The 72,089-nt window shown below is 37.9% G+C and overlaps 2 protein-coding genes across 2 annotated transcripts; one reads left to right on the top strand and one right to left on the bottom strand.

Annotated features, from left to right (window-relative positions):
- Positions 1-8,687: 8,687 nt before the first annotated feature.
- Positions 8,688-17,511, bottom strand: LOC110466500. Its single transcript, XM_021523025.1, has 6 exons — positions 17,189-17,511; positions 15,954-16,107; positions 15,013-15,179; positions 12,652-13,177; positions 11,336-11,395; positions 8,688-8,981 (listed from the first exon to the last, which is right to left on the bottom strand). The coding sequence occupies exons 1-6, from the start codon at positions 17,402-17,404 to the stop codon at positions 8,926-8,928; spliced, it is 1,179 nt and encodes a 392-aa protein (XP_021378700.1). The 5' UTR covers positions 17,405-17,511; the 3' UTR covers positions 8,688-8,925.
- An 11,896-nt stretch (positions 17,512-29,407) lies between these two features.
- LOC110466516 (DNA-directed RNA polymerase II subunit RPB1-like) lies at positions 29,408-68,594 on the top strand. The gene is made up of 7 exons (XM_021523050.1): positions 29,408-29,773; positions 46,243-46,421; positions 63,211-63,355; positions 63,646-63,752; positions 63,938-64,079; positions 64,518-65,754; positions 66,773-68,594. Exons 1-7 carry the CDS (start codon positions 29,632-29,634, stop codon positions 66,780-66,782), a joined length of 1,962 nt encoding a protein of 653 aa, XP_021378725.1. The 5' UTR covers positions 29,408-29,631; the 3' UTR covers positions 66,783-68,594.
- The last annotated feature ends 3,495 nt before the right edge of the window (positions 68,595-72,089 follow it).

Genomic DNA, 72,089 nt, shown 5'->3' with positions numbered 1-72,089 from the left:
CTTTGTAACTAAGGACTAGCATATGTTGTCCGTCTCTGAGGACCAGCTTCTGTTGTTTGTCTGAGGACCAACAAGTGTTGTTTGTCTCTGGGGACTTGCTAGTGTTGTTTGTCTTTGTGGCCCAGTGTGAGTTGTTCATCTCTCAGGACCAGCTAGTGTGCGTGTGTTGTTGGTCTTTGAAGACCAGCGTGTGTTGTTTGTCTTTGAAGACCAGCGTGTGTTGTTCATGTCTCAGGTCCAGCAAGTGTTCTTTGTAACTAAGGACTAGCATATGTTGTTCGTCTCTGAGGACCAGCTTATGTTGTTTGTCTGAGGACAAGCAAGTGTTGTTTGTCTCGGAGGACCAGCTAGTGTTGTTTTTTTACTTTGAAGACCAGTGTGTGTTGTTTGTCTCAAAGCACTAGCTAGTGTTGTTTGTCTCTGAGGACCAGCTAGAGTTGTTTGTTTCTGAGGACTAGCTAGTGTCGTTTGTCACTTAGGGCTAGCGTATGTTGTTTGTCTCTGAGAACCAGCTAATGTTGCTTGTCTCTGAGGACTAGCTAGTAATGTTTGTCTTTGAGGACCAACAAGTGTTGTTTATCTCTGAAGACTAGCTAGAGATGTTTATCTCTGAGGACTACCTAGTGTTGTCTGTCTTTGAGGACTACCTAGTGTTGTTTTGTTGTTTGTCTCTGAGGACTTGCTAGTGTTGTTTGTCTCTGAGGACCAGCTAGCGTTGTTTGTTTCTGAGGACTAGCTAGTGTCGTTTGTCTCGGAGGACTTGCTAGTGTTGTTTGTCTCTCAGGACCAGCCATTGTTGTTGTTTGTCTCTGAGGACCAGCTAGTGTTGTTTGGTTCAAAGGACTAGCTAATGTTGTTTGTCTCTGAGAACCAGCTAGCGTTGTTTGTTTCTGAGGACTAGCTAGTGTCGTTTGTCTCGGAGGACTTGCTAGTGTTGTTTGTCTCTGAGGACCAGCTATTGTTGTTGTTTGTCTCTGAGGACCAGCTAGTGTTGTTTGGTTCAAAGGACTAGCTAGTGTTGTTTGTCTCTGAGAACCAGCTAGCGTTGTTTGTTTCTGAGGACTAGCTAGTGTCGTTTGTCTCGGAGGACTTGCTAGTGTTGTTTGTCTCTGAGAACCAGCTAGCGTTGTTTGTTTCTGAGTACTAGCTAGTGTTGTTTGTCACTTACAACTAGCGTATGTTGATTGTCTTTGAAGACCAGATAGTGTTGTTTGTCTCCGAGGCCCAGCGTGTGTTGTTTGTCTCTTTACGGACCAGCTAGTGTTGTTTGTCTCTGAGGACCAGCTATTGTTGTTGTTTGTCTCGGAGGACCAGCTAGTGTTGTTTGGTTCAAAGGACTAGCTGGTGTTGTTTGTCTCTGAGAACCAGCTAGCGTTGTTTGTTTCTGAGGACTAGCTAGTGTCGTTTGTCTCGGCGGACTTGCTAGTGTTGTTTGTCTCTGAGGACCAGCTATTGTTGTTGTTTGTCTCGGAGGACCAGCTAGTGTTGTTTGGTTCAAAGGACTAGCTAATGTTGTTTGTCTCTGAGAACCAGCTAGCGTTGTTTGTTTCTGAGTACTAGCTAGTGTTGTTTGTCACTTATGCTTGTCTCTGAAGACTAGCTAGTGTTGTTTGTCTCTGAGGACTAGCTCGTGTTGTTTGTCTCTGAGGACCAGCTAGTGTTGTTTGGTTCAAAGGACTAGCTGGTGTTGTTTGTCTCTGAGAACCAGCTAGCGTTGTTTGTTTCTGAGGACTAGCTAGTGTCGTTTGTCTTTGCAGACCAGCGTGTGCTGTTCATATCTCAGGACCAGCTAGTGCTGTTTGTCTCAAAGGACTAGCTAGTGTTGTTCGTCTTTGAGGACCAGCTAGCATTGTTTGTTTCTGAGTACTAGCTAGTGTTGTTTGTCACTTACAACTAGCGTATGTTGATTGTCTTTGAAGACCAGATAGTGTTGTTTGTCTCTGAGGCCCAGCGTGTGTTGTTTGTCTCTTTACGGACCAGCTAGTGTTGTTTGTCTCTGAGGACTTGCTAGTGTTGTTTGTCTCTGAGGACTAGCTCGTGTTGTTTGTCTCTGAGGACCAGCTAGTGTTGTTGGTCTCTGAGGACCAACTAGTGTTGTTGGTCTCTGAGGACCAGCTAGTGTTGTTTGTCTCTGAAGACCAGCTGGTGTTGTTGGTCTCTGAGGACCAACTAGTGTTGTTGGTCTCTGAAGACCAGCGTGTGTTGTTGGTCTTTGAAGACCAGCGTGTGTTGTTCATATCTCAGGACCAGCTAGTGTTGTTTGTCTCAAAGGACTATCTAGTGTTGTTTGTCTCTGAGGAACAGCAAGTGCTGTTCGTCTCTAAGGACCAGCTAGTGTTGTTTGTCTCAAAGGACTAGCTAGTGTTGTTCGTCTTTGAGGACCAGCTAGCATTGTTTGTTTCTGAGGACTAGCTAGTGTTGTTTGTCACTTACAACTAGCGTATGTTGATTGTCTTTGAGGACCAGATAGTGTGTTTGTCTCAAAGGACTAGCTATGTGTTGTTTGTCTCTTTACGGACCAGCTAGTGTTGTTTGTCTCTGAGGACTTGCTAGTGTTGTTTGTCTCTGAGGACTAGCTCGTGTTGTTTGTCTCTGAGGACCAGCTAGTGTTGTTTGTCTCTGAAGACCAGCTGGTGTTGTTGGTCTCTGAGGACCAACTAGTGTTGTTGGTCTCTGAGGACCAGCTAGTGTTGTTTGTCTCTGAAGACCAGCTGGTGTTGTTGGTCTCTGAGGACCAACTAGTGTTGTTGGTCTTTGAAGACCAGCGTGTGTTGTTGGTCTTTGAAGACCAGCGTGTGTTGTTCATATCTCAGGTCCAGCTAGTGTTGTTTGTCTCAAAGGACTAGCTAGTGTTGTTTGTCACTTACAACTAGCGTATGTTGTTTGTCTTTGAGGACCAGCAAGTGTTGTTTGTCTCTGAGGCCCAGCATGTGTTGTTTGTCTCTTTACAGACCAGCTAGTGTTGTTTGTCTCTGAGGACTTGCTAGTGTTGTTTGTCTCTGAGGACAAGCTCGTGTTGTTTGTCTCTGAGGACCAGCTAGTGTTGGTGGTCTCTGAGGACCAACTAGTGTTGTTGGTCTCTGAGGACCAGCTAGTGTTGTTTGTCCCTGAGGACCAGCTAGTGTTGTTGGTCTCTGAGGACCAACTAGTGTTGTTGGTCTCTGAGGACCAGCTAGTGTTGTTGGTCTTTGAAGACCAGCGTGTGTTGTTGGTCTTTGAAGACCAGCGTGTGTTGTTCATATCTCAGGTCCAGCTAGTGTTCTTTGTAACTAAGGACTAGCATATGTTGTTCGTCTCTGAGGACCAGCTTATGTTGTTTGTCTGAGGACCAACAAGTGTTGTTTGTCTCGGAGGACCAGCTAGTGTTGTTTGTCTCGGAGGATTAGCTAGTGTTGTTTGTCTCGGAGGACCATCTAGTGTTGTTTTTTCTTTGAAGACCAGTGTGTGTTGTTTGTCTCAAAGCACTAGCTAGTGTCGTTTGTCACTTAGGGCTAGCATATGTTGTTTGTCTCTGAGAACCAACTAATGTTGCTTGTCTCTGAGGACTAGCTAGAAATGTTTGTCTTTGAGGACCAACAAGTGTTGTTTATCTCTGAAGACTAGCTAGAGATGTTTGTCTCTGAGGACTACCTAGTGTTGTCTGTCTTTGAGGACTACCTAGTGTTGTTTGTCTCTTAGGACTATCTAGTGTTGTTTGTCTCTGAGGACAAGCTAGTGTTGTTCATCTCTGAGGACCAGTTAGTGTTGTTTGTCTCAAAGGACTAGCTAGTGTTGTTTGTCTCTGAGGACCAGCTAGCATTGTTTGTTTCTGAGGACTAGCTAATGTTGTTTGTCACTAACGACTAGCGTATGTTGTTCGTCTCTAAGGACCAGCTAATGTTGCTTGTCTCTGAGGACTAGCTAGTGTTGTTTGTTTTTGAGGACCAACTAGTATTGTTTATCTCTGAAGACTAGCTAGAGATGTTTAACTCTGAGGACTACCTGGTGTTGTCTGTCTCTGAGGACTACCTAGTGTTGTTTGTCTTCGAGGACTAGCTAGTGTTGTTTATCTTTGAATACTACCTAGTGTTGTTCGTCTCTGAGGACCAGTGTGTGTTGTTTGTTTCTGAGGACTAGCTAGTATTGTTTGTCTTCGAGGACTAGCTAGTGTTGTTTATCTCTGACGACTACCTAGTGTTGTTTGTCTTTGAGGATTAACTAGTGTTGTTTGTCTCTGAGGACAAATTAGTGTTGTTTGTTCATGAGGAATATCTACTGTTTGTTGTGGAAGTTGTTTTGTTTTTGTTTTTATCTTTCGGCCAGGTTTGTGTCGTTTGTCCCTGAGGACCGGTGTGTGTTGTTTGTCTCTGAGGACTAGCTTGTGTTGTTTTGTCTCTGAGGACTAGCTAGTGTTGTTTATCTCTGAGGACTAGCTAGTGTTGTTCACTCTGGGGACTAGCTAGTGTTGTTTATCTTTGAATACTACCTAGTGTTGTTTGTCTTCGGAGGACTAGCTAGTGTTGTTTGCCTCTGAGGACTAGCTAGTGTTGTTCACTCTGAGGACTAACTAGTGTTGTTTATCTCTGAGGACTAGCTCGTGTTGTTTGTCTCTGAGGACTAGCTAGTGTTGGTTGTCTCTGAGGACTAGCTAGTGTTGTTTGTCTCTAAGGACTAGCTAGTGTTGGTTGTCTCTGAGGACCAGCTATTGTTGTTGTTTGTCTCTGAGTATCAGCAAGTGTTGGTTGTCTCTGAGGACTAGCTAGTGTTGTTTATCTCTGAAGACTAGCTAGTGTTGGTTGTCTTTGAGGACCAGCTATTGTTATTGTTTGTTTCTGAGTATCAGCAAGTGTTGTTTGTCTCTGAGGACCAGCATGTGTTTTTTTGTCTCCGAGGACCAGCTAGTGTTGTTTATCTCTGAGGACTAGCTAGTGTTGTTTATCTCTGAGGACCAGCTAGTGTTGTTTATCTCTGAGGACCAGCTAGTGTTGTTTATCACTGGGGACCAGCTAGTGTTGTTTATCACTGAGGACCAGCTAGTGTTGTTTGTTTATGAGGAACATGTACTGTTTGTAGTGGAAGTTTTGTTGTTGTTTTTATCTCGGGGCCAGGTAGTGTTGTTCATTTCATGAATGTCTACTATTAGAAGTTTCTTTGTTATGGCTATCGTTTTTTACTCGAGAGCGGATGGAAAACTGTTGTTGACAAACAGACTGAGGTGGATCATTGAAAGGGTTTTATATAGTCCTGTAATAGTAGCTATATTTAAATTTTCCTGATGTTAATTTTACTTCTGTGTTACTACAATCACGCGTGACTTCACCCTTTGCACATGTCATACTACATTATAACTTTTCTCAAATGATGATTAACAAATAAACATTATACTGACTTACAAATCTGACTACAAATATTCCCCCCGACACACCCAGTACATGTGTTCTGCAGTAAACCAACTGACCTGCCTAAACAATGATTAATTACAAAAACTTACCCCAATAGTTGTTTAACTAGTTCTTTTATGAGAATGTGTTTAACTATCCAAGAAACAATTCCCACCAGGGATGTTTACTGAAATAAAAATAACAATGATGAGCATACCAAGCCAAAAATCTCTGGCCAGGTAGACATTGATATCGGATGTTGGGGTATGATACCCCAACACAGTACCGGTAGGGTCGGTGTAAGTCAGTACATTGTCTGATTCAGATGCTGACATCAAAGATGACCAGCCTATAATCCTGGCCATATAGTCTACCAAAGCAGGACTGCTCATTAATATTTCACAATCTTCCTCATTCTAAAACACTTAATCTTCTCTATTGACTTCACAACTGTACATCTTGGGCAAAAACTTGATTGTGTGTTATAAATTTTGTACTTGTTTTCCACCCAAAAATAAAATCTATATTAAAGAAAAATGTCACATTATTCCAATATCACTAATGCAAGAATTAAACAGGTGTAAGAGAGTGATTATCCACTCCGATTTGTAGTCTAAGGGAGATAACCTACCGTGTAAGTCAGTGTTACACCAGAGTACAGCAGGCAACGCACTATCAAACAAAACAAACTCACTCGATTTTTATCATCTGATGCAAATATGTTTCAAATGTCCTGATGAAGAAATACTTATAAAGGGTGATTCCTGTACTTTGTTTGCAGACATACCTATCTGTCATTTGATTTAGTTTAAATAAACTAGAAAAACATTATCAACATTTTTTATAATTTCTGTTTGAGGTGTATGTCATGCTAACATGAAAGAAAACATTTCTCAATCACCCTGTGAGTTTGTTGTCCTCATCAAAAATTACAAAACGATATGATGAGTCTCCTGAACAGACATTTTATTGAATTTCAATAATGTTCAACAAAACTAGGATTTAATTTTCACAAGCTTAGCAACAAAAGTCAACTTAGCACAAAACGAAGATTTCAGCAGTAACACCAAATGTTTCTTCCTCGATGAAGTAGATAATCTCATGGAAATTTGTCACAGGAGACTTGTCAGTTCAGATTTGTCAAAGGAGATATGTCAGTTACAGACTTGTCAGGGTAAGTTTGCCAGTGCAGACTTGTCAGGGTAGACTTGTCAGTGTAGACTTGTCAATGCAGACTTGTCAGGATAGACTTGTGAGTGCAGAGTTGTCAGGATAGACTTGTGAGTGAAGAGTTGTCAGTGTAGAGTTGTCAGTGTAGAATTGTCAGTGTAGACTTTTCAGTGTTGACTTGTCAGGATAGACTTGTCAGTGTTGACTTGTCAGGATAGACTTGTGAGTGCAGAGTTGTCAGGATAGACTTGTCAGTGCAGAGTTGTCAGGGTGGACTTGTCAGGGTAGACAGGTGAGTGCAGAGTTGTTAGGATAGACTTGTCAGTGCAGAGTTGTCAGCGTAGACTTGTCAGTGCAGAGTTGTCAGGGTAGACTTGTCAGTGCAGAGTTGTCAGTGTAGACTTGTCAGTGCAGAGTTGTCAGTGTAGACTTGTGAGTGCAGAGTTGTCAGGATAGACTTGTGAGTGCAGAGTTGTCAGGGTAGACTTGTGAGTGCAGAGTTGTCAGTGTAGACTTGTCAGTGCAGAGTTGTCAGTGTAGAGTTGTCAGTGCAGAGTTGTCAGTGCAGAGTTGTCAGTGTAGAGTTGTCAGTGTAGAATTGTCAGTGTAGACTTTTCAGTGTTGACTTGTCAGGATAGACTTGTCAGTGTTGACTTGTCAGGATAGACTTGTGAGAGCAGAATTGTCAGGGTGGACTTGTCAGTGTAGACTTGTCAGTTTGTCAGTGTAGACTTGTCAGGGTAGACTTTTCAGTGTTGACTTGTCAGGATAGACTTGTCAGTGTTGACTTGTCAGGATAGACTTGTGAGTGCAGAATTGTCAGGGTGGACTTGTCAGTGTAGACTTGTCAGTTTGTCAGTGTAGACTTGTCAGGGTAGACTTTTCAGTGTTGACTTGTCAGGATAGACTTGTGAGTGCAGAGTTGTCAGGGTAGACTTGTCAGTGTAGACTTGTCAATGCAGAGTTGTCAGAGTAGAGTTGTCGGCATAGACTTGTCAGTGCAGAGTTCTCAGCATAGACTTGTCAGTGCAGAGTTGTCATGGTAGACTTGTGAGTGCAGAGTTGTCAGTGTAGACTTGTCGGTGCAGAGTTGTCAGTGTAGACTTGTCAGTGTAGAGTTGTCAGGGTAGACTTGTCAATTGTCAGTGCAGACTTTTCAGGGTAGACTTGTCAGGGCAGCCTTTTCAGGGTAGACTTGTCAGTGCAGAGTTGTCAGGGTAGTCTTGTCAGTGCAGAGTTGTCAGTGTAGAGTTGTCAGTGTAGAATTGTCAGTGTAGACTTTTCAGTGTTGACTTGTCAGGATAGACTTGTGAGAGCAGAATTGTCAGGGTGGACTTGTCAGTGTAGACTTGTCAGTTTGTCAGTGTAGACTTGTCAGGGTAGACTTTTCAGTGTTGACTTGTCAGGATAGACTTGTGAGTGCAGAATTGTCAGGGTGGACTTGTCAGTGTAGACTTGTCAGTTTGTCAGTGTAGACTTGTCAGGGTAGACTTTTCAGTGTTGACTTGTCAGGATAGACTTGTCAGTGTTGACTTGTCAGGATAGACTTGTCAGTGTTGACTTGTCAGGATAGACTTGTGAGAGCAGAATTGTCAGGGTGGACTTGTCAGTGTAGACTTGTCAGTTTGTCAGTGTAGACTTGTCAGGGTAGACTTTTCAGTGTTGACTTGTCAGGATAGACTTGTGAGTGCAGAATTGTCAGGGTGGACTTGTCAGTGTAGACTTGTCAGTTTGTCAGTGTAGACTTGTCAGGGTAGACTTTTCAGTGTTGACTTGTCAGGATAGACTTGTCAGTGTTGACTTGTCAGGATAGACTTGTCAGTGTTGACTTGTCAGGATAGACTTGTGAGAGCAGAATTGTCAGGGTGGACTTGTCAGTGTAGACTTGTCAGTTTGTCAGTGTAGACTTGTCAGGGTAGACTTTTCAGTGTTGACTTGTCAGGATAGACTTGTGAGTGCAGAATTGTCAGGGTGGACTTGTCAGTGTAGACTTGTCAGTTTGTCAGTGTAGACTTGTCAGGGTAGACTTTTCAGTGTTGACTTGTCAGGATAGACTTGTCAGTGTTGACTTGTCAGGATAGACTTGTCAGTGTTGACTTGTCAGGATAGACTTGTCAGTGTTGACTTGTCAGGATAGACTTGTGAGTGCAGAATTGTCAGGGTGGACTTGTCAGTGTAGACTTGTCAGTTTGTCAGTGTAGACTTGTCAGGGTAGACTTTTCAGTGTTGACTTGTCAGGATAGACTTGTCAGTGTTGACTTGTCAGGATAGACTTGTGAGTGCAGAGTTGCCAGGGTAGACTTGTGAGTGCAGAGTTGTCAGGGTAGACTTGTCAGTTGTCAGTACAGACTTTTCAGGGTAGACTTGTCAGTGCAGACCTGATGACATCTTCTGTTCAGTCTAGGACACTGTCTAACCAGTCTTCTAAGTTTTTGGTTTCTTTTTGTAATCCTGAAAAAAAAAAACAACACTCTCAAGCTGTAAATCAGTAAGTGACTCAGAATGACTTTTTCTAAATGTACAATGATATTTCAATTAAAATTTGGTCAGAAAAATATCAGTAATTGTGTCATGTAATGGGAACATTTTGCACTGTATAAAGGGTTTATTGGTAGAAAATTAGAAAAACAATAATTATTGCTTTTAACTGAAATATCTAGGTTGGGGTGCGTGTGCATTTTTGCTTTTTATTTTAATTTAGAAGGAAAACTAAGGAAGGTCTGGGAAAATCTTTTATAACATGTCGCCAGGTAAAAATACTAGGCTCTTATTGGCACTTAGTAATATGCACTGTTTAAGTCAGAACTCCCCCTCTAAGCATAGTAAAAATAATTACCAAAATAAAAAAAAATTGCCTACCTCTACCCACCCTATTTTTTCTTAGGATGACAGGTGGGACACACATTTTGTTTGGCCTTAAGCATGCCAAATTTTTATTTGACTGGTGCATGTTGAGGCTTTCAAAATTTCATATGGGTAGTATTTTGTGGATTTGCTTCAAAATGGCCAGTTATCAAAGTACATAGCATACAACAGACAATATTCTTACATTTTAATGTAAAATGCTGGTTTACACTACTCTTTGTTACGCCACATCTTCTATACCAGGTATCATATGAATGTGATATTTCTTATCTGCATACTTCATTTATCCCAGATTACAAAATATAACAACTAATTCTAAATCCCTGATGAGGCTCTGGAAATGGCCCTTGATACCTCTAGTCCTTTCTCTTCAGCTAATTTGGTAAAGTGTCAGACTAGTAAATCTGAGATCCTTAATTGAATTACCGGCAAGAACATTGGAAAACAACAGGCCTAGAGGGCCTGTATTGCTCACCTTGATGATAAGCAACCATGGAAAGTTATTCTTATTACATATAATACATATGTATTCCCAACTATTTCCTAATTGGCTCTGTCTCTCAGCAACACCACCCTGTCTCTCAGCAACACCACCCTGTCTCTCAGCACCACCCCCCTGTCTCTCAGCAACCCCTCCCTGTCTCTCAGCAACACGACCCTGTCTCTCAGCTACACCATCCTGTCTCTCAGCGACCCCCCCCTGTCTCTCAGCGTCTCCACCCTGTCTCTCAGCTACACCATCCTGTCTCTCAGCGACCCCACCCTGTCTCTCAGCAACACCACCCTGTCTCTCAGCAACCCTCATGAGGTCCCTTCTTTTTGCCTCCATGAATTGGGGTGGATTTTAAACATTAATCTCAATTTCCCCTATGAGGTCCTGCCTGCCCCTCAGCCCCCTAAAAGCAACCCTCACTTTATACAAAATTGAGTCCCCAAGCCCGAGGATGCTCTACATAAAATTTGGTTAAAATTCTTACCAATAAACAGAAGGAAAAGGTTCTTAAACATCTATTACTATGTTCCTCCTACTGGATCCTTCCCCTTTGCTCTAAGGGAGATCACACTCTCTGTTAAAACAAAATGAGTCCCACTTGCCAATTAACGCTTTGGACCAAGTTGGTTAAAATCCCTCAAATCATACTAAAGGAGAAGGATTTTAATCAGTTATTACTACATTTCCCCTATTGGGCCTCGTCCCTCTGCCCCCAAGGGGAGCAACATTGTCCCTTTAAACAAGGATGTTTCAGGCCAAATTTGGATAAAAGCTCGTTATTGGTACAGAAAAAGGATTTTAAAGATTTAAACCTTGAATTCCCATATTGGGCTCCACTCCTCTGTTCCCAGAGGGACCACACACTCTATTTATACAAAATTGAGTCTCCTTTGCCCATGGATGCTCCAGGCCAAGTTTGAAAAAAAAACCTACAATGGTACAGAGGAAGACAAATTTGATGTATTTAAACTTCAAATTCCCTTATTTGGCCCCGCCCCTCTGCACCAAGAGAGGCCACACTCTTCGTTTATACAAAATTGAGCCCCCTTTGTCTCTGGATACTCCAGGGCAATTTTTATAAAATCCCTCAAATGGTACAGAAGAAAAAGGATTTTAAAGATTTTAACCTCAAATTCCCCTATTTGGCCCCACTCATGTGTTGTGTTTGTATTGGTTGGTATGTGTTGTGTTTATTTGTGTTGTGTTTGTATGTGTTGTGTTTATTTGTGTTGTGTTTGTATGTGTTGTGTTTGTATGTATTGTGTTTGTATGTGTTGTGTTTGTATGTGTTGTGTTTGTATGTGTTGTGTTCATATGTGTTGTGTTTATATGTGTTGTGTTTATATGTGTTGTGTTTGTATGTGTTGTGTTTGTATGTGTTGTGTTTGTATGTGTTGTGTTTGTATGTGTTGTGTTTGTATTTGTTGTTTCCATTCTTTGAGTTTACCTGTGTTTGAGGCAGAACTTTGTGTCTGTTGTGGAGGAGTTGTCACTTTTTCTTGGACACCTGCAATGAAAATGTGAACGTACATCACGTGTAAATCTTTATTATGCCACATTTTTAATGTTACCTTCGTAAACATTTACATCAGGTATCCAGTTAATCAATCATCTAGCTGTAGTATTAATGTAATAAATAAATACAACCCGGATGTTTGAGATGAATGATAATTATGTTAAGCTGGCCAGGCAAGGATACAGCAATGATACAGCAAAGGTACAGCAAGGATATAACAAGGGTACAGCAAGGATACAGCAATGATACAACAATGATACAGCAATGATACAACAAGGGTACAGCAAGGATATAATAAGGGTACAGCAAGGATACAGCAAGGGTACAGCAAGGATATAGCAGGGGGTAGACAAAGCCACACTGACCGACAATGAATAACATACAAAATCTCCACTGGCCTCAATTTTATCCTTTCCCCTATTAGGGATAGGGAGTAACACAAAGTTGAATAATAATTTTCTTTTAGTTTATTCCCCTATAAAGTCCCACCTCTCTATCCTAAGTAAGATCACAAGATTTATTTTCGGATATACAAAATCAAATTGCTTCGTCTAGCAATGATTCTTACTTACTTTATGGTAATTAGTCAATCCACTCTCCATGGAGTTTACCAACAAGTTAACTATAGTATTACCAATGTCACTATTGTGAAATATTTAAGTCCTTTTCAACAGAAATATTCCATAAAAATCCTATGTTGCTACCTGCATCTTACAGAATCATTGACACTGGAAAATTTAATGTTTGAAAAAAAGAAAGAAAAAACCCTAACGAAATACAAAGCAATAGCAGGGGTCGGACTCGTGTTCTTTACATTGGAAAGCCTACCCTTACTAATGTTGCCATACGTGAAATACAGAAATATATCTTCAAAATTAGAGTTCAATTTATGGGCCGCAAAGCATATGAAAAAGTCGCAAATATTTCTAACTTGCATCTTCCAACACATTACTGTCAATACTCAATAGGATAAGGCACTTCGACCGCGATCCAGAAGAACTACGGTAATAATTAGGACAAAAACATGCTCAAAACTATTTTCATTTTGATGAAATCATTCACATATAAAAGAAGTCAACAGAATGATATAAAAATAAAAACAAACTTGTGAAAACGGAATATTCTGATCTTTCTGAGGAGTATATATGACTAAAGAAATACCTGGGAGTTTTATTAGTTTTCAGAGAAGAAAAGGCTGTCAGGACCACATGGATATATAAGCTTTAATTTGGGACCTTAAAACTTACTATTTTGGTGAGTTGTCTCCCCTAGATCACTGACATCTGAAGGATTGTCGAGTGACAGAAGAAAGTCTAAATCATCATCTAGGTTACTACTGGTCACACCACCTATCTCCTCACTTGTGTTTACATGTGTGTTAATTACAGGTGTTCTAAAAACAGGCGTACTGTCGACACAGGTAGGCACACCCGTACTACATGACAGATCTTTGGGACTAGACGCAACTTCTGTGAATCTCTGACAATCTGTTACAGTCTTTACTGAATGTCCATCATCTACTGGCCTGTTTGAACTCTGTTTTATAACACCTGACATATCAGTTCCTGAATCTACTACTCCTGTTACTGTGTCGTTGTGAGCTGGGGGCAATGTCTGGTCTGCAGTGAAATAACTTGGTTTGTTCTGCTGTGTAAGGTCTACAGCGTGAACATTTTGTTTGTTCTGCTGTGTAAGGTCCACAGCACGAGATCTTGGTTGGTATTCCTGTGCATTCTCTCTAGCAATGGATTCCATCTCCTGTATCTGCTCAGTCTAGAAAAAGACAAAAGGTAGAAACATACATTATTATCTTTTAAAGACGGACATTGATATCCAGGTACTCATGATCATGGGTAGATGTGTTTTAAGTGGTTCATCAATCAGTTTTATCAAAGAGCATGAACCTTTACAAAATAATTGAGCCTTATTAAAGATACAATATTAAAATTTGTGAATTTCAAGTATAACATATAGATATAGATAGATAGAAAATATCATTGTGAGTACAGTAGGTGCAAATAAAAGGTATGACACAATTTTTATATTTATCATAAACACATTTCAGTCTGCTAAATATTACACAGAGAATAGCTTTGAATCAATCACTCGAGTGTTGCAGACTGTTGGAGTTCTCTTCTGTCAACGTCCTTTCATTTACGATACACACAAAACCATTTATCAGAGAATGCGTTGAATTCAATGACCGATATCTACAATCTTAGAATGTAGCTTTCTATGTTTGTTTTTTTTAAGTTGGAATGAAAATTGGTACAGGTTCTGTTAAATACCTATCAATAAACTAAAGAGATCCTGCTTTCTTCCTCTTTAAAACTTGTACAGTGGTGTCCAGGAAACCATTACTGACTATGGTACAATGAGGTAATACAACTGTTATTTACACTACCTTGTATGTTACTGTTAATTTTTGTTCTATGTCATCATTTGTCCACTGGAAATTTAGAATCAAAATAGGTTTGGGCAATATATATCCTGGTAGATAAAGGAATTGTTAACAAAAAGACAACAAGAGTACCGCGGGACGGAACAATATACACCCGTCGAATGCCATAAAGTGTTATATACCTTCTTACATTGAATCAAGATCTGCATCATTCTAAGAGTGGTTAGCTGACATGCTATAGAAAATGTAGGAGAAAATCTCCGGACAAAAAATCAAATACTGAAATGAACAAATTTTAAAGGGCAATAACTTTTGCAAAAAATGTTGAAACAAAATTCTTTTAAGGGAGACGCAACTTCATATCATGATTATAATGTATACCAAGTTTCACAGAAATCCGTTGAAAAATGTAGGAGGAGAATGCCGGACAAACAAAAGTTTACCCTTATACTCCCATCAAATTTGACGGGCGTATAAAAAGGGACTTTGAAGTATGACGGTGGTAAATGTAGTGTCAATAGAAACGAGAGATTATAATGAGGTCTTATTGTATAAAACATAACAGACTACAGTAGATGTTAAATGTACCTACACTAAACATAACAGACTACAGTAGATGTTAATTGTACCTACACTAAACATTACAGACTACAGTAGATGTTAACTGTACCTACACTAAACATAACAGACTACAGTAGATGTTAATTGTACCAACACTAAACATTACAGACTACAGTAGATGTTAATTGAACCTACACTAAATATTACAGACTACAGTAGATGTTAATTGTACCTTCACTAAACATAACAGACTACAGTAAATGTTAATTGTACCTACACTAAACATAACAGACTACAGTAAATGTTAATTGTACCTACACTAAACATAACAGACTACAGTAAATGTTAATTGTACCTACACTAAACATAACAGACTACAGTAAATGTTAATTGTACCTACACTAAACATAACAGACTACAGTAAATGTTAATTGTACCTACACTAAACATAACAGACTACAGTAAATGTTAATTGTACCTACACTAAACATAACAGACTACAGTAAATGTTAATTGTACCTACACTAAACATAACAGACTACAGTAAATGTTAATTGTACCTACACTAAACATAACAGACTACAGTAAATGTTAATTGTACCTACACTAAACATAACAGACTACAGTAAATGTTAATTGTACCTACACTAAACAGATCCTGTTCTATCCCAAGTCTTTGGTATAGAGGTATACATTGGATACTGGCTGTGAGGTCGGACAGGTCCACAGCTAACAGCTTAGTGTCTGTCGACACACTCTCACTGTCATCCCAATCTTCTTCCTCCTTAAAGCGAAACTGGGAACTAGTTCCCCCTGTCAACAGAGACCAACTATTAGCTTTAAAACATACTGTTAAAACTGTATTGAATAAAACTTAACTCCTATCCTACACCCTTGGGCATGAAAGAGTATTGTTCTCTATTTCCAACCAACAGAATAAGCTCAGAAACCATGAAAATGCGTTCAACTGGCCACCATTTTGAAAATATCAATTTCTCACCTGCTTTTTGGACAAAAACGAATCAGCCAGCCAGATCTAGCATATCCCATATTTGCCAACAATTGTAAAGAAAAAATAATCACAACTTTCTAACATGTACGGTAAATATATCGTAAAAGGTTTTAATTTCATCACGTCGCTTTGTCCCCATCAGAGTTCCAAATATTTGACGTCACGTCATTGTTGAGCCATTGTGATGTCACGTCACGTGAAATGGGATGTAAGATAGAATTTTCCTACCCTACTTTCTTACCCTGGACAGCTCTATCTTACACACAGGGAAATGAGAGAAAATACTTATCTAGTGTAATAGGTGTAAATTAAGGGATGTTGTTTATAAAAGAGATTTCTCATTGTAATTTGTAATTATTTATTCCTATGCTACGCTATACATTTGTAAAACATTTAAATTATTTTAGCTATTACCCACCAAACAATTTACCCACACATATAACAAGATATAATATGTACCAGAGTGTTTAATCAAATATATGTTAGTATGACTACTCAAATTAGATACTCTAAGACAATAAGTTTAACACAGAAAAACCATCAATATGCACGCTATCAGCCGCCTTCAAACATACCAGCTGTGTTTAAAAGGTTGAGAAAGTCCTCTCCCTTTTTCTGCGCTGTCTCTGCATCCGGGGGAAGTATTTCATATCGTGCCCAATTACTGACAACTTCTCTGCGCTGGAATGTCTTACTGATTGTCGCCGAGGCCTGATCATTGTCACTGGTCTGTGGAAGGAAATCAGTGTAAATATTTTACAAATTTTCTGTTTTCCTGGTCATTTTAGTAAAAATAAGAATACCTGTAAATTACATATTCAGATACATTTAATTGTACTTCATTTCAGCAGTAATTTTACCACAATGGAAATATGAATGGTGGAAGGGGTTTAACCTTAATTTTATTGAATCAACTGCAGAGAGGCTGAGTGAACATAATGGACTGCAGACTTTGGAGGGTGCATGTGGATGCACCATGATACATTGAACCTAACAGTGTGCCAATATAATGGAACAGGGCTGGATCAATTGGCCTATTAACATGTAGTTAGGCTGGTTAAGTCTCCAGTTGTGATTTCCTGGTTCAATTTCAGGTCTTGGGTTTGGCTCATTTTGCCCTAGAAAAACAACTTGTTGACCCCAGAGTTTGTGATTAAGAGCATCAAGGTAATATCTATCAAAGTACTACCTGCGGTGATGGAAAGAACACATGTTCCATATTTTAAATCAAATTACAATTAAAATTATGTGTCTTTAGATTACGAGCTGGCTATCAAAGCATTGTAACTGCTGTACATTATTTTATGTTTGTTGTCAGACATGAAACATTTGTTGATGTATATTTTAGTTAAACAGATCTTTATTGAGCAATAGGGCAAAAAGGAAAATCCCAAAGTTTTTTGTGCCCTGTTGTCAGTGTTAATATTATATTATGAACAATACAGCACTGATACATGTTCTTTATAATATGTAGCTTATATCAATCAGTCACACTGAGCTGGTACAGTATGAGAGAAATCTAACCATAGTGATACCATTAGTGCATTTAACTATTCAATATGATCACTACCTTTAAATGCTGGTCACTTTCCACAGACAGAAAAAGATAGCAGTATGCTTTTTTACAAAACTATGAATTATATTCAATAAAATGGTCAGATATTTGCTAATTGCTGCACTCATCACTGAAGAGAATGAAAATCGCATTCTACAGTAGCTTTTTTTGGAAAGCTCATACTTTTTCCAACATTTTAAAGTATTTATATATGATGCCATCATCCCTCCGCTTCCAGGGCGTATAACATCTTACATCACTACTAGACGAAGAATGTAACAATTTTGCAGCACCGCTGATGTGACTGCCAAAATGTTTTCCCTGTGCTTTCTGGTCTACTTTCACTTTGCCCTTTCCGCTCGTGCTCCTTGATTTCGGTTGGTGCGAATCTTTCGGTTTCTCATCTTTACTCATGCCATGCTTCTTTTTATATTGAGCGCTCCTCTTCCTCTTATGTTCATCTGGCCTCATACCTGAAAAGGTAGCTTTAGTACATGTACAGCTACACTATAACTTACAGGCAACCCAACGTGTTGTATACTTCCGGTAAGCGCGATAAAGTAGTATGAAGTCCGAATACCGGTTTAAATTTCCGGATCCAGAATGGTGGCGCTCATGAATGAGGTTGAATTGATGTACATCTTGGACGGTGTATGATTTCAATGAAAGCAAGGAATTGTAAATGACAACATGAAAAAAACTTCATCAGATGACCACGATATATTGATCTAATTTCAAAGAATTTCGTAAATTTTGTATCTATGTATTCTTCTAAAGTACTGCTTGTAGTGAAATTCTGTCAAAAACGAATAATATCAGTAATATAAAAAAACCTAAAAAAACCACCAATATAGCATGTGGACAATAGACATAGACATGCAAGAAAATATAATTCCCCCCCCTTCCTCCCCCTCCCCCTTCCTCCCTCCCCCAACAGAAAGGTTTAAATTTGTTTTTATTTTTGTTCATTTTGTAGAAAATATTGGACTTCAACTTCTTCTTCATTTTGCAGTGCAAGATTCATCTTGAATGTTAACACACTTGTGTTCTAAATGTACTGAGCATATGAGACCAGTATAAAGACTTACCCATGCAAAATAAAGGGAAAGAAGAAGAAATGTGTATTATAATTTATTGATCAAGTATTGCTTTCTGTTGGCCTCTGGTATGATAAATGAATCTATCAAAAATAGCATGGACTTTGTGATAGATCTAATCTAATTCTGTGAAATATAGTGAAACTCTAAAGCCATGAGGCTTACAAACATTTCGTCTGGTGATAATTCTAAGGTACAACAAACACACAGTGCCCTCCACAGACTAGTAATTATACACAACATGACCTCAGGTGCTCGGATTCTGGAATATATGTGATATATTATCGCACCCCTCTAGATATCGCACCCCCTTATACTAATGATTTATTAGTCTCCGCGAGGGAGAGACCAAACCCCAAGGATTCCACGACGGAAATGCCATGGGGTTAAACCCATATCCCGGAGGATAGGGGAAAGGTCCCGCGGGCTGGGAGTGACCCCAGAACTGGCCAAACTGGCCTGCCTGAGACTGGGGCTGGCCAACTTGCATACTAAAGTTATGGTAAGTATTACATCATGAAAATAGGTTTTACTTCAAAAACCTCAAATTTTAAGAACCTGTTTAAAAAGAAGTCTCTGTCATCATGATCAGGAGTCAAACAATATCACAGGCTCATTCACCCAAGTTAAATGACTTTAGAGTTGTGACTTCAAAATAACTTCCTGATCCAAACTTAAAAATGTAACCACACGCACATATTATTATTCACAAAAAGACATTATCAAATCTCCATACATCCATTTTCCATTTTACCAGTTTAGTGTAATTGTTTCAATGATAAGACTCTGTCTATGGTTGTGATTCACCGCTGGTTATAATATATCCTTTCTTTAAGTAATATTTTAAAAGTTATCTTCTCTGTAATTTTAGGATCACAATCACTCTACATGACTATGCATTTCTTAACATCAAATCTGTCAATCAAAAGTATATAGTTCCATTCAATCCTTGATATGGAAATCTTAACAAGGAACCTATTCTAATACAATTCCTGATCAGACATAGAAAGTTTACTCCAATAAATATCTCAAAGGACTCAGAGGGCTTCAGTGGTTATCTTAACTGTGACCGAAGTCAGGGCCATGTGAACGATTAAAAAGGAGTGTGTGAAAATGATTTCAGTGACATTTTCTTTATATTTTAACATTTCTTTCATTTCTTTCATAAATAAATGAAAGAAACTAAGTAAAACATTTTAGAATAGGATTTCATTGCAGGTTTAAGAAAGCTACTGCTTTTATATCTAAAAAATAAGGATCTCTATGTGTTGTTATCTTTGATAGAGATGACAAGGTGTTCGGCCTTGTTTAACATGTCAGAACACTTTCTATACCTAAACCAAACCTTGAGAATCATGGCCAAACGACTGCCAGCACACAGAGTTAATAACAATCCTCATGATATTGTCAGAATTGTATTTTCTTAAAAATGTAAATTGTGTTTGTAGAATATGACATATTAAAGGTATGATTTTTTTTTATTTCTGTATTGCCCAAACTAAAGATATAGGGAATCTGAATTGATTATAGTAATCTATGGTGGCCCATTAATTAGAAGTGACACCCCGCGGGTGAGTAGCACCACCTGATACAGCTTGGCAGCACAGGGTCAGGTCTGCCCCGCGGACACACAGGTACCAGGACAGTTACCCGTGGCATATCAGCTTACAGGCGTCACCTGTCACCATTCTCACCTTGTACAGTCTTCTGTTTAGTTTTGTTTCAAAAAAATCTTATTATTATTTAAATGTAAAATTGATTCTTATTCTATTAACCAAGTATGTCACCTTATTTAAAGTAAGTTATGGATTATTATGGATTTACAGCACCAAGTGACCTGTTTCTTGAACAAAGAAATAATGGTATCATATATTGAATTGTTGACCATGGCTACAAGTCAAGTCTGTCAATATGTTTTTAACATTATAGATCTAGACAATTATAGTATATTTTAAAATAGTGTTTTCTGTGTTATATCACCGCCTGGTAGTGTTTACTGTGTAACATTACTCCCTGGTAGTGTTTACTGTGTTATATCACTCCCTTGTAGTGTTTACTGTGTTACATTACTCCCTGGTAGTGTTTACTGTGTAACATTACTCCCTGGTAGTGTTTACTGTGTAACATCACTCCCTTGCAGTGTTTACTGTTTTATATTACTCCCTGGTAGTGTTTACTGTTTTATATTACTCCCTGGTAGTGTTTACTGTGTAACATTACTCCCTGGTAGTGTTTACTGTGTTATCACACTGTCTGGTAGTGTTTACTGTGTAACATCACTAGCTTGTAGTGTTTACTGTGTTACATTACTCCCTGGTAGTGTTTACTGTGTAACATTACTCCCTGGTAGTGTTTACTGTGTAACATTACTCCCTGGTAGTGTTTACTGTGTAACATTACTCCCTGGTAGTGTTTACTGTGTAACATTACTCCCTGGTAGTGTTTACTGTGTAACATTACTCCCTGGTAGTGTTTACTGTGTTACATTACTCCCTGGTAGTGTTTACTGTGTAACATTACTCCCTGGTAGTGTTTACTGTGTTAAATTACTTCCTGGTAGTGTTCACTGTGTTATATCACTCCCTGGTAGTGTTTACTATGTTACACCACTCCCTGGTAGTGTTTACTGTGTTATATCACTGCCTGGTAGTGTTTACTGTGTTATATTACTCCCTGGTTGTGTTTACTGTGTTATATCACTGCCTGGTAATGTTTACTGTGTTATATCACTCCCTGGTAGTGTTTATTGTGTTATATCACTGCCTGGTAGTGTTTACTGTGTTACATCACTCTCTGGTAGTGTTTACTATGTTACACCACTCCCTGGTAGTGTTTACTGTGTAACATTACTCCCGGGTAGTATTTACTGTGTTATATCACTCCCTGGTAGTGTTTATTGTGTTATATCACTGCCTGGTAGTGTTTACTGTGTTACATCACTCTCTGGTAGTGTTTACTGTGTAACATCACTCCCTGGTAGTGTTTACTGTGTTACATCACTACTTGGTAGTGTTTACTGTGTAACATTACTCCCGGGTAGTGTTTACTGTGTTATATCACTGCCTGGTAGTGGTTACTGTGTTACATCACTCCCTGGTAGTGTTTACTGTGTTACATCACTCTCTGGTAGTGTTTACTGTGTACCATCTCTCCCTGGTAGTGTTTACTGTGTTACATCACTCCCTGGTAGTGTTTACTGTGTAACATTACTCCCTGGTAGTGTTTACTGTGTTATATTACTACTTGGTAGTGTTAACTGTGTTAAACATATACCACTCCCACAAGTTGTTTTTTTATCAGGATAGTGTTTTAATCATGTTGTGATTGAGACATCATTGAACGCATTTAATACTTATAGAAAATGTTGAGTCATTTTAAGCCGTGAAGATGATGATAGGATAAGTTATTAATACTTTATAAAATGTATGATTTAAACCACATGTCTGTATCTGATGTAAACTAACTTGTTTACAATATTTATATCTGAAATATGTTAGTTCTAGTAGTGAAGAAGAGCACAGATTAATAATTAGTGAAGTGTACACAATTAATGATAAGCTAAAATTTGGTTTGTTTGTGATTTTCATCCTGTTAGCAGCTATGGTTATAATTTAAGGACGTGCCAGATTTTGGTGATGGAGGAAAACCAGGGTGACCAGAGAAAAACCACCGACCTGCAGTCAGTGCCTGGCGACTGTCCCATGTAGGCCTCAAAGCTGTAACCCTGTGGTGGAGGGCTAGTGATTGTAGATGGTCAGATGCCTTAACCACTCATCAGCCACCACGGCCCTGTCTAAAGAGAACATAAATATATTATATTGTGTATGAGTTATAAGAGAACTCAGTGAGAAGCTCAAATATACACAATGAAAAATGTTATGATTAAAATTTAAGTTACAGGTTAAATGAGCACATAGGGAAATGACAACGAGTACAATGTTAATTAAGATAGACATATTGAACAGTTATGATGAATATGCTAGGTGATGATGTTGTGAGCACAAGAAGAGGTGTGAGTTGAGTAAAATGAGTACAAGGTATGAGTACCCAGTGAAAAGTAAACATGAATACAGTAAAAAGTTTTAATTACCTCAAAGTGTAAGTGAAAATGAACAAAGTTAGAAGTTATAATAAACAGAGGAGTAGTGACAGATGGCTCACAACAAGGTCAGCAAGGGGCACAAAAAAAAACACCTGGACCAGGCAGTTACTGTTCAATATGTTGAGATTTCACCGTGAATTTACATTTTGTGAGATCAATATAATTAAGTGTCTCCAATGGACAACTGAATATCAGTGTATACAGCATTCACTTCTCATTCCTCCTATTCTGTTTCAGAATGTTGTTGGCTGTTCCAATAATGAAGAAGAATGACTAGAGCGTTTCTAAAGCAGACCAAGTGTTCGTCCCAGTGAGTTAATACTTATTTAGTACGTCAAGACAACACGAGGGACGGAAATCCATCACGAGGGACGAAATCCATCACAAACAAACCAGCTAAGAATAAGCTAGCACAATAGTGGCCCTGAAACAGCACACTAACCTGAAGCAGAACTTCCTGTAAATATAGATTTTATGCTATCTTCCAAACTCATTTATAAGGATTAATATTGCATTATCTCGAATGTAACAAGAGAGGAAAAATGCAAGGGCAACTGGAATTTGAAACAGAAACCATTCAAACTCCAGACGGATGCTCTAAGCAATTGAGCTACCTATAGGCCTGGAAGCAGGGGATCAACCCAGTCAAATTCCGCTGTAATAAGGTTATAGCTATTTTTACGCACCAATGTGAACTTGTCGTCATATAACTTCATTAGAAAACAACTCATCATATTTCATTACCTAAAGCCTTTGCTATAATTTAATAGCAGGCCAAAACATGTAGACAGTAATTACATATAGAGATCATATATCCAGTCTTGATGTGTCGAGCATCCTTTAATTATTATTATAGAGTATTAGTCTATACTTATAAGTAGTTTTCTGATTAATTTAGACTTAGTACAGTTGACTTGAAACTTTTCTTTACATTTTTACATTTTGAGACGTAAGTATATGTTCTGTTTTACAGGTTCTGGTATTAAAGGCATATGAGTATAATATTGGATTTTCTCTCTAAAGATTAAGGAGAGACTGATTTTCTCCCACGACTCAGTTCTGGGGAATGATCAGCAGATGTGAGATCTTTAATTCTTGCCAGTGTAAGATGGTGAATTCCATATGTGAAGGACATTTTGACTAAATTTTTGCTTTCTATTGCTTTATGTTGCTGGGAATATTAATTTTAAAATAAAAGAAATAAGTTTAAAAGGATTAAGTTAAATGTACAGTATCATTTCATCATGTGATCTATTTTCACTTAAAACTAGTCCAAAAATAAGGAATTTGCTTTTATTTTTGTATTGAAAGATTTTCATTTATAAATACTAATGTGCAACTAAGTGAAGCATTTTTTTGAATGAATTGAATGTGAAAATGTTCAGTTTTTAATTTCTTTTAATGAAATGTTTTATGTACAAAACTAAGCGAATTTGTTTGTATGAAATGAATGTGCAAAAACAGCCTACAGAAAGCACCCTGCACAAACTGGTAGACTGCTGCACATACCTGTTATAGATTACCAGGGGAGATAATCTACCCTCAAATAAATGTCACATCTCTTTCACTCTGATACTTATTTGCTGGAATACGTGTACTGTGATGTAAAATTTAGAAGGTAGGAGAAAACATATTCTTGGTACCAGTTACACTGGAAACCAGTTCCGAGGAAACATTGATCTGTGCCATTCTGAAATATCTAATCAACATTTTACATTTTGATATGTTTTCCTCTGTGTTGAATAATTCAGTGCTAACACAGGATCTAGAGATAGAGTTAATTATCTTACCTATAGAATGTAAAATTAACATCTAACCAAGCATTTTATTTTGTAATGGGTTTTGTTTATAGGATATATATTTTTTACTTTTATTTTCAAAATTTGATGATATTTTGACTTTTGAAAATTCAGGAAATATATTAATTGTCAAGTTGTCAATTTGTCAAGCGTCTGTCCTCTGTCGTCCATCAACTTTTTCTTTGAACAACTTCTTCTGAAGAATGAGCAGGCCTAGAGTCATGATAATTGGGTGATGGCTTTGATGGTTAGAGCCCAACAAAGATTGAGAACAAAAATAACCTTGACCTACTTTTAAGGTCAAAGGGGTCAAAAGTGTCAAATACTTAAAACATCTTCTTCTGAAGAACTGAAAGGTATAGAATCTTAATTTGTGGTTGGTAGCTTCATTGGTAAGAGCCCAGCAAAGTTTGAGAACGAAAATATCCTTGACCTCCTTTCCAGGTCACAGGGGTCAAAAATGTCAAATACTTAAAATGACTTCTTCTGAAGAGCTGAAAGGTATAAAATCTTAATATGCGGCTAGTAGCTTCGTTGGTAAAAGCCGAACAAAGTTGGCAATTGAAAATTACCTCAACTTACTTTCAAGGTCACAGGGGTCAAAAGTGTCCAAATACTTCACACAACTTCTTCTTAAGAACTGAATGGTATAGACTCTTAATTTGTGGTTGGTAGCTTCGTTGGTAAGAGCCCAACAAAGTTTAGAACGAAAATAACCTTGACCTCCTTTTCAAGGTCACAGGGGTCAAAAGTGCCAAATACCTAAAATGACTTCTTCTGAATAATTGAAATGCATAGAATCATATTATTTGGCTGATGGCTTCTTGGGATTGAGCCCTACAATGTTTGCGAATGAAAATTACCACAACTTACCAAGGTCATAGGGGCCAAATATGTCAAACACTTCAAATTACTTCTTCTGAATAATCTAAAGGCATAGAATTATAATATTTGGCTAGTAACTGTCACAGATGGAGCCCAACAAAGTTGGCTATTGAAAGTTACCTCAACCTACTTTCAAGGTCACAGGGGTCAAATACAGCAAAAAGTGCAAACAGCTTCTTTTGAAGAAGTGACAGGCATGAAGTCATGCTATTTAACAAGTTGTTTCCTTAGAAAAGCCCAACAAAGTTTGAAAAAGATAATGACCTTTACCTTCTTTATCCTATTGCTTTATCTTAATCTAATTTGATATAGAGTATCCTTGGTCCAACATGATTCAATGTTGTAGAAACCATGCCCCCATCCCGATTGTTTACATTTAAACATCATTGATATAAAATCTCACGATTTTTTTATGAATATTTCAGGAGATGAAGTAAAATTTCATCATAACTAAACAAGGTTTATTTCTCCTACAGTATTACAGGTGCTTGGCCAGTGAATGATAGTACAGGTGTTTGTCTAGTGTATGATATTACAGGTGTTTGTTCAGTGTATGATATAACAGATGTTTGTCTAGTGTATGATGTAACAGATGTTTGTCTAGTGTATGATATTACAGGTGTTTGTTCAGTGTATGATATAACAGGTGTTTGTATAGTGTATGATATAACAGGTGTTTGTCTAGTGTATGATGTAACAGGTGTTTGTCCGGTGTACAGTATTACAGATGTTTGTCTTGTGTATGATATTACAGGTGTTTGTCTAGTGTATGATATAACAGATGTTTGTCCAGTGTATAATATTACAGGTGTTTGTCCAGTGTATTATATTACAGGTGTTTGTCCAGTGTACAGTATTACAAATGATTGTCAAGTGTACAGTATTACAGGTATTTGTCAAGTGTTCAGTATTACAGGTGTTTGTCAAGTGTTCAGATTACAGGTGTTTGTCCAGTGTATGATATTACAGGTGTTTGTCCAGTGTACAGTATTACAGGCATTTGTCAAGTGTACAGAAGTACAGGTGTTTGTCCAATGTATGATATAACAGAAGGACAAATACCTGTAATACTGTACACTGTACAAACACCTGTAATATCATACACTGAACAAACACCTGTAATACTGAACACTGGGTACACATCTGTAATACTGTACACTGGACAAACACCTGTAATACCATACACTGGAAAAACACACGATTATCATACAATGGACAAACACCTGTAATATCATACACTGGACAAACACCTGTAATAACATACACTGAACAAACGCCTGTAATACTGAACACTGGGTACATATCTGTAATACTGTACACTGTACAAACACCTATAATATCATACCCTGAACAAACACCTGTAACACTGAACACTGGGTACAAATCTGTAATACTGTACACCGGACAAACACCTGTAATATCATACACTGGACAAACATCTGTAATATCATACACTGGAAAAACACCTGTAATATCATACACTGGACAAACGCCTGAAATATCATACACTGAACAAACACCTATAGTATTACAGGTGTTTGTCCAGTGTACAGTATAACAGATGTTTACCCAGTGTATGATATTACAGGTGTTTGCCCAGTGTACAGTATTACAGGTGTTTGTTCAGTGTATGATATTACAGGTGTTTGTCCAGTGTACAGTATTACAGGTGTTTTCCCAGTGTACAGTATTACAGGTGTTTGTCTAGTGTACAGTATTACAGGTGTTTTCCCAGTATACAGTATTACAGGTGTCTGTTCAGTGTATGATATTACAGATGTTTGTCCAGTGTGCAGTATTACAGGTGTCTGTCTAGTGTATGATATAACAGATGTTTGACGAGTGTACAGTTTTACAGGTATTTGTCTTGTGTATGATATAACAGGTGTTTGTCCAGTGTACAATATTACAGATGTTTGTCCAGTGTGCAGTATTACAGGTGTTTGTCTTGTGTATGATATAACAGATGTTTGACCAGTGTACAGTTNTCTTCTGAATAATTGAAATGCATAGAATCATATTATTTGGCTGATGTCTTCTTTGGATTGAGCCCGACAATGTTTGCGAATGAAAAATACCACAACTTACCAAGGTCAAAGGGGCCAAATATGTCAAACACTTCAAATTACTTCTTCTGAATAATCTAAAGGCATAGAATTATAATATTTGGCTTGTAACTGTCACAGATGAAGCCCGACAAAGTTGGCTATTGAAAATTACCTCAACCTACTTTCAAGGTCACAGGGGTCAAATATAGCAAAAAGTGCAAACAGCTTCTTTTGAAGAAGTGACAGGCATGAAGTCATGCTTTTTAACAAGTTGTTTCCTTAGAAGGAGCCCAACAAAGTTTGCAAATGAAAATGATCTTTACCTACTTTATCCTATTGCTTTATCTTAATCTAATTTGATATAGAGTATCCTTGGCCCAACATGATTCAATGTTGTAGAAACCATGCCCCCAAATTTCACGGAATTTTTTTATGAATATTTCAGGAGATGAAGTAAAATTTCATCATAACTAAACAAGGTTTATTTCTCCTACAGTATTACAGGTGCTTGGCCAGTGAATGATATTACAGGTGTTTGTCTAGTGTAGGATATTACAGATGTTTGTCCAGTGTATTATATTACAGGTGTTTGTATAGTGTACAGTATTACAGGTGCTTGTCCAGTGTATAGTATTACAGGTGTTTGTCCAGTGTACAGTATTACAGGTGTTTGTCCAGTATAGTATTACAGGTGTTTGCCCAGTGTATAGTATTACAGGTGTTTGTCCAGTGTACAGTATTACAGGTGTTTGTCCCGTGTATAGTATTACAGGTGTTTGTCCAGGTTGCAGTATTACAGGTCTTTGTCCAGTGTACAGTATTACAGGTGTTTGTCCACTGTATGATATTACAGGAGTTTGTCCAGTGTATGATATTACAGGTTTTTGTCCAGTAGACAGTATTATTGGTTTTAGTTCAGTGTATGATATTTCAGCTGTTTGTCCAGTGTATAGTATTACAGGTGTTTGTCCAGTTGATGGTATTACAGGTGTTTGTCCAGTGTACAGTATCACAGGAGTTTGTCCAGTGTATGATATTACAGGTGTTTGTCCAGTGTATGATATTACAGGTGTTTGTCCAGTTGATGGTATTACAGGTGTTTGTCCAGTGTACAGTATTACAGGTGTTTGTCCAGTGTATGATATTACAGGTGTTTTGTCCAGTGTATGATATTACAGGTGTTTGTCTAGTGTATGATGTTACAGGTGTTTGTCCAGTGTATGAACTTACAGGTGTTTGTCAAGTTTACAGTATTACAGGTGTTTGTCCACTGTATGAAATTACAGGTGTTTGTCCATTGTATGATAATACAGGTGTTTGTCCAGTGTACAGTATTACAGGTGTTTGTTCAGTGTTTGATATTACAGGTGTTTGTCCTGTGTATGATATTAAAGGTGTTTGTGTAGTGTATGATATAACAGGTCTTTGGCCAGTGTATGATAGTACAGGTGTTTGTCCAGTGTATGATATAACAGGTGTTTGCCCAGTTAACAGTATTACAGGTGTTTGTCCAATGTATGATGTAACAGGGGTTTGTCCAGTGTACACTGCACATGTGTCTATCCAGTATACAGTAGTAGTGTTGTTTGTCCAGTGTACAGTATAACAGGTGTTTGTCCATTATATGATATTACACATGTTTGCCCTGAGTATGATATTACACATGTTTGTCCAGTGTATGATATTACAGGTGTCCAGTGAATGATATTACAGGTGTTTGTCCAGTGTATGATATTACAGGTGTTTGTCCATTGTATGATAATACAGGTGTTTGTCCAGTGTATGATAATACAGGTGTTTGTCCATTGTATGATATTACAGGTGTTTGTCCATTGTATGATATTACAGGTGTTTGTCCAGTGTACAGTATTACAGGTGTTTGTTCAGTGTTTGATATTACAGGTGTTTGTCCAGTGTACAGTATTACAGGTGTTTGTCCAGTGTACAGTATTACAGGTGTTTGTCCGGTTGATAGTATTACCGGTGTTTGTCCAGTGTACAGTATTACAGATGTTTACCCAGTGTACAGTATTACAGGTGTTTGACCACTGTATGATATAACAGGTGTTTGTCCAGTGTACAGTATTACAGGTGTTTGTCCATTGAAGTTGTAACCTTGTTGGTCCTATCAGGTGAAAGGATTACACTTTTGTTACCTATTAGGTACACATAATGAGGTAGTGCTATCCCTATCTCTTTTGAATTTAATCACCAAATCTTTCATCTTCTTTAGAAACACAAACCTGATAAGAACTGGTATAATGAAAGAAGAGCTGTCATAAATTTCACCAGCTTAACAATTAATATCATTTAGACTTACAGTGTTCAATCATGCGGATATGTATTACACTAGTCGTCTATTTTAAATATTGGTTAATTTTGACTGGGTGCCAAAACAACCAGGTAATGGTTGATTGGTGACGCTTGTAGAGAGAACAGACTGTGTATTGTCCCGACCACTAAACGCACCAGTGTCTATTCAAATACCCAATAACGGTAGGTAAATAGGAGCTGTGCCTGCCAGAGACTTTAGGTGATCACGTGACCGCTAGGTATTATTGGATTTCCCCAGGTAGGTAAGGTGAGGTAGACAGGTAGATTGGTTAGTATTGACGAGCTCTCAACAAGAGTAGAAACACACACCCAGACTTCATGACGGTGGCCATGCATTTGTCCTTATAATAATCGCTGGCCGGACCCAAGATACTTCACCTCACCTGTAACGACTGTTATATTTACCTTTTCGCCATCTTCACACACCTGGACCATGGATTGCCTGGTACAGCAGCCCGTCTGGACAGGGGCCTACCATCATAGACATCTGCCCCTGTCTCATCATCATCATCACCATTTCTTTTCGCCCTACTACTTCCCTAAGAAGAGGACGTCCATCTCCCATTACTACCCAGGTAAGTTTGAGTTGTTGATTGACCTCTAGGATATAGACAGGTTGTTTTATGTTTCCTTGTATAGTCTGTTTGTATTTGGATGTAAACTGAGCTATGAACACTGTTGTTTGGGACGGTAATTGAGTGGGGTATTTCATCATGAAATTACCTCTCTATCTTATCTCTTTGATAGACACGAAATGAGGTCATTTCTAACATATAAATTCTGTAAACTTCTGATTGGCACAAACCTTACCAACAGTTACAATCTTTAATGTTCCCTAAGATTAAGAAAGTCACACAAATGAACTCAAAGCTTATCAGGTTAGATAGTGGTTGAATCAATTATTTCAGTCAGGACTTAGATAATAATATAAGTTTAACTATAGTTTTATACAAATTTTTGAATTATATAGATTTTTGAAGTATAAGGATGTTTGAAGTATACATATTCCTGAATTATACAGAATTCTGAATTATACAGATTTCAGTTTATAAACTTTTTAAATAAACAGTTGAGGTGTCAATTATACTGGATTCTGCTTTACACTGGGTTCCTGATGATACTCTAATGCTGTATTGTTAGGTTAATGAGACAGATGTCTATACATTCCAGTACGGGACATTAGACCTGCAGATACAATATAATACATAATAAATTCTGTGATCAGAACATTTACTAGATATACAGTATATTGCAATAGTAAACTTTGTACTTTACTAGACATTAAATGGTAATCTTTGTTCATGGTTCACTGGGTATTAAATTTGTCAACTCTGCAACTGGGAGATTCACTGGAAATTGAATTAGTGAACTATAACAACACTAGTGAATTTTGTGACTTGGAGATTCACTAGACATTACTTCAGTGATTTGGAGTGACAGTACTGTACCCAATACTTTATATTAGCAAACTTGGTGACAGGAAGATGCACATGACATTACATTAGAGAGCTTCTGTGTACTTATACATAAGTTTTGAAGAGTGTACCTGAGTAACGAGGTTGTACCTGTACCTAAGTAACGAGGTTGTACCTGTACCTCAGTAACTTAGTTGTGCATGTAACTTAGTTGTGAGGTTGTACTTGTACATGGGTGATAAGGTTGTACCTGTCCTTAAGTAACAAGGTTGTACCTGTACCTGAGTAACGAGGTTGTACCTGTACCTAAGTAACGAGGTTGTACCTGTACCTCAGTAACTTAGTTGTGCCTGTAACTTAGGTGTGAGGTTGTTCATGTACGTGAGTGATGAGGTTGTACGAGGTTGTACCTGTACCTAAGGTACCTGTACCTGAGTAACGAGGTTGTACCTAAACCTCAGTAACGAGGTTGTACCTGTACCTCAGTAACTTAGTTGTGCCTGTAAAATAGTTGTGAAGTTGTACTTGTACATGGGTGATAAGGTTGTACCTGTACTTAAGTAACAAGGTTGTACCTGTACCTGAGTAACAAGGTTGTGCCTGTATCTGGGTTGGGAGGTTATATACATGTACCTGAGTAACGAGGTTGTACCAATACCTGGGTTGTGAGGTTATACATGTACCTGAGTAACGAGGTTATACCTATACCTGGGTTGTGAGGTTGTACCCGTACCTTGGTTGTGAGGTTATACCTGTACCTGAGTAACAAGGTTGTACCTGTACCTAGGTTGTGAGGTTATACCTGTATCTGAGCTACGAGATTATACCTGTACCTGAGCTACGAGGTTGTACCTGAACCTGAGTAACGAGATTATACCTGTACCTGGGTTGTGAGGTTTTACCTGTACCGGAGTAACGAGGTTGTACCTGTACCTGGGTTGTGAGGTTGTACCTGTACCTGAGTAACGAGGTTGTACCTGAGCTAGCTGTGTTACTCCTCAACAACCTTATCTAGGTAGGATTGTGATTTACCTCTCTCTCACCTGGAGCTGTGTTCCAATATTTACACAAGCATGCTGACTTCCTGTGGAATTTTACAAATGTGTATTATAATCTCATTTAACTTCTTCTATCTGACAACTCAAGAATTAGATTTTGAATGTATGGAATTAAATTCTGCTTCCTGTCTCTATTGAGCATTTTTCTGCTTAAATATTTAAATCCCACCTGTATCATGGTCATTTGAATTATAGAGCATGACGTAAGAACGCCGGTCCATCGGCCGAGGTTTACAGTTTAGGTGTTGTTGTACTGTTGGGCCTACCCTCCCCACCTGTATTCTCTCCTGTCTCTATAACATTGTAAATGAGATCCATTTATTACTCCATTCATTACAAGCTTACTATTGATTTTGTCTCAGTTGTAGAGGCAATGACGTACAATTTGTTATCATAAATATTCAAGTTTCAACAAGAACTATGATTTTTAATTCAGTATGATTTTGAAGAGTATTTTAAGATTTAGGAGATATTTAAAGATGGCATGTACAAGATCTTCATTTCCTAGCTGAGAGTTTTGAACACTGACAAACAGTTTGCAGTTAAAGAGTTTAAATTCCTCTGTCAAATTAATCTAAGGGCCTTTTTAGTTTTCCCTAATATAAGACCATTAGAAATCTGAAGTTAGAGATATTAAAACCACAATATTGGTTTTGTTGTTTAGATTAGTTTTATTATCAGTCAAATGAGAAATATCGAAGCTTGTGATCCTATGAGAGAATTTGTGACTTTATTGCCTTTTTTATATTACTTCATAAAGGACTAGACTGTTAGGAATTGTCTGACTTAATCAGATGCACACCTTGATGTGGGCGCCATCCCAGTTGCTGTATTTAGATCTATGCTAACATTGACCTGACAGCTTTAGTCAAGCAGTTGGTGATTTGTTTTTCATTTGCAGTGTAAAATACGTCATTGGATGCTAGTGAAGGCAACATGAATATTGACAAACCATTCCGTTACCTTTTGAAATCTCCAAGGAGAAAAAGGAACACATTGATTTTCTATCTGTTATAACCGTTGTTTTGTATTTCATTATTCTGTGATATTGTTAAAACTGTTTTCTTCCTTTCAGTGTTTTATTCAGGGTATGATGACTTAGATACACAAACATTGGGTTATTAATGATCAAACTGCATTTTTTAAAGTACAAAGTTCAAGTCAAAAAGGTCAACAGGAATACTGGATGTTTGATAACATGTAAAATGTCAGCAGAATTTTTTATAAATGATATATCTCTTGTCTCCAGTACCAGATTTCTTGTATTCCTGATCAGTTCCCAATATCTATTACCAGGTTTCTTGTATTCCAGATCAATCCCCAATATCTATTACCAGGTTTCTTGTATTCCAGATCAGTTCCCAATAACTATTACCAGGTTTCTTGTATTCCTGATCAGTTCCCAATATCTATTACCAGGTTTCTTGTGTTCCAGATCAATCCCCAATATCTAGTACCAGATTTCTTGTGTTCCAGATCAATCCCCAATATCTAGTACCAGGTTTCTTGTGTTCCAGATCAATCCCCAATATCTAGTACCAGATTTCTTGTGTTCCAGATCAATCCCCAATATCTAGTACCAGATTTCTTGTGTTCCAGATCAATCCCCAATATCTAGTACCAGATTTCTTGTGTTCCAGATCAATCCCCAATATCTAATACCAGGTTTCTTGTGTTCCAAATCAATCCCCAATATCTATTACCAGGTTTCTTGTGTTCCAGATCAATCCCCAATATCTAGTACCAGATTTCTTGTGTTCCAAATCAATCCCCAATATCTATTACCAGGTTTCTTGTGTTCCAGATCAGTTCCCAATATCAATTACCAGGTTTCTTGTGTTCCAGATCAGTTCCCAATATCAATTACCAGGTTTCTTGTATTCCTGATCAGTTCCCAATATCTATTACCAGGTTTCTTGTATTCCAGATCAATCCCCAATATCTATTGCCAGGTTTCTTGTATTCCAGATCAGTTCCCAATATCTATTACCAGGTTTCTTGTGTTCCAGATCAATCCCCAATATCTAATACCAGGTTTCTTGTGTTCCAAATCAATCCCCAATATCTATTACCAGGTTTCTTGTATTCCAGATCAGTTACCAATAACTATTACCAGGTTTCTTGTATTCCTGATCAGTTCCCAATATCTATTACCAGGTTTCTTGTGTTCCAGATCAGTTCCCAATATCTATTACCAGGTTTCTTGTGTTCCAGATCAATCCCCAATATCTATTACCAGGTTTCTTGTGTTCCAGATCAATCCCTAATATCTAGTACCAGATTTCTTGTGTTCCAAATCAATCCCCAATATCTAGTACCAGGTTTCTTGTGTTCCAGATCAATCCCCAATATCTATTACCAGGTTTCTTGAGTTCCTGATCAGTTCCCAATTTCTAATACCAGGTTTCTTGTATTCCAGATCAATCCCCAATATCTTTTACCAGGTTTCTTGTATTCCAGATCAGTTCCCAATAACGAATACCAGGTTTCTTGTATTCCTGATCAGTTCCCAATATCTATGACCAGGTTTCTTGTGTTCCTGATCAGTTCCCAATAACTATTACCAGGTTTCTTGTGTTCCTGATCAATTCCCTTTCTACAGTACCTGATTTATCAGTTGTTTGTCCTCGCTTTATCAGATTAGTAAATTAATTTACCATTTTATTTAAGTTTAAAAATTTGTGATGTTGTTTGGTCAACCTCTCTCCTCATCCAATAATAGATTTTAACCATGAATGATGAGTCACTTTAATGAAGCATAATTCATTTGATAAACATCCACTAAGTGAGAACATTTTAATTTAGGATTCTTTATAGTTTATATCCAGTGTTGGGCGACTCTTACAGGTGATATGCTTTATTGCCCTAGAAAAGAAATTTGATGGTAATATTACAGAACTAATCAGGCCAGGTATGTTTACTATGCAGACTTAACTGTTCTCATTTTAAGGCCTGGATATTACGTTTTACTTATTTTACAGCCAACACTTAAACAAATTAAAAAGATATGGTGATACTAACATCAATTTGTGTATGACTTAGTTTCCGTCAGACTGCAGTTTTATGAACCCTTCTATTAAACAGTTCTAGTTATTGAACTCTGGCACCTGAATTACCATAACATTATGTCTCTATAATAGAAAAAAGTGCAAATTCAATATATATGTACTTAAGTTCAGAGGAAACAATGATTGTTATTTCTATTAGGTAATTTATTTGATTGAGCAGGGTAATGTTTCATGTCCTTCCATTTACGAAGAAAATATTGTTTCTGTGGAAATCATGTTTGGAGCAAATTTACAAAACATCAACAGCAAAATGACTTCTCCTTGCATAACAAAAAGTCTTGGTCAATCAACATGGCTGGTGACCAGAAGTGATTGCAAATTAAAGGATATTGGATCTCTGTGAATATAGTAGAGATAATATTAGAGGTATATCTGGTGGTCTGTCTGTATCTAATGGCTGTGTCTAGTGGCTGTGTCTGTATCTAATAGCTGTGTATAGTGGCTGTCTGTATCTGGTGGCCTGTTTGTATATAGTAGCTGTCTGTATCTGGTGGCTGTATCTAGTGGCTGTATCTAGTGGCTGTCTGTATCTAATGACTGTATCTAGTGGCTGTGTCTGTATCTAATGGCTGTACCTAGTGGCTGTCTGTATCTAATGGCTGTATCTAGTGGCTGTCTGTATCTAATGGCTGTATCTAGTGGCTGTCTGTCACTAATGTCTGTATCTAGTGGCTGCCTGTCACTAATGTCTGTATCTAGTGGCTGCCTGTCACTAATGTCTGTATCTAGTGTCTGTCTGTATCTAGTGTCTGTCTGTATCTAGTGGCTGTCTGTATCTAATGGCTGTACCTAGTGGCTGTCTGTATCTAATGGCTGTATCTAGTGGCTGTCTGTATCTAATGGCTGTGTCTAGTGGCTGTGTCTATATCTGGTCGCCTGTTTGTATATAGTAGCTGTCTATATCTAATAGCTGTGTCTAGTGGCTGTCTGTATCTAATGGCTGTGTCTAGTGGCTGTGTCTATATCTGGTCGCCTGTTTGTATATAGTAGCTGTCTATATCTAATAGCTGTGTCTAGTGGCTGTCTGTATCTAATGGCTGTACCTAGTGGCCTGTCTATATCTTGTGGCCTGTCTATATTTTGTGGTCTGTCTGTATCTAGGGGCTGTGTCTGTATCTAATAACTGTGTCTAGTGGCTGTCTGTTACCTAGTGGCCTGTCTGTGTATAGTAGCTGTCTGACCTATCAGTATCTAGTGGCTGTCTGTATCTGGTGGCCTGTTTGTATATAGTAGCTGTCTATATCTATTAGCTGTGTCTAGTGGCTGTCTGTATCTAATGGCTGTATCTAGTGGCTGTCTGTATCTAACGGCTGTACCTAGTGGCCTGTCTATATCTTGTGGTCTGTCTGTATCTAGTGTCTGTGTCTGTATCTAATAACTGTGTCTAGTGGCTGTCTGTCACCTAGTGGCCTGTCTGTATATAGTAGCTGTCTGGCCTATCAGTATCTAGTAGCTGTCTGTTACCTAGTGGCCTGTCTGTTGATAGTAGCTGTCTGGCCTATCTAGTGGCCTATCAGTATCTAGTGGCTGTCTGTATCTAATGGCTGTCTGTATCTAGTGGCCTGTCTGTATATAATAGCTGTCTGCATCTAATGGCTGTATCCAGTGGCTGTCTGTATCTGATGGCCTGTCTGTATCTGGTGGCCGGTCTGTACCTGGTGGCCTGTCTGTATATAGTAGCTGTCTGGCCTATCAATATCTAGTAGCTGTCTGCATCTGGTGGCTGTCTGTATATAATAGCTGGCTGTATCTAATGGCTGTACCTAGTGGCTGTCTGTATCTATAATGGCTGTATCTAGTGTCTGTCTGTATCTGGTGGCTGTCTGTATATAATATCTGGCTGTATCTAGTGGCTATCTGTATCTGGTGGCCTGGGTTTATCTGGTGGCCTGTCTGTATCTAATGGCTGTATCTAGTGGCTGTTTGTATCTGGTGGCCTGTCTGTATATAATAGCTGTCTGTATCTAATGGCTGTATCTAGTGGCTGTCTGTATCTGGTGGCCTGTCTGTATCTAGTGGCTGTCTGTATCTGGTGGCTGTCTGTATATAGTGGCTGTCTGGCCTATCTAGTGACCTATCAGTATCTAGTGGCTGTCTGTATCTAGTGGCTGTCTGTATCTGGTGACTGTCTGTATATAGTGGCTGTCTGTATCTGGTGACTGTCTGTATATAGTGGCTGTCTGTATCTGGTGGCCTGTCTGTATATAGTGGCTGTCTGTATCTGGTGACTGTCTGTATATAGTGGCTGTCTGTATCTGGTGACTGTCTGTATATAGTGGCTGTCTGCATCTATAGGGATCTGTTAAACTGTCTGTATATATCTATTCGACTGTCTGTAGTCCAACACTGGCTACTGGTATAACTCAAGAAAGCAAATGCCTATATTGATTTTTTTATCCACCATATCTTTGGTTAGAAAATCAGATAGATTGATTACCCACATATATATATATATAAGTAAGCTATTCTGATCAGGTAGGACTACAGGTGTTCATCCCAGGAACTACATAAAGGGTATCTCATCTCTATACCTCACCTGTAAAATATACTTGTACATCTAACCTATATTGCTTGGTACACAGGTGTGTGTTACAGGTGTGTTACAGGTGAGACATATACAAGTGTATTGTACCATTGTTTTACAGACCTAGAGTTAGGGTGGTTTGTGTCTGCCAGGTAACTATTATTGGTAGTTCAGTGATCAGCTTCTTGTAGAATTTTAAAATTCCTGATATAATATTTCATTTACTGCTATGTATACACCTGTAACTTTATGATCCTGTCATAAAGAAGGAGTTGAATCAGTACATGTTAAATGAGAAATAAGTTATCTATTAATCAAGGATATGTACATTATGAGGTAAGTAATACAGTGAGCATAGGACTGGATATATGTCTGCTTCAAAGAGCAGGATCATCAAGGTCTGGGTAGGTCTAAGGGGGTACATTACACTCAATCTAATTATGTCAAAAGCTAGACCAATTGATTGTGAGATAATTAAAGAGGGTAAAAAGGGGTAATTACATAGTATAAATTTGTTTAAATATCAATCTGATTAATTGAGTAAGTTAGATTCCTTTATATTATATAGATATCTGGGTTAACACAATAGCGTACTGTTTTTAAGTCCCACTTTGTAAAGATTCTCATGAAATAGTTCAATAACTTTTAATTGCTTTTAAGAATATGTGTACCCTTTCGAACCTCAAAGATCATTGAATTAAAATATCATAGGAGTGCCGAGTGCATCCAGTGTGCATCTATGTCTATGCCCCCCTGAAGACATGTCAAGAGGTTTTGTCTGTTAATTCCTTACAATGAGGGTGCCCTTTGGACATATCTAGGTTTTGTCCATTTCCTTACAAGGAGGGTGCCCTGCTCACATGTTTGGGTTTAGTCATTTTCCCTTACAAGGAGGGTGCCCTGCTCACATGTTTGGGTTTAGTCATTTTCCCTTACAAGGAGGGTGCCCTGCTCATATGTTCTGGTTTAGCCATTTTCCCTTTCAAGGAGGCTGCCCTGCTCACATGTTCTGGTTTAGCCATTTTCCCTTACAAGGAGGGTGTCCTGCTCACATGTTTGAGTTTAGCCATTTTCCCTTACAAGGAGGGTGCCCTGCACACATGATCTGGTTTAGTCATTTTCCCTTACAAGGAGGGTGCCCTGCTCACATGTTAGGGTTTAGCCATTTTCCCTTACAAGGAGGGTGTCCTGCACACATGATCTGGTTTAGCCATTTTCCCTTACAAGGAGGGTGTCCTGCTCACATGTTTGAGTTTAGCCATTTTCCCTTACAAGGAGGGTGCTCTGCACACATGATCTGGTTTAGTCATTTTCCCTTACAAGGAGGGTGCCCTGCTCATATGTTCTGGTTTAGCCATTTTCCCTTACAAGGAGGGTGGCCTGCTCAAATGTTCTGGTTTAGCCATTTTCCCTTACAAGGAGGGTGTCCTGCACACATGATCTGGTTTAGCCATTTTCCCTTACAAGGAGGGTGTCCTGCACACATGATCTGGTTTAGCCATTTTCCCTTACAAGGAGGGTGTCCTGCACACATGATCTGGTTTAGCCATTTTCCCTTACAAGGAGGGTGTCCTGCACACATGATCTGGTTTAGCCATTTTCCCTTACAAGGAGGGTGCCCTGCTCCCATGTTATGGTTTAGCCATTTTCCCTTACAAGGAGGGTGCCCTGCCCACATGTTTGGGTTTATCCATTTTCCCGTACAACGAGGGGACCCTGCTCACATGTTCTGGTTTAGCCATTTTCCCTTACAAGGAGGATGTCCTGCTTACATGTTTGAGTTTAGCCATTCTCCTTACAAGGAGGGCACCCACGGGTAAGCTGCCCAGGTTTGGTCAGTCCTCTTACAATGATGCCCTACACATATACCTTTTTTTTTAGACTCTCATTGAAGGTGTGGATTCCCTCTCTTAAATTTTATCTAAAGGCTAGAGCTAGTTAAGGACTCTAGTTATCTTAAAGCTATTACATCAATCTATAGTTAATTAAGGACTCTAGATGTCTTAAGATGATGCATCAATCTATAGTTAAGGACTCTAGTTATCTTAAGCTGATGCATCATTCTATAGTTAAGGACTCTAGTTATCTTAAGCTGATGCATCAATATATAGTTAAGGACTCTAGTTATCTTAAGAAGATGCATCACTCTATAGTTAAGGACTCTAGATGTCTTACACTGATGCATCACATACTCTACATAAAACTGTAAAGTGGTTAAAACAAACACTTTTATTGTATGCCATGGCCTGATAGCCACATGTTGAACTTCATTCATTGTATTAGCTTACTGTACAAGAAGTGATTTCAACAATACAGAAATACCAAGTAAAAAGTTCGCCACTATGATCATTTGTCATTGGTTTAAACATTGGAAATGACCAAAAGTTGTTATTTTGTGTTACAAGTTTTGCATTCAGGTTTGATTTGTGGGTTTATTTTCAGATTATTTAATCAACCAAAACACAATCAGTACCATTAAAATAGCTTAACACCGAGCATGAAGAGCTCCATAATGTACATAAAAACACCGAGCATGAAGAGCTACATATTGTACATAAAAACATCGAGCATGAAGCGCTTCATATTGTACATAAAAACATCGAGCATGAAGAGCTACATATTGTACACAAAACCACCGAGCATGAAGCGCTACATATTGTACACAAAACCACCGAGCATGAAGAGCTACATGTTGTACACAAAAACACCGAGCATGAAGAGCTACATATTGTACATAAAAACACTGAGCATGAAGAGCTACATGTTGTACACAAAACCACCGAGCATGAAGAACTACATGTTGTACACAAAACCACCGAGCATGAAGAGCTACATGTTGTACATAAAAACACCGAGCATGAAGAGCTACATGTTGTACATAAAAACAACGAGCATGAAGAGCTACATATTGTACATAAAAACAACGAGCATGAAGAGCTACATATTGTACATAAAAACAACGAGCATGAAGAGCTACATATTGTACATAAAAACAACGAGCATGAAGAGCTACATATTGTACATAAAAACAACGAGCATGAAGAGCTACATATTGTACATAAAAACAACGAGCATGAAGAGCTACATATTGTACATAAAAACAACGAGCATGAAGAGCTACATATTGTACATAAAAACAACGAGCATGAAGAGCTACATGTTGTACATAAAAACACTGAGCATGAAGAGCTACATGTTGTACATAAAAACACAGAGCATGAGGAAGTTTGTTCTCGCTGTGTTTTCCTACTACACCATGGCTACCATTCTCTACTGCATGCTGATCCTGTTTGCTGGAATCACTAACAAATTGGTCTATTTGTTAATGCATGTTGTTGATTAAATAGAAATTCAACATATTGGTTTGACTGTAAATAGTGTCCAAATCGATATAAATCTATAGGGGATGTTTTTAATGTAGAAATCTAAAAAGCTTAACCAATTAATTCAAGCTTGTAACAATATCAAAATTAAATGAATAATTCATTGGTGATGAATAGTGGTTATAAAATCGGCAAATATCATCCTTTTTATGATATAAAGGAAAGTACAAATATAATTTGATGATATCAACATTAAGTGTACTATCTATGCCAAAACGTTTTGAAACAAATTTTCGACAAGGACTTTTAAAACACAAATCAAACACTCAATTGAACCAAACAAACCAATTATGAATATGTTTTTGATAGATAAATGTTTAGGTAGCTGACAACTGCAGATTGTTAACACACAGAAATAATCGGGCCGTAGGATTACCAGTGGCTGTGGTTTATTTAACACCATTTTTGACACCGTACCCAACTGATATCATGTACTAAGTGTCTGGCCTGACCTTTAAGTGCTAGGCCATTGAAACATTGACATCAAGCCTTCCTGTATTTCGACCACGCGGGAGAGGCAGAGTGATGAACCCTAAAGTTTAACCCATTCTTCCCTCTATGTATGGTTCCCTTCTCAAAGTGTCTCCGAACACTCGCAGACTGCCAACTAAACATTCCTGGTTTACGGTGGAATCGGTGAGGGTTCAGACATAACTCGATGAGCTAGGTTTGCGATCCTAGTCTCTGCTGAACTCTCTGATCGACACAGTTCTGGTGTTAAGGTCGTTACGGTATTTGATTTTTATGTATATTAATTTCCAGTTGACTCTTATTGTTCAGTCACATGTGAGAGGGTGAGTGTACCACCCTGATCAGATTTCTCCAACTCATATTAATGTATACTGAGGGACTTTCTACTTTTGTTCTTTTCCTTGTGGTAAGCAATTCTGGCGAAAGATAAATGACATATTTTAACTAAAACTGCGGGAGGCAGTTATTTGTTTCGTCTTTGATAAATTTTTTTTTATTATTATTGAAAACAAATCTGTTTTATATATTGTTTGTAATTTGAAAAAGAGTAGTTCACAATGGAGCGTTACATTTAGAAAAAAAACAAGATAAGTGGCCTCTTGTTAAATCAGTTACAACTTGAATAAAAAAATAATCTTGCCATCATCTCAAAACATAAAGATGCAGCTATATTATTTTGCTTTGTGTCCCTAGAGTAATTAATACATGAATGTAATGATTACCTGACAGGTATAATTATATAAAACCATTGCTACATGTATATCACAAGTTAATTTTAATTTATTGAGGTCTTTGTGTTATATTATCATAATTCTCCTGATTACAGATGTATATGCTATTCATTTTAAATGTTTAACTCAAAACAAGTGAACCTACCTGCAGTGTTTACACCTGTGTTCAAAGTCATTTAATTTAGCATTAAACTAAATCTATTTGGATTGAACTGGTGTGATTATTAATGTACTAGCTACAGTGTGGAACGTCACATGTTTAAAATGTTCGCCTGTTTGTTTTTAATTTGATGGTGGCATGACATCTTTGGAGGTAAATATGGCCATTAAAATCCCTAAACCTGGTAGGCCATGAGATGGGGAGTGTGTACCACTCTGTCCCTCTCACTACTGGTCAGCCAAGGTCGTTACGACCTCTATATCAGTTGATCAAGTCACAAAGATTAAAAAAATGAGACTTGTTAACAACAAAGGGCGTAAGTGTTGAGTTGGTTCTGCGACCACAAAGGGTGTAATTGTTGAGTTGGTTCTGAGGCCACAAATGGAAGTGTTGAGTTGGTTCTGAGGCCACAGATGTAAGTGTTGAGTTGGTTCTGAGGCCACAGATGTAAGTGTTGAGTTGGTTCTGAGGCCACAGATGTAAGTGTTGAGTTGGTTCTGAGGCAACAAATGTAAGTGTTGAGTTGGTTCTGAGGCCACAGATGTAAGTGTTGAGTTGGTTCTGAGGCAGCAAAGGGTTTAAGTGTTGAGTTAGTTCTGAGGCCACAAAGGGTTTAAGAGTTGAGTTAGTTCTGAGGACACAAATGTAAGCGTTGAGTTGGTTCTGAGGCCACAAATGTAAGTGTTGAGTTGGTTCTGAGGCAACAAAGGGTTTAAGTGTTGAGTTAGTTCTGAGGCCACAAAGGGTTTAAGTGTTGAGTTAGTTCTGAGGCCACAAATGTAAGTGTTGAGTTGGTTCTGAGGCCACAAATGTAAGTGTTGAGTTGGTTCTGAGGCCACAAAGGGTTTAAGTGTTGAGTTAGTTCTAAGGCCACAAAGGGTGTAAGTGTTGAGTTAGTTCTGAGGTCACAAAGGGTGTAAGTATTGAGTTGGTTCTGAGGCCACAAAGGGCATAATTGTTGAGTTGGTTCTGAGGCCACAAAGGGTGTTATTGTTGAGTTAGTTCTGCGACCACAAAGGGTGTAAGTGTTGAGTTAGTTCTGAGGTCACAAAGGGTGTAAGTATTGAGTTGGTTCTGAGGCCACAAAGGGCATAATTGTTGAGTTAGTTCTGAGGCCACAAAGGGTGTTATTGTTGAATTAGTTCTGCGACCACAAAGGGTGTAAGTGTTGAGTTAATTCTGCGACCACAAAGGGTGTAAGTGTTGAGTTAGTTCTGAGGCCACAAAGGGCGTAATTGTTGAGTTGGTTCTGAGGCCTCAAAGGGTGTATTTGTTGAGTTGGTTCTGAGGCCACAAAGGGTGTAATTGTTGAGTTGGTTCTGAGGCCACAAAGGGTGTAATTGTTGAGTTAGTTCTGAGGCCACAAAGGGTGTAAGTGTTGAGTTGGTTCTGAGGCCACAAAGGGTGTAAGTGTTGAGTTAGTTCTGAGGCCACAAAGGGTGTAAGTGTTGAGTGAATTCTGAGGCCACAAAGGGCGTAAGTGTTGAGTTGGTTCTGAGGCCAATGTCGTCAGTCCAGGGGATAAATATTCCACCTGATACTAAATGCTTAGTGAAGGATCATGATCCAATAGGTATTGGTTTTTATAGGTTAATCTAATTTTGGTATGTCTTTGCTTTAGAAAAAGAAAACTATGAGCATTTATTTAAACAAATTAAGGTGTCTGTTATTATAATCTGCATGTGAATGTTCAGGAAGATGTGTTGGTAACATAATTGTGTGGTGAGGAGTTGTACTCCTAAGTGATTTCTGTTTATGGTAGAGTGATTATATTGCTTATATTTTGTATGTAAGTAAAGATATATATTTTGTGTGTCAACAGTGGTCTACATGTAGCTGCCTTGTATGTGTGTTGTTATTAAAAAGGTCATTGTTACATGTAATTTTGTACATGTATGTCAAAGAGATCTATCTGGGGTGTGTTTTTGTATTCATTTTTGTAAGAGATATATATATATATGTTATATGTGTTTTGGTATATTTGTATGTGAAGGAGGTGAATCTTGGTAATGTTTTGTAAGTAGAAGAGGTCTAATATTTTGTATTTTTTTTTATATGTTTGTGTGGGTTATATACTGTGAGTGTGTTTTTGTATTCCTGTACCTGGTTTTATGTCGGTAAAGCTTTATATCTTTTATGTCGGTAAAGCTTTATATCTTTTATGTCGGTAAAGCTCCATTTCTTGTGTGTTTTTTAATTGAAAGGATTGCCTGATAGAAGAAATCTACAGGTGTTGGAAAAACCAAGTTGGTCTGTAAATAATTGTATCAGGTTACTTGTAGACTTATTGACTTCATTACAACTCTTCACTACAGATCAGGTTCCCCTCCGTAAATCTGTGTATGTGGGCGGACCATCCTGTCTTGGTGTCCTCCTTACAGGTGTTCAACTCCACAAACCAAAACCTCAGATAGGGAAAAAAACACTTAACACAAACAGTGACTTTTTTGATAAAAAAAGTTTTCATGATGAAATGTTACGGCTGATTTTGTTTTGAATATGAATTACAAACATTCACATTTAGAGTTTCTTTGATTTCTATGACGGTCCCTTGGTGTATGATTCACGGGTTTACCATATTCCATGCTATTTTTACCTGATGTAATCTCTCTGTGTTTGCCTATTGTAATCTGGATTGATAGGGATTACTCTATTGAGTGTAAAGCCAGCTAAATGATGTGTATTGTGTACACTGTTGTCCAAACCTACTCAAGGAATAATGCTCTTGAGACATTTTGGTCCTAGGTTGATAGTCCAGTCTAGCTGGTCACTGGGATGGTGCCAGATTTCTGACATAACCAATATTTTTTTCCTTACAGTGTAGGCTTGCCACATAAACATGAACATGGTTAGTCATTTGTTCATTAAACTAACAACCCGGGCAAAGTGAAAATATTATTAAATTCATTCATTACATTAGTAACTAAAACACATCGGTTGATAAGGGCCTCAGACGTGACAGTCTTTTAAACAACACAATAAAATCGTTTTATAATTTTTATTTGAAATGTTTGTTTTTATAAATGTCTTGAAATATTGTCTCTCCAGAAGTGGTATTTTCTTTAAATCATATAAACAAATATTGAATTCTATCTTTAATTGTACTGAGGTATGACAGTATTATAGAATATGATAATCTGTCGTCAACAGATTAATACATAATGTACGACATTCTGTCATCACCAGATAAATGTGATATTCTGTCATCACCAGATAAATGTGATATTCTGTCATCACCAGATGGATACAATATTTTTTTATCTGTAACAGTTACAGTCTACAGTTCTTTTCCTTATGTTAAACTCTAAAATCTTGATAATCTGTCTGATTTGAAAATAGGCTGGCATTAAGAAATAAGTCTTTGCAGGCCTTGAAAATGGATAATGAAAATTTTTGAGGTTTTTTTTAAGGATGATAAATGCAATGTAATGATGGCACAAAGAAATGTAATAATTGGGGACAGCCATAGCCAAAAAGGTCATGGAAAAACATACTTAACACCATCTAAAAGGCTTCAAAAGTAAAACAGCCAAGATAGCATGCCCCACATGGCTTACCACCTAAATGGTCTTGGAAATAAGATGGCATTGAAAATAAACTGCACACTACTTACTGTCTAAATGGCTTCATTCATAAGACAATCTTGAAAATAAGATGGTTTTGAAAATAAGCCTCAGATTTGTGACTAAAAATGAAAATAAGCCATGGATTATTATCAAAATTTTGGGTATATTTAATTTTCATTACATGGATGTATCCATGACTGTAACAAGCAGACACGGGTAAAAACTGTAAATCTGAATTAAAATGTGTCTTGATGGGATAGCATTCATTGAGTGTTAATGGCCACTTTTAGAATTTGCATGACAGATAACTGAGGAAATTGATTTATCTAGTTTTATTTCCACATTTAGATAAAACGTGTGCATATACATTTGACAAGTCATGTGTTATCGTGTTCACACAAGCAGTTTATAGAAACTTTTATGATTTTATGATTGGACTTCAGACATGCTGACATTATTAGGGTGTATGATATTGGGTTCATCAGATGAGCTGTTAGGCAAGCGAGACAACAATTTTTTATTGCCAGTTGTAGGTGTTTTCTATATAAAGTACTTGGTACTTGTATGATTGTTTGATATCTAAAAATGTTCATATCATTATCACTTTGTGTTCATCCATAATCTATTTTTCTGACTGATTTTTATCAGAACACTTGTTTTTATTTCAGCATCCTCATACAACTTTCCATCCAAACTTGACAACGACGTGGGTTTCCCCGCTGATATTAAAGTAGAAGCTAGTGACGAGTGTTTACTGGACGACGACAAAGATGAGAAAATCTGCGTAGTTTGTGGAGAAAAGGCCTCCGGCTACTATTTCGGTGCCCTGGTCTGTCTACCATGCAAAGTAAGTACCAATTCACATTCAAGCTAAGAGCTATCTCTTCGACCTCTCCCATTACCCTGTGTTTTATCGAAGGAATTCACAAATTGTACATAACGCTAGATGTGGTGGACAGAGTTGGGTATCCACGGTGTTATGGCCAGAGTTTGGTATTAATTGATCCAGAGTTAAGTGTCTAAGGTGTTGTGGCCAGAGTTAGGTATCCAAGGTGTTTAGTCCAGAGTTAAGTATCCAAGGTGTTTAGTCCAGAGTTAGGTATCCAAGGTGTTGTGGCCAGAGTCAGGTATCCAAGGTGTTAAGTCCAGAGTTATGTATCCAATGTGTTGTGGCCAGAGTTAGGTATCCAAGGTGTTGTGGTCATGTACAGTTAAGTATCCAAGGTGTTGTGGCCACAGTTAGGTATTTATTGATCCGGAGATAAGTGTCTAAGGTGTTTAGTCCAGAGTTAGGTATCCAAGGTGTTTAGTCCAGAGTTAGGTATCTAGGGTGTTGTAGCCAGGGTTTGGTATCCAAGCTGTTGCGGCCAGAGTAAGGTATCCAAGTTGTTGTGGCCAGAGTAAGGTATTCAAGGTGTTGTGTCCAGAGTTAAGTATCCAAGGTGTTGTTTCCAGAGTTAAGTATCCATGGTGTTGTGTCCAGAGTTAGGTATCTAATGTGATGTGGTCAGTGTTAAGTATCCAATGTGTTTAGTCCAGAGTTAGGTATCCAATGTGATGTGGCCAGAGTTAAGTATCAAGGTGTTGTGTCCAGAGTTAAGTATCCAAGGTGTTGTGGCAAGAGTTAGGTATCCAAGGTGTTTAGTCCAGAGTTAGGTATCCAAGGTGTTTAGTCCAGAGTTAGGTATGTAGGTAGTTGTTATCCAAGGTGTTTAGTCCAGAGTTAGGTATCTAGGGTGTTGTTGCCATGGTCAGGTATCCAAGGTGTTTAGTCCAGAGATAGGTATCCAAGTTGTTTAGTCCAGAGATAGGTATCTAGGGTGTTGTTGCCAGGGTCAGGTATCCAAGGTGTTTAGTCCAGAGTTAGGTATCCAGGGTGTTGTGTTCAGAGTTAGGAATTCAGGGTGTTGTGTCCAGAGTTAGATATCCAGGGTGTTGTGTCCAGAGTTAGATATCCAGGGTGTTGTGTTCAGAGTCAGGAATTCAGGGTGTTGTGTCCAGAGTTAGATATCCAGGGTGTTGTGTCCAGAGTTTTACCCTAAAGCCATGGTGTAGAATTTGTCTTGGTTAGTTTGACCTACTTGTATATATTCACAAAGTCATTGATCTTTGATCAATCATGCCAATGATATTTTTTAAAACATGATATTTGTAAAATAGAAGAATTTTATTAATAACAAACATCATATTTCAGAATAGCTTAAAATACACCAAAGATTACTAATTCCTTTGATGACAAGTTTACTGTACTTCCACTAATGGCTAATACTGCACTGCTTGATCCTGTAGATCAATGGATGGACACAGTATTCAAATGAACCGCTGAGTCACTGCCATCCAGAAAACCTGATATTGATAATACAGGAACTTTAAGGCTAAGATATACTGATGCACATATATATGTAGTTTAAATAAATGAGCACCAAGTTCTGTACAAATAGAAAATTGTTAAAATATTTAATTGAAAACACAATCCTTTAAATGAAGAGGATCATAGTTTAATTATGACAACCACAAAACAACCCCAGGTAAATTGTAGATTTATGTAGTTAACAATGGGAAGGATTTGCAAAACCTCTAAAGCTTTGTCACTTGTTATGATTTATTGATTGGTACAAGATGAGGTGTGTACTTTGTCTTAACTGGGCTCTGTCGAATACAGAATTTTATATAAACTAGTAGAAAAATCAGTCCCAATAAAACAATGTGTAATAGCTATAGGTAGACTCTACAATTGGGAATTCTATGCACACTGGCCTAATTATGAGGTCAGAGGGATGTCCAGTTTAAACAGAATACACTGGACAGTCAAACCTTGAAGTTTGATTCTGTTAAGCAAATTTAAAATTATCACAAGTTTTAATCTAGACATTTTAGATTGCTTTCAGTATTCCAATCAAGAACCAAATATTATCATTGAATATCGGATAAATTTTGGAGCAGATATCCTTTCTCTGTATAATGATGTTATGAATCTGTCATTGTTTGGAAGAAAGCTGGATTTTTGTGCACATTATGGGTGTATACCAGTATTATTGAAGTTTTGGTTGCCATGTATATATAACATTCCCATTGTTAGTACCACTGACAAGATTTTACACATCACCTTCAGGTTTGTGCTCCCTCAGTAATGGAGACATGTTTCAGCTAGAATTTGGTTCCGAATGACCTGTCTATCAATGAATAAAATCACCTCAAATGAGAATTAAAAATATTAGCAATAAAAAAGATCGATTAACATACATTTCACTTTGTCACACGACTACCGTTATATTTACATTTCTCACCACACCTTGCTGTTAGGAGACAGCTCATTAAAAATCGTAATAAATAATGAATATGAGTTAACTATTTAGAATACTTTAAAACCATTATATTCTATTTACATCTCTGTGAATGACAGATAGGATTCAATTGGAAATAAAACTCTAAAAATATATTAGAATTTTTGCATTTATCAGTGATCATTGATAGAAATTCTGGGTGGCTGTAACATTGTAGGTTTGTGCTACTCATTAATAATACAAAATGTAACAATGTAGATAATTGGAGAGACTTAACAATAGCTCCTTGTTCTGTAGAGTGAGGACTACCTTGTTCTGTAGAGTGAGGACTACCTTGTTCTGTAGAGTGGGGCCTACCTTGTTCTGTAGAGTGGGGACTACCCTGTTCTGTAGAGTGGGGACTACCTTGTTCCGTAGAGTGGGGACTACCTTGTTCTGTAGAGTTGGGACTACCTTCCTTGCTGTTAGGAGACAGCTCATTAAAAATCGTTATAAATAATGAATATGAGTTAACTATTTAGAATACTTTAAAACCATTATATTCTATTTACATCTCTGTGAATGACAGATAGGATTCAATTGGATATTAAACTCTAAAGATATGTTAGAATTTTTGCATTGATCAGTGATCATTGATAGAAATTCTGGGTGGCTGTAACATTGTAGGTTTGTGCTACTCATTAATAATACAAAATGTAACAATGTAGATAATTGGAGAGACTTAATAATAGCTCCTTGTTTTGTAGAGTGAGGACTACCTTGTTCTGTAGGGTGGGGACTACCTTGTTCTGTAGAGTGGGGACTACTTTGTTCTGTAGAGTGGGGACTACCTTGTTCTGTATAGTGGGGACTACCTTTTTCTGTAGAGTGGGGACTACCTTGTTCTGTAGAGTCAGGACTACCTTGTTCTGTAGAGTGGGGACTACCCTGTTCTGTAGAGTGGGGACTACCCTGTTCTGTAGAGTGGGGACTACCCTGTTCTGTAGAGTGGGGACTACCTTGTTCTGTAGAGTGAGGACTAACTTGTTCTGTAGAGTGAGGGCTACCTTGTTCTGTAGAGTGAGGACTACCTTATTCTGTAGAGTGAGGACTACCTTGGTCTGCAGAGTGAGGACTACCTTGTTCTGTCGAGTGGGGACTACCTTGTTCTGTAGAGTGAGAACTATCTTGTTATGTAGAATGGGGACTACCTTGTTCTGTAGAGTGAGGACTACCTTATTCTGTAGAGTGAGGACTACCTTGGTCTGCAGAGTGAGGACTACCTTGTTCTGTCGAGTGGGGACTACCTTGTTCTGTAGAGTGTGGACTACCTTGTTCTGTAGAGTGGGGACTACGTTGTTCTGTAGAGTAAGGACTACCTTGTTCTGTAGAGTGGGGACTATCTTGTTCTGTAGAGTGAGGACTACCTTGTTGTGTAGAGTGAGGACTACCTTGTTCTGTAGGGTGGGGACTACCTTGTTCTGTAGAGTGGGACTACCCTGTTCTGTAGAGTGGGGAATACCCTGTTCTGTAGAGTGGGGACTACCTTGTTCCGTAGAGTGGGGACTACCTTGTTCTGTAGAGTGAGGACTAACTTGTTCTGTAGAGTGAGGACTACCTTGTTCTCTAGAGTGAGGACTACCTTGTTCTGTAGAGTGAGGACTATCTTGTTCTGTAGAGTGAGGGCTACCTTGTTCTGTAGAGTGAGGACTACCTTGTTCTGTAGGGTGAGGACTACCTTGTTCTGTAGAGTGAGGACTACCTTATTCTGTAGAGTGAGGACTACCTTGGTCTGCAGAGTGAGGACTACCTTGTTCTGTCGAGTGGGGACTACCTTGTTCTGTAGAGTGAGGACAACCTTGTTCTGTAGAGTGGGGACTACCTTTTTCTGTAGAGTGGGGACTACCTTGTTCTGTAGAGTGAGAACTATCTTGTTATGTAGAATGGGGACTACCTTGTTCTGTAGAGTGAGGACTAACTTGTTCTGTAGAGTGAGGACTACCTTGTTCTCTAGAGTGAGGACTACCTTGTTCTGTAGAGTGAGGACTACCTTATTCTGTAGAGTGAGGACTACCTTGGTCTGCAGAGTGAGGACTACCTTGTTCTGTCGAGTGGGGACTACCTTGTTCTGTAGAGTGGGGACTCCCTTGTTCTGTAGAGTGAGGACTATCTTGTTCTGTAGAGTGGGGACTACCTTGTTCTGTAGAGTGGGGACTTATACCTTCAGGCACACAGTTTGAGAACATGGCCTGCTCAAGAGAAGATATTGAAGCTAGTAATAGAGAAAATGATCTTCTTTCTTTAATGTTTATTTATGAAAAATGCCTAAAATTACAGTGTGAGCTCTAATTTAAGAAAGTGCTGAAGGTAATCTATTCTTGGGGGTATTAATTGGGGTCAGGTCTGCATACAGCGGGTGTGTGGTTTCCTGTGCAAATTACAAACAAACCGGACGACTTTTATTTGATGTATGACAGAGGTAACTGTTGCATACAAGTGGACCTGGGCTCCACGTGCTGCTACTTACCCTTGCTGTTTAGTCTTGTTTGAGAAGGGAGATACATTGTTGAATATTTCTGAAGATTTTGGTGAAAAGTTGTACCAGTGTTATCTGTTACTGTAGTCATAACACTTATTATAGTTAAACTGAAGACATGTGCAAACACATACCAATACAACACCTGTATCTGCACATACTGCAGCCAAGGAAAATGAGGGGAAAATAATACAGTACTGGCATGCTAGATTTTCCAGCAATGCAATTATATCTGGGACTCACTCACTAATTCAGCAACGTGGAGCAACAAAAAGTATTTGAAAACAAAATTCAAAATATGCAAAAGCAAAAACTTCAGTGGCTGATCTCCTATTTGCCAATCATTTACTTTATCAATGTTGTTTTACAGGACGTATACATGCACAGCATCAAAATGACAGGTGTATCCCTCAACAAGGGAAGTAACTCTAAACACATTTTGTTGCTTTATTGTCGATATCAAAAGAAGTTGAAAAAGGACCCCAGCTCAGAGCAGACCTGAGACTCTTTGTCATAAAACCAGTGCAGTGGTTCCATAATCAACTTTCTGTTGACTGTCACATACAGACAGTGGAAAAGATAAAAGGGGGTGACCTCATATTCTATTTGTTCAATCAGATGTTCTTATACCGTAAGTTAATATGTTCATGTGCTGTAAGTGAATATTACTTTTTTTTGTTCTGTAAACCAGTTCTTACATGTTTAACTATTTGAGAAGCTTATAGCGTATCTTTAATAGAAATAACCTTGTCTGGGGTTGACTTTTGGTATTTGTTGGACCTTGTAGGGATTTTTGACTTCCTGGAAGTAAAATAAACTGCCATAAATAGGTACTAACTAAGTATAAATGATATCTAGTGTGTGTATTCTGGTTTCCCGGCAATGTTACTATGTTTAGGTCTGACAAGGAATAGTGAAGTTTTGTTCAGTGTTAATTCATTTAATCAAAGTATTGCTTTGCTGAAGCCATACAGACCTGTCAATCAAAACTTTAATCAATATTTTTTTTCCTTCTATATTCTACTTATGGTGGATGACGTAGCTAGGAGATAAGGGGTTAAAGGTCCTGTGATTGTTTATCGGGGAGATAACCCCGACAACAGGATGTGATAGACTTGTTTACCTATAATGACAAAGCAGTACTTTACAGATTGTTGTACAGGGCTGTCAGAAAAGCTCCTCTACCTGTTGTTGGTTAATTCCTAATTACAGATCCTCTATTGATTCTGAACATCCCAACTCTTTAACAGGTGTATGTTTATCCTGTCAGAGGAAAATGGACTGTCTAGAGCATTGATCTAGATCACACAATCAGATTTGATCTATATCAATTATATTGCAGAGTTTTTTTTAGAAAATTTCTTATTGAAATGTAAGTCTTCGTGTTAAAATTGAGGTTTTGATTAAATAGTAATATAAACATGTGAATAGCTAGCAATCACCAACACCTGTGAACAGTGTGTATCTTTCAATTGTTTAAATAGCTGGCATGACCATGCATTGATTATATGAGTGTATTTGCCATAATAAGCACCCATGGCGCTTATAAATAATATATAAATGTCTCTGGATAGAACAAAGTGTGCAGTTGCAATTTCAACCATTGCTACAGTATAAAAAAGGACATTAATTTATAAACAAGCAGCAAGGTCTAGGGTGGGGAGAGGGTATATAAAATCTAAAATCCTCCCGGAAAAGGGGGAGGGGGGCTAATTATGGCAAATGCAGTATCTATTATTTCCAATTCAATGATCATCGTGAACTTTTCCACAAAATTCGTTCTGTTTGAAAGATTTTAAGACCTTGAAGTAATTAACTTAGAGCAATATCTTGGCATACAATGTATATTGACAAAACTCATGTCAGAGTGTGGAGTTCGTTTCCAAGGCACCTGATTGATAATGATTGTTATTTTGGTTCAATTCCTTAGCCAGGAGAAACACTTAAGTCAAAGATTCTGATTGGCTGAGAATACCCGGGACAGACAATGGCATTGATTATTTGATCTTTTTCAGTGTTCCATTTAATTCTAATCCTAAAAATTCACTTTGTCAGGAATACGTTCAAATTTCCTACCCTTGGCCTCCATCTTCCTTTCATGATAATTTGAAAATCATTTGTAATTTTGAATACAAGATACCTGTCATGTTTCCTGATTGTATGTGGTAGTTCCTTCTGAAGAATATTCTGGAAATGATGATAAACCTTTTCATAATGATATGGTATTGTAAATCAAATTTAGTTCAATATGGGAAATTTGAGACTTTGATATATTTTAAGTTGCAGATTATTTCCTGTTTTTGGTATGAAAGACAATCAATATGTCATGATCTGATTTTATTAAGTTAGGCTGTAATGTTTTCTTTTCATATAACCCAAGATGAATCATTGTCATACTGATCATGATGGAACCTTCCAGGGATGTCATCGTCTATCAATAATGTTTGATGTTATTACGTCGGCAGTATTTGAGAACATTAATAAATACTTGAACCTCCTCAGATCAACAGACATTGTTTGAGAGGTCAGGGCACATGGTGAGGTGGCTGTTTTGAAATGTTCTCCCCAATATTTAAGGGATTGTCAGGTAGAATTGCGCTATGACAATGTTGATTTAGTATTGAAATTGTTGTGTATGTTTGTCTACTTCAATCTTCTCAAGTTTAAAGACTAGCATTCTACTATTGATTGACAGTCATTGTCCAAGCTAGAAATTAAAAAAGTATTAACAGAGAAAAAAAATATTGCTGTTCTTTGAAAGTTATACTTGACCGAATTCATAATTGTAAAGACCTTATTTAATAATTTTTTCTTTGCTGCTTTTCTTCAATCTTTTGTGACCGTCTTGAATTCTACTGAATGGTGTCTCCTCGGGTTTGCATGTGAAGTTTTCTTTAGTAGCCTTTATCAATCCTGTATTGAACACTTCATTGTCCCCTCCATTGATCATTTACCAGTAAGTTTTGTGTGTTGGTAAAATATTCTAATTATATTGATTCCTACTCTTTAGGACTGTTTCCTTTGTTGGAAGTTGGTGTCATTACCTTTGATCACATGCTTGTCTCTGAGCAAAAACATGTGACCTTGAACTATTGTCCTTGAACCTAGATTCTAAATGTATGCATGTTTTTCTTGAAATGTGGACAATGGAGAAAAATGGTCAGATATTGATTCAATTAGATAGGTGTCCTGTCAATATTTGCTCAATGACCCGTTGGTGTGGGTCACTAGAGTGCAAGATCAATAAAGAACAGAATTAAAAAGTCAAGCGAGTCATATATATTATTTACAATCATATAGCTCATGGTTTTTCACAGGGCTTAGTGAATTGTCAGCTTTGTAAACAGCAGGTTGGGTTGTTAGGATAGCCTTTTTGTACTTGAGTTTCTAAATATGATATCATTGATTGATGAAACAAAATGTAAATGTTTTGTGAGCCTTACCCTAACACCCTTCAGTTGTTTGTTCTCCCATAGTGTCAAAGTTTACCTGGTATTAATGAAGTTCACGTTCACAGGTGTTACTGTGCTAGTGGTTCTCTATCCTGTGTAGAGTTTACAAATACCTGCTAATGAAGTTTACGTGCACAGGTGTTACTGTGCTAGTGGTTCTCTAACCCTTGTAGAGTTTACAAATACCTGTTGATGAAGATCACTTTCCCAGGTGTTACTGTGCTAGTGGTTCTCTAACCCTTGTAGAGTTTACAAATACCTGTTGATGAAGATCACTTTCCCAGGTGTTACTGTGCTAGTGGTTCTCTAACCCTTGTAGAGTTTACAAATACCTGTTGATGAAGATCACCTTCCCAGGTGTTACTGTGCAAGTGGTTCTCTAACCTGTGTAGAGTTTACAAATACCTGCTAATGAAGTTTACGTGCACAGGTGTTACTGTGCTAGTGGTTCTCTAACCCGTGTAGAGTTTACAAATACCTGTTGATGAAGATCACCTTCCCAGGTGTTACTGTGCAAGTGGTTCTCTAACCTGTGTAGAGTTTACAAATACCTGTGAACGTGAACTTCATTAACAGGTATTTGTAAACTCTACACAGGTTAAAGAACCACTAGCACAGTAACACCTGTGAACGTGAACATCATTAACAGGTATTTCTAAACCCTACACTGGTTAGAGAACCACTAGCACAGTAACACGATCCTGTGCTAGTGGTTCTCTAACCTGTGTAGAGGTTACAAATAGCTGTTAATGATGTTCACGTTCACAGGTGTAACTGTGCTAGTGGTTCTCTAACCCGTGTAGAGTTTACAAATACCTGTTGATGAAGATCACCTTCCCAGGTGTTACTGTGCTAGTGGTTCTCTAACCCTTGTAGAGTTTACAAATACCTGTTGATGAAGATCACGTTCCCAGGGGTTACTGTGCTAGTGGTTCTCTAACCCGTGTAGAGTTTACAAATACCTGTTAATGATGTTCACGTACACAGGATCGTGTTACTGTGCTAGTGGTTCTCTAACCAGTGTAGAGTTTAGAAATTCCTGTTAATGATGTTCACGTTCACAGGATCGTGTTACTGCGCTAGTGGTTCTCTAACCTGTGTAGAGTTTACAAATAGCTGTTAATGATGTTCACGTTCACAGGTGTTACTGTGCTAGTGGTTCTCTATCCTGTGTAGAGTTTACAAATACCTGCTAATGAAAGTTTAAACGCTCACAGGTGTTACTGTGCTAGTGGTTCTCTAACCCGTGTAGAGTTTACAAATACCTGTTGATGAAGATCACCTTCCCAGGTGTTACTGTGCTAGTGGTTCTCTAACCCTTGTAGAGTTTACAAATACCTGTTGATGAAGATCACCTTCCCAGGTGTTACTGTGCTAGTGGTTCTCTAACCCGTGTAGAGTTTACAAATACCTGTTAATGAAGTTCACGTTCACAGGTATTTGTAAACTCTACACAGGTTAAAGAACCACTAGCACAGTAACACCTGTGAACGTGAACATCATTAACAGCTATTTGTAACCTCTACACAGGTTAGAGAACCACTAGCACAGGATCGTGTTACTGTGCTAGTGGTTCTCTAACCAGTGTAGGGTTTAGAAATACCTGTTAATGATGTTCACGTTCACAGGTGTAACTGTGCTAGTGGTTCTCTAACCCGTGTAGAGTTTACAAATACCTGTTAATGAAGTTCACGTTCACAGGTATTTGTAAACTCTACACAGGTTAAAGAACCACTAGCACAGTAACACCTGTGAACGTTTAAACTTTCATTAACAGGTATTTGTAAACTCTACACAGGTTAAAGAACCACTAGCACAGTAACACCTGTGAACGTTAACTTTCATTAACAGGTATTTGTAAACTCTACACAGGGTAGAGAACCACTAGTACAGTAACACCTGTGAACGTTAACTTTCATTAACAGGTAGTTGTAAACTCTACACAGGTTAGAGAACAACTAGCACAGTAACACCTGTGAACGTTTAAACTTTCATTAGCAGGTATTTGTAAACTCTACACAGGGTAGAGAACCACTATCACAGTAACACCTGTGAACGTGAACTTCATTAATACCAGGTAAACTTTGACACTATGGGAGAACAAACAACTGAAGGGTGTTAGGGTAAGGCTCACAAAACATTTACATTTTGTTTCATCAATCAATGCATGATATCATATTTAGAAACTCAAGTACAAAACCTGTGAACGTGAACATCATTAACAGCTATTTGTAACCTCTACACAGGTTAGAGAACCACTAGCACAGGATCGTGTTACTGTGCTAGTGGTTCTCTAACCAGTGTAGAGTTTAGAAATTCCTGTTAATGATGTTCACGTTCACAGGTGTAACTGTGCTAGTGGTTCTCTAACCCGTGTAGAGTTTACAAATACCTGTTGATGAGGATCACGTTCCCAGGTGTTACTGTGCTAGTGGTTCTCTAACCCTTGTAGAGTTTACAAATACCTGTTGATGAAGATCACCTTCCCAGGTGTTACTGTGCAAGTGGTTCTCTAACCTGTGTAGAGTTTACAAATAGCTGTTAATGATGTTCACGTTCACAGGTGTAACTGTGCTAGTGGTTCTCTAACCCGTGTAGAGTTTACAAATACCTGTTGATGAAGATCACGTTCCCAGGGGTTACTGTGCTAGTGGTTCTCTAACCTGTATAGAGTTTACAAATACCTGTTAATGAAAGTTTAAACGTTCACAGGTGTTACTGTGCTAGTGGTTCTCTAACCTGTGTAGAGTTTACAAATACCTGTTAATGATGTTCACGTTCACAGGATCGTGTTACTGTGCTAGTGGTTCTCTAACCTGTGTAGAGTTTACAAATACCTGCTAATGAAGTTCACGTTCACAGGCGTTACTGTGCTAGTGGTTCTCTAACCGGTGTAGAGTTTACAAATACCTGTTAATGATGTTCACGTACACAGGATCGTGTTACTGTGCTAGTGGTTCTCTACACAGGTTAGAGAACCACTAGCACAGGATCGTGTTACTGTGCTAGTGGTTCTCTAACCTGAGTAGAGTTTACAAATACCTGTTGATGAAGATCACGTTCCCAGGTGTATATAATTACTATGCTAGTGGTTCTCTAACCTGTGGTGTTTACTGATTGGTTTAGTATCCTCACATCACACTTGGACTTGTCAGTTTTGTTTCAACAATAATAATAAATTTGTTGGTTTTGGTTAGCAGACTGACCAGACTCTTGCATTTGAGGAAAAGCAGTATTAATTTTTAAATATGCCTGCATGTAATTCTATCTAGGGTGTAATGAAACTTTAGAGGATTGTTGCCCATAACCCAAGGGTGTGGCATGACCTTACTGAGTAATACGCCAAGGCCATACCCAAATTTCAAGGTAATTGATCATCAACATCTTCAGACTATTCACAACATAGTATCCAACTCATAGCTTAGTAATTAATATAGTCTCTTTCCAAATAAGATCTACAAATTGGGTACAAAATGTTCATAAATGATTTAAAGATAGGATGAGATTGCGGGGGTGATATTAAAGTGGGATGAGATAGTCCAAAATAACTGTCTCCCCATCAACACATTCTAAAAGGAGATAGTTATATCCGAATATAGGGGAGGGTGATATTGTGTGGTGAGGTTGATATCTATATCCTTGTAGAATAGCGAGGGTGATAAGATAACTATCTCCTTATAGAATGGTGAGGGTGATAAGATAACTATCCCCTTATAGAATAGCGAGGGTTATAAGATAACTATCTCCTTATAGAATGGCAAGGGTGATAAGATAACTATCTCCTTATAGAATAGCAAGGGTTATAAGATAATTATCTCGTCATAGAATGGCGATGGTGATAACATAATTACCTCTTTATAGAATGGCGAGGGTGATAAGTTAACTATCTCCTTTAGAATGGTGAGGGTGATAAGGTATAAAGATACAAATCAAATGTGATTGCTTATAATGTATAAAATGGTGATGGAAGGCATGATATCATGAATACTAAGTCATTGCAGAATTATTTGAACTTGTAAGCAAAAGTGGGCTTAATATGATGATTAAAAACATCTGAGAGAAAGGTTGTGAGCGTAACTGGGTGTGGAGTGGCCTTGGAGAGATTTAAACATTACTGGACTTACGAGTATATATACTGTGTACTTATATATGTACACCTATTGATTAGATAAGAATTATGTTCTAATATAGCAGATAATGATCAGCTATGGAAGTGTTCTAAAATTATACCTGACAAAGATTTAACCGCAGAATTAGGTGATTTTGTAGTTTGTTTTTTAAAGTTGTTAGTGTCTCCAAGGAAAAAAAAGATAATGTCGCCTTCCCTGTTGGAAAGGGACAAGTATGTTATGATACGAGGTGTACTTATCTAGTTTTTAATCTCAGCTTTATTCAAATGGAATGGATTTCCTGCATATCATTGATCAGTCATTATTAAATTGCTGCCGACAGAATTACACTCGGAAGTGACAGACAAAATTTACGCTGTGAAACGTAATACCCCTATTCAAATTGTCAGCCGTTTTAAATTTGTCATTTAGTAATTACATTTTGGTGTAGCTTCGATGGTCGCCCATGATCAGTGTTTGTCTGATACCTATAAACACCCACAGTTTTCCATAAATAGAACTTGTACACAAAGAGTAAATAAAACTGCTGTTGCTTTATATTAACGCAGGTTGTGTATGTCAACTACGTTCAAAATGGCTGAGACAAGCATGTGTAAACATGACTGTGATGTGTATTGATGGTCGAGCCGTCAGGACTTATTCTCGGTTCACAGTCAATACCATACAATTACAGGTTTTCTTCCTCTTTGAATAATAATTTTCATTTGTTTAGATATAATTAACAAGGAGATTTTCAAGCCCTGTCTTATACTAAAAAGTTTACAAGGTTTTCTTACCCCCGATCACTTCTATATGGAGGTGATTTTAACAATCTCCCAATAGAATTAAAATCACTTAGCAGAATGTCATTCAGCTTATAGGCTTTTGTGTTAAATCAGTGAACCAGACATTGGGTTTGCAAATATTTTTATCATATTAAATTGATCAGAGGTTTGATCAGGTATAGAACTGTTAGAGTTTTTTCAGTTCCAGTTGTCAGGTTTGTATAAGGTAATGGAGACAGGTAAAACATTAGCAGCGTAAAGGTTTGTAGAGATCTGTGTGAGTGAGCAGCCATACAGCAGGCCTCAGGTGTGGGCTTATCACACAACAATGTAGCTCATACCAATATATAAACTCTTATCAGCAATTAAATTTCAAAGAGAAATCATAATAAATAAAAGAGCATGGTTCCTGTTAGTCTTGTGGTCACCAAAGAGACGTCAACTACCAAATTTAAAGGTTCAGGTGTACTTCAGGACTGGCTACTGGCTTAGTTTAACAGTGCGTCTGACTGGCTATTTTAGTACTTTGTGCCTCTGAACTTGCAGTTTGTGTGTATACTTTTGCAGGGCAATTCTTGAATAACTGCTATAATTTAGCTATACTTCCAGACTGTGTAGTGCTGACCCTACTTGTTATGGACTGTAGTTCTAGAGTTACTATATTTTGTTTTTGAAATTATTTCAAATAAACTGTACTTCTGAATCTATTTTAATGTGCAGTTTTCACATGTTAGGTTCCTTTTATATAGCTAGGTGTATCCAATACTGATGTAAGCCTTGGGTCCCTCAAGCTCTATAGCTAGGTGTATCAAATACTGATGTAAGCCTGGGGTCCCGCTATAGCTACATGTAGGTACATATAAGCCTGTGGTCCTGTTATACATGTAGCTATATGTATATCCCACACTGGCATATAAGTCTGGGGTATACCTCTATAGCTAGGTGTATCCAATACTGATGTAAGCCTGGGGTCCCTCTATAGCTATGTATATCCCATACTGGCATATAAGTCTGGGGTACCTCTATAGCTAGGTGTATCCAATACTGATGTAAGCCTGGGGTACCTCTATAGCTGGGTGTATCCAATACTGATGTAAGTCTGGGGACCTCTATAGCTAGTCGTATCCAATACTGATGTAAGCCTGGGGACCTCTATAGCTAGGTGTATCCAATACTGATGTAAGTCTGGGGTACCTCTATAGCTAGGTGTATCCGATACTGATGTAAGCCTGGGGTACCTCTATAGCTAGGTATATACCACATTGGCATATAAGCCTGGGGTACCTCTATAGCTATAACTAGGTGTATCGGTGTCTTATACAGACATAAGGAGGGAATATTGCTGCCGTATCCACATATTATTAACTCAGAAAAAAAGTAAATGTGGAATTACCATATGGTCCATTGAGAGTGTTTTTTCTGAACGTGTCTTTGCTGTGTAACAATAACACTGAGACGTGTTGACACAAGTGTTGACACTGTATTGTGAAATCCACAAGGTACTCCATGTATATTCATTATCACCGTCTTTATAAAGGCCATTGATTTGTACGTTAAGAGCCCTGGCATTGATCTAAGTACTGGATCAATATACAGGTAGACATACATTTACTCGAATCAGGAATTGTCAAGGTGTAGCTAAGGCCAGCACCACGATAACTGTACTGTTTAGGGTAGAGACATTACTTATCTCTGGGGAAATTATTTGTTGGTTTTTACAGATAGTTTTCTGTGACTAAAGTTTAATTTAGTGAAACAGTTTGGGAGAAACTGTGTAATTAGTACACCACCTGTACGTGTACACTGGGCACAAGTACACCACCTGTACTTGTGCCCAGTGTACACGTACAGGTGGCGTACTTGTGCCCAGTGTACACGTACAGGTCGTGTACTTGTGCCCAGTGTACACGTACAGGTGGTCTACTAATTACACAGTTTCTCCCAACCTGTTTCACTAAATTAAACTTTAGTGAAACAGTTTGGGAGAAACTGTGTAATTAGTACACCTCCTGTACGTGTACACTGGGCACAAGTACACCACCTGTACGTGTACACTGTTGGCACAAGTACACCACCTGTACGTGTACACTGGGCACAAGTACACCACCTGTACGTGTACACTGGGCACAAGTTGCTGATACATGTCAATATACAGGTGGTCATGTACATACTCTCACCAGTCATTGATAAACGAGGCATGACTTTTTCTCAACCGTTACTGAGAGTAACTTAATTAACCATTAAGTAATGCAACCATTACTGAGAGTAACATAATTAACCATTAATTGATACAGCTATTACTGAGAGTAACCTAATTAACCATTAATTAAAACAACCATTACTGAGAGTAACCTAATTAACCATTAATTAATACAACCATTACCTCGACATTGTACAAAGGGCATTCCAAAAAAAATAATCCACAACATTCAAATAAGGAAGAACTTTCTTTCCCTACATGTAGTAAAATTATGGAACGGTCTTCCAGAGGAAGTGTTCAGCACCATCAATACATACATTTAAAAAACAGACTTGATAAGTATTGGATTGATCAGAAATTGAAATGGTGTTACGGAGCTAATATATTTTGTTAAACATGTGATGTCTATAGCCGAACTTTCATATAGGTGTACTTGTATGTATTGTTTTATAACATGTCTGCTGTAGAGGATCATACAGATTCTGTATAGGAAAATAAACTGATGTTCATTTATATATTTATGAAACCTATACTCAACAATTACTTGGAATATACCCTAAACCAGTTTTACTGAATATATCATTTCCAATTAGGTGATTATCTGTAAAATAGATACCGACAGTGGTGGGTGATCAAGCATTGATGGTAAACATTGATACTGGAGGCTTCAGTTTAGTTACAACTTCACTGATCAGGCAGTATTTCTCTAGATCAGAAAACTTATAAAGGGAGACAATTATTACATAGTAACATGTGACATATACAGAACTGAGTGTAAACCACTCGCAGAGTCCGGACTATATACAACACAGACATCAGACAGCACTGGGCAATGGCGGTTCAAGTTCACCATAATGTTCTCTTCTTCCATTGCCTAAATGCACTTGCATATTTCAATTTATCGTGGATACCAAAATTTACTAAGCTTGCAATTATGGTTTAAACAAGCTAATCAAGGATTACTATAACTAACATGTAAACTGATATACATCAGTATACTAACTCTTTGTTTGGATGAGTATTAGCTGTAAATATTTAAATCACAACTACTTTTTCAGTGGATTAATGGTTTTTTTTTTATTGACCTAAAGTGAAATCCTCGTTAGTAATACACAATTTGTCTTGATAAAAATCAAAAAAATCCTGTCATCATAAAAAACTTAAGCTATGAACAATTTGCCAGGAAAAGCCAGCAGACATTTTTTGTGAGAATGATACTTTGATGCTTTGTTAATTACCTGATTTTTTGATAATTACCAGGACTACATATTTATTGTTGATGTATTTACAGAGCTTTTACATCCGCTGCACCAAGGAGGGTGAGCCGACCTTCACCTGCCAGTGCAACGGAAACTGTGACATCGCCAAACAGGGCCGCATTCGGTGCCAATACTGTCGCTACCAGCGATGCCTTATGGCAGGAATGTGCCGTAAAGGTAAGCTAAACGATCATGATAACGCTGTATTATATTTTTATATTTTTCAGAGGTAAAATAGCATTTGATATCTTTTAGAGGTAAACTGGTATGTTTGGAAAAGGGAAACGTTTTTGTATTTACACCTATTTTATGAGGTAATTAAAGCTTGTTGTTTGGTGGGAAGTGAGCTTCATGTTCCTATGTGTGAGGTGAGCTGTTTCTTCCCGTGAGCAAGTAATCATTTTATTCCTCCTCTATAGCGAAGCCAAAGTTTTATTTTGTGAGTTAATGTAAGCTTTGTATTACAGAAAAGCCTGAGACAGTCCAGCCAGCAGAGGGCCAGGTGTTGTGTAAGGTGTGTGGAGACATTGCCAACGGCATCCACTTTGGAGTCAACACCTGTGAAGGATGCAAGGTCTGGTTCCATAGTCTAAATTATGTCTACATTTTATCATATAAACAATATAGTTATGTCAGTTTTAGTGGACAATTTCATAACCGTTCTCATGTCCTGGTCTCCTAGATTGCAAGTTTAAACAAAATAAATATCTTAATCTATTGGATACAATGTCTATCATTTGGTTATGTCTTTTTTCACAGAAATTCTTCCGACGTGGTTTGGTTGAGAACCAGAGCTACGTCTGCAAGGGAGATAAGAAATGTACCATCAATCCGCGGAATCGGAACAACTGTCGCTTTTGTCGCTACCAGAAATGTATCACTGTCGGAATGTCCAGAGAAGGTAATTAGCTTAAGGGAGACATTTTTATGATCTGTCTCAGTATACAGGACACCATGGTGACAACCTTATACCTAGCTGGTCTATGTCACAGGATATAGCGCTGCCACAGACACTTTGACTTTCTATTCATTTTCTCCAGATGGTAAGCATGGATGTAGACAAATTGTTTTTTATCCCTGTATGTACATGTATGGCTACCAGGGTTAGGGCCCTGCATGGAAGGACTTCCATATTGTCTAAGAATAAAATATTTAAGTTGGTAAGGCCCTGAAAGGAATTGTATATGTATATGGAGGTTGTAACTGTTGGGCTATTTAGGGTTTGTAGTAGTCCCAATACAGCTAAGAGTACAAGGCCCTGACAGGATCTCATACCCTGGCAGGACTTGGTTTTTCTCTCAGTATACCACATTTGTGAAATATTGAATTGTCATTGCAGCCATCAAGATGGGTCGTCCCAAGAAGTCAGATAACAGTGATGGCCTTCTGTCATGCTCACCTGGTGCTGACCTCTCTGACCTGTCTGAGGAGAGCAACAGTCCTCACTCCTCCCTGAGTGAGATGTCTCCTCATTCCTCCTACGACAGTGGAGCAGGCTCACCCATGTCCCAGCACGAATCAGACTCTAAGTCTGTCGACGAACCATCTTACATTGGCTTCCTGTTGGCAAGCAAGAAGATCAAGACAGAATCCCATGACTCAGCCTGTGAGCAGACAGACACCAAGAGGATGTCCATGCCCACAGATCTGCTATATACCCAACTGACCCCCATGTCTGACCACTGCTCTATGGGCAGTAACACCTCCCACTGTAGCCAGGCAGCCCCCTGCTGGACCACCCCTGCCTCCTCCTCCACCTCCATCAACAACTGGCATGCCCCAATCACTTCCTCCACCTCAGCCCGGACCCCCTGTGCAGCACCCATTCCTTCCAGTAACATGGGCCAGAACCAGCCAACAGCCCAGCCCTCTGCTCTCTCCTTCATGGAGGAAGAAATGGATGAAATTCTGGACTACCTCCAGACAGAACAGACGATCCAGGCTCAGGACAAAGTTCCCTGCACCACCCCCCGACAGCCCCAGCAAAACTTCAACTACTACCCTAACAACTTCCCCACCCGCTCCCCTTGTATGATGGACAGGAGTGGATGTCCAGTGCCACCACAGCACATGCCTGTGGAGACCACCACTGACCACACCTCCCCTACATACCCCGACCCCTCCTCCACCAGTGTACAGTACCCAAACTCACCCAACTTTTCAGATTCTCCCATCAATCCTACCCAATATCAGATGAACTCCCCCTCCCACAGTCCCATCTATCCCCACTCCCCAGGCAGTACAAGTCAGTACTGCCCCTCCCCCAGTAACCCCTGTCCTGGGTCTCCAGGCAGTACTTCTCAGTACATGAGCTCCCCAGCCAACTCCCCTCACTACAGTGGGCCACAATTCCATAGCTCCCCGGTCCACTCAGCCCAGTACCCTTCCAGTCCCAGCTCTAACTGTATGTATCCTGACTCCCCCCACAGTAGTTGTCAGTACTCCCCTCCACCACAGGAGCCCATCCACACCGACTGCCAACAGTACCCAGCGGTCATCAAGGCAGAGTTCCCCGGTAGCATGCCCCGGCTCCACCCCAGCCCTACCTACACCAGTACCACAGATGGTTTTAGCAGGTATGTATTCTTGTTACTGTCCATTGTAAACCTCATTCTAAAGACAATTTTTACTAAATATGTATGTAAGTACGAAAAAAATACTATGGAGATTTTACTCTAGTCACGGACAGCACCTCATAAAAGTGCATCTTATTGACAATATGTACCACAGGTATAAGATCTTACATGCGTTTTCATTGTATATGAGATTGATGAATAAATTTAAGAATGTTATACTTTAGCCTGTATCTGGTAAGCAAAAGTGGAACATTTGTACAAGATTCATGACAAGGAAACAGACTTCAGACCATTTTTTTCACGTGCTCAAGATTTTATGGGATATTGCTATAAATTTTTTAGCCAAAAATGATAAACATGTTACCCACTAAGGGGAGATAACCTTGTGCAGAATTGCATGCACTAAATTTTGATGTCATAAAAAGTTAATGCTGATATTGAAACGCCACATATGCTTTTGTTTACACTCATGCTATAATACTGTCGGTAGAGTTTTGACTGAAGTAATAGGATGGGAGAAAAATAATCATCCCCCACTTGAAGGTGCAGCAGAGAAGCGCCAACTATCTGGGTGATAATTTGGTTGTTTAACCCTTGGCAGAGCCTCCAGTTAGACAACCAAACACATCACCCTTGGTTTGGAGATTGTCATGTCAACTTCAAGATAGGGGACGATTCTATTAAACATTTGATGAGGTTAAAATAGGTCATATCAAGGTTAAATTCATATGCATAATTATGACATGGGTGTTTTCACTGAATAAGGTAAACTTATATTAAAAAAGGATATCCCCATAACTGACAGCCACATGTCATCTGTCATATTTGAAAGTTCATTTGACTTAATGTTGAGATCCACTACGCATTGTAGTTTGATACATACAACGCTCCACTAGATCAGCTTTAAACTTACCTAACACTCTCCATAGATATCGGTTCAAACTTACTGTTGATACAGGTGATTGTTTATTTTAACACCATTTCTTTCATATTCGCTATTTATGTTATGTTTTCATAGATCACGCTGAGGCATGTTTCGTGATGAGAAATGAGAAATATATGATGTAGCAACTCTGGCGACATCTTGTCACCAAGGGAGACAACTATGATGGATCTCCAAGTGCCCACACCTTACCCAGGCCTACACAGTGCCAGCTGTACACCTATTTATGTCATCGACAAGTTCCTGGCTGTCTTTTGACAGTCTTGTTGGAATTGCAACTACTAGTTCATTTAGTTTTATTCATTGATCATATTCATGTTATCATACGTACCTACCACTGTTACAGGGGGTGAATACTAGCTAAACTTACGAGATGCTTGTGTGACAAGCATCAAGACTTTTTTTTATTGATGACTAGTTTGGAGTGTGAGTAATGTTTATAGGACTCTTGATTTTTTAATTATATTTGACTAAAGGGTCTGCATTTCTTCCATGCTTTTTATGTTATACATGTATTTGCCATTTCTGAGCTTCTCATGACCCGGATCATATTAGTTGATCCAAGTTATTCCACTTTTTTATATACATTTTATACATTGTAATTATTGTACGACAGAGATATGCAGTCCTTTTTATAAAGTATCAGTCGAGTGTGAGACTTGATTCTTTCAATGACTTTGTTCTGAGTCGAGTTTGAGATTCAGGTATTGATAATGTAATATCTTATATGTGCATAATATGACAAAGCCAGCAATAAGGATTGCTGGAAGGCAAACTATGACGAGTACCATTGAACAGATTTCTTACGTTTACAAGGAACACTGTGAAAGTTGTTGTTGATGGCTCGACTGTGATACACAGTTGTTAAGTTTTCTGTTGGTGCAGTTTTTATTTGTTATATATAGAGTTTATATTCTCGTTGTTTGTATGAGGCAGCAGTGGGGAATGGACTCTAGTTCCACTACTACACTAAATTGTTAAAATTGTTAAATGCTTTTATTTTGTTAGATTTATTCATAACTTGTTAATTTTGTTACCTTTTTTTAAAAAAAAGTTTTTTTATTTCACAAATTTGTTCCCTTGTTATGAAAATTAACCAAAATCTATAAATTTTAAAGCTTGAAAAAAAGGTTTTGTTATTTGGACCAAAAAGATACGGAAAAGTTTCTTTGAAATGTTGTAGAGGGACTAGGAGCTGTTACCTAGTGTTGCCATGACAATGATATACTACAATGATATACTAACCCTGACCACAGACTTGTGTCTGTATTCCGTCCATTCATGAAACTGCTTTGCCACAGTTTCCCTAACAGTGCTTGAGTTACCTCAACCCCTCGACTAAAGCTTATCTTAGAGCTTACCTTGCTGAGCCAGTAAAACTTGACATCATCGAGATCTCAAATTTGATTGGCTGAGCTTTTGAGACCTGACTCAACTAGTTGTTGGCAGAATTGTGGCAAATAGTCAAAACTAACAATGAGTATTAATTTGTCATGTTTACATCAACAAGACTTGTGTATGTACCACAGTACAGGATTGAAATCACACCATCTTCAGTCTATTGACAAGCTTCACTTATGATCCGAGAAGACAGTTTGGACAAGTCTATACATTTTGTTTGTTTTATTTGACAAGGCCTATTTCTTGGTTGTTCTTGCTATGTGTCTGATTTTACATCTGTTTGATTGGTGAAGTACTATTTGTATCGACTACAACTTTCTGTTAAGATTCATTTTGCATGCCTTTTGTTAAACTGCAAAGGGATTTTAACATAGGAGTTTTAGTATCACTGATACCAACATAGAACTAATATTGCTATTAGAGAAGGGGCCGCAGTGGCCAAGTGGTTTAGGCGTCTGACATTCTGCTACCACTAGCCCTCCAACACTGGGTCGCGGGTTCGAGACCTATGTGGGGCAGTTGCCAGGTACTCCGGGAACTCCGGCTTTCCTCGACCACCAAAACCTGGCACGTCCTTAAATGACCATAGCTGTTAATAGGACGTAAAACACAAACAAACAAGCTATTAGAGACAGCGGAATTTATTTTTATGAAATTAAGTGAAATTGGATTTGACTTTTGTTTATATTCTATAAATCTAAAAGATAAATGGATTTTCTATTTAGATTAAATTCATTCAAAGATTAAAAAACGTTTATGCAATGACATTTTTGGATATAAATGCTCAAAAGTACTTTTTATAGCTTTTTTGCTGTCATTGGTCTAGAGTTGTCTCCCCTCCAGTGAACTAATTCCAAACAGAGTAGGTAGTCTATGGCAGTCACATATATTTATTTTTATCAACATTTTTTTTGCTTGTTATTTTTTGGCACAGCATTTTGGTTTATCATTTTATTCATATTTTAAAAACTTGTCTAAACCCTGACTGCCTTAGACTACCTTGTACACAAATCATGTGTACAATTCCACAATACTCATTCTAAAACATTTAAGTTGGTTTCAGTCACATTTAGATAAAGTAAGATTAATATTTAGGGTCTCCTGTCTGCTTGTTCACTGGAGGATGTTTTGATTAGGTTTGAAGGTTTAGACAAGTTTTTGTTCACGAAAATAAGAAATTAAATCTACTTTTTTAAAGAAAAAAAATCTTTTTAAATTTCAAAGGATATTTTCAAAAAAAATCAATTGTATTTTTTAAATTTGCAAATCAGAAAACATCATGAAAGAGGTATGAAAATGTTTTATGATATATTTGGTTATAAGAATAAGATGTTTAGTAATGTTCAGGTGTTGGATTATGATAATTATATTTTTATGAAAAGATAAGTTAAACAACTTCAAAATTTCATTAAGATGTTGTTAATGCAACCGTTTGTTGCAGGAACAGCACACTTTTGTTTTGAAATATAAGAACAATCCGAGCCAACCTTTATATGAACTTTTATTTTGTTATACAATTATACAAAGATTCCATCCAAATTGATAATGTGTTTTTTTCCATTTTGGTAAAACTGTTTAAAGGATATTTTAATGATCTTTGTGTGTGTTATGTGATGGGTTGTAAATACTATTTTTATGCAGAAAGTCCACACATTTTATTGGGATCGTCTGTTGTTTAAAAAGTCAATTCAAGGCTATAATGAAGAAGTTAAAAACCCAAAAAATCTGATATATCTTTGGTTCTACATCCTGTACATAAATTGGTTAAATGTACTAGTTGAATTTGATATGATAAAATGTGGACTATTAAAATACGGAAAAAAGAGAGATAATTTCATAGTAAAAAAAAGCCCTAAACAAACAAAAATGAAAGATCAGATACATTTATTTTTGAAATTTTGGAATAATAAAGTTTTATTAGATAAGATATGTTTCAAGATCAGACGAATCTTGTATATAATTTGTAACCATGACAACTGGATGCAGAATGCTCCGGATGCTGTAACTGCTGAACTCTATATATATTTTATCACACATTTGTCTACATTGCATCACCTTCACTTACTCTTATAATCATTACACAACAAACTTTTATTTACACTAAAAATTACTTACACAAACTTTTATTTACACTAAAAATTACTTACACAAACTTTTATTTATACTTTAAAAACACACTTTGATATATATTGTTTTACACAAAGCAAACTTTTTTAAATACAAACACATACAGGCTATACACATTTGCCACCTACATACAAATACTTATTATGTATACCTGTGCATATGTGCTTCATTACTCAACATACACTATAAAACACGAGGTCATTGGTCTTATACATACATATTAGAACATGTCACTTTACTGACACAAAACCCTATAACTACCTGTGTGCCACTCTTACCTAAACTACACATTATGCTTATGTTTACATGTCACTCAAAAAACTGACACTCACTATAACCAGGGACGTATAGTGTGATATACTGTCCCTGCTATAAATATGTCTGCCACATCTTGTTTACAAAAACACAGTATGCATACACATGTGTCACTTTAGCTACATACATTTTGTATAACACGAATTCTACGACCTACACTCATTCGTACAGATCACACGTCACTATGTTAGATAACATACACCTTGTAAATTCATAGTGTACGGCCACATGTTTCCATAGACACATTTCTATGACAATGACATCACCCACAATATTCTATATATTATGCATTTAAAACTAATATCTTGTTATATATGTTCTGATTTGGTATATTTACATATCATAGAAACATATTTCATCCATCAAATATTCATCAGTTAAAATATTTATATAAAACGAAAATGCATTGTTGCATTTATTCTAATTTTGAAATCATGTATAGATATATTTGGGTCGTGATAAAAGGAAACATTGATCTTGCCATTTGAAATATTGAAGAAATTTCGTTGCCAATAATCTCTGATAATTATCATAGGACTTAATGACAGATACAGATGAAAATTTGAACATTGAAAGCATGAAGTATGTTACTAGGATCCGGTGTGTTTTAACGACTGGTGATCTTATTTGTTGTTACATTAGCCAATTTATTCTGGCAATCTACTTAGCCTATATGTTGTAACATTAGCCAATTTTCACTGGCTATTCACTTAGCCTACATTAGCCAAATTGTATCCGTGTTTGATGCCTTGTAGTAGTAGCCATTTAGTCCTCTCAGTCATCAGAACGAAATCTTTGTGAAGGTAGAGTACAGATATTATAGTGGTAGAGGATCAAACCCAGCCCAGTACTGATTTAGTGAGGATCTACTGGCTGATTTGATGAACAACAGAGAAACAAGATTGAAATACATTTCATAAACTTTAATGAGATAATCTGTTTCTCAAAGACTTGAATATCGATCAATATTACATTATCTCTTTCTAACAAGACCTAGATATTAAATATATAAAAAAAATGAGATAACCTGTTTCTCAAAAGATTTACATATTGCAAATCAAGTGTAATATACTGAATTATAGGGTAACTGATAACATAACTTGCAGGGGCGGGTCCAGGTGAGGGCGTAATGGGCATACCCTTTTCAAAAAATAAAATTAAAAAATATCGTAATCTGCTAATATTGTATTGAATATGGCAATTTATCATATTCATTAATTAAACACATTAACACCCTTACACTTTAACTATAAAATATACATACTCCAAGTCAGGAACCGTTACATTAGTGCATTTCACAATTATTTTATGTTTTTTAGCAAAAAAGAGGTCCAATTTTTTTTTGACTCGCTCCGCTCGGCGACAGATTTGATTCTACGCCCCCTCTTTCAAATATCCTAGAAACGCCCCTGATAAGTAACATCACTGTAAATGTAAAGACAAGCAAAGCCCAAGGATAAATCACTTTATCAAAGTTAGATTGGCTTACCTCTATTGTCATGTTGTTGTTTGTCAGCCAAGTAGGGTAGTATGGTATTATATAGGTAGT

The sequence above is a fragment of the Mizuhopecten yessoensis genome, unplaced genomic scaffold (genome assembly GCF_002113885.1).
Source record: "Mizuhopecten yessoensis strain PY_sf001 unplaced genomic scaffold, ASM211388v2 scaffold11135, whole genome shotgun sequence".
In the NCBI taxonomy this organism is placed as follows: domain Eukaryota; kingdom Metazoa; phylum Mollusca; class Bivalvia; order Pectinida; family Pectinidae; genus Mizuhopecten; species Mizuhopecten yessoensis.
Note: the sequence above shows the minus strand (reverse complement) of the source record. Positions and strands in the feature narration are given on the sequence as shown.

Coding starts and splice junctions, on each gene's coding strand:
- LOC110466500 (XM_021523025.1), bottom strand. CDS start 17,404: ATGAGGCCAGATGAACATAAGAGGAAGAGGAGCGCTCAATATAAAAAG. Junction 13,178..15,012: donor TAGAACAGGATCTGTTTAGT/GTAGGTACAATT, acceptor GTCTTTTTCTAG/ACTGAGCAGATACAGGAGAT. Junction 11,396..12,651: donor GGAGACAACTCACCAAAATA/GTAAGTTTTAAG, acceptor TTTTCATTGCAG/GTGTCCAAGAAAAAGTGACA.
- LOC110466516 (XM_021523050.1), top strand. CDS start 29,632: ATGGATTGCCTGGTACAGCAGCCCGTCTGGACAGGGGCCTACCATCAT. Junction 46,422..63,210: donor TGGTCTGTCTACCATGCAAA/GTAAGTACCAAT, acceptor ATGTATTTACAG/AGCTTTTACATCCGCTGCAC. Junction 63,753..63,937: donor ACACCTGTGAAGGATGCAAG/GTCTGGTTCCAT, acceptor CTTTTTTCACAG/AAATTCTTCCGACGTGGTTT.